Below are 72089 nucleotides of genomic sequence, written 5' to 3' on the forward strand. Positions count from 1 at the left end.
TCATTAGCCAAGAAATATCTGCCCACCAATCAGCTTCACGGTGACCTCATTTCTGGTTGGTCCATAATACTAAGTTTGAATCTGGGGCGAAGAACCCCAAAAATGCCAGCATAAGCCAGTCACCCCAGGGCAGCACACAAGTGAAAAACTAAGCTATAAGTGTGTTAATAAGAAAGAAGCAGAAGCTAGAGGTTAAAAAGTGAAGTGCTAGAAAGTATATTAGTGAAAAATAAATAGTGCTAAATAAATGTTAGGGTGTGCCTCCCCGAAAGCAACTCGGTTACACAACCCAAGGGGAGCCGCGCCTCAAATACTTCTCCAAGACTAGCAATTAGTGTAAATTTTTAGATCTTACCTTCATTGTGCCTACAGTTTGCAGTCTGTGGCTATCAGGGACCAAACTGGTAAACCTCTATTATTGATTGATTAATAATATGGAGCGTGCATGTGTTTTTCTTTGCAGAACTACTAGTCCCAGCATGATAGCACCTCATGTAAATTGGGTGTGCATTCTAAGATTCCCGCCCCCCCTATAACCACATATGACTGATAAATACAAAGCATACACATGGGTAGTGAATGATTATATTAACACAGACTGTGGTCCTTAAGCACTCACAGAGATGGCTCCTATATGGTCTATAGGGATAATTCAGCATGTATCGCTAATGTGAGAATTTGCAGTGGACTGCAAGGAGAAAGATGCCACCCAGACAAAAACAGTAACTTCCCTTTGCAAGAATTGTGAAAGGATCGCTAATCGCCATCCACTTGCAAATCCATAGGCAATGCTGTCTGTGCAAATGTGAGTCGGCCTGAGGCTTTCAATAATTTGCGACTAAGACAGACTGGAAGTGCTTATCGCTGACATCACAGTAACCTCCTCAAATATGCCTGGTTATGACTGTGGTTTTTCCACCACACCCAGAAAACTGCAGATTACCACCCCTAAACACCAGCTGACCTCACTGCCTGGCTGGCGCTGGACCTAGCTCTGGAATGCAAATACAAATTTTTCAAACCCAACCTATACCTTGACAGTTAGAAGCTGATTGGCTGATGCGTTATCACCTTCCACTTTATTATCCAGGCTTAATACTAATGGGGCCTACACACGGGTAGATTTGCTGAGAGATTTGAGCGATGCTTGATCCCTCAGAACGCTCAGCAAGATCGCTCAGCACGGCAATGTGTCAGCACTGTGTGCTAAACAATCTGACAGGGCTGGCCCTTACTGATTAGTAGATTAATATCCAGCATGCAGGGTATTAATCACTGGGTGATAGCAATGCGTGGGACGCATCGCTAAGGCCCCTACACACGTAGCGATGAAGGGGCATGTTCTAAATGATCTGGGGCCATATTCTCTAAGCTTCAAAAGTGATAAAATGGAGAGTGATAAACAGCCTGCCAATCAGCTCCCACCTTGCATGTCACAGACTGTGTTTGAAAAATGTCAGACAGGAGTTGATTGGCTGGCTGTTTATCACTCTCCATTTTATCACTTTTGAAGCTTATAGAATCTGGCCCCTGGTGAGATTTCTTACAAAATGCCCTGAAATCGCCCCGTTTGTAGGTCCCTTAAGTTCCGGAATGCTTTAAATTCTAGAGCTAGCAGTCTAGTAACTTCTGTAGAAAACTACAGGGACTACTTTTGGTATTGGAAATGGGGGATCTATACATTGTTGTGTGCTTTTGATAAATATTACCAATATACATGAAACGGGGGAAAGAATGCCCTACTGTACCAGTGAGATCTTACAATCTGTAGGATTCTGTCAGGGCCAATTTAACAGTATTATAGACCCTTAGCAAAGCAATTCACTATGGCCCCTAGCCAACTATTAACAGGACCAACTCTTCACTTGCTTCCACGCAATGATGGACTGTCAGCACTCTGATTGGTAGATAGCTCCAGCCATCCACCAATCAGCAAGCTGACAACAATTCACTGTCTGGGTGCAAGACTGGGAAGCAAGAAGAGAATGTTGTATTCTGATTGGTGGAAGAAAATGCCGCTGGGATGGACTTTTCTGTTGACATTATTGTTCAGAGCCATGTTGGAGGTGGAACAATGGAATTTATAACTAACTTTACTTCTACATTGCTCTACTTTGCTGATACAATGTTTTCAACAACCATCCTCAGAGGCTGGTAGGTCATGACAGGAGTTTTACAGTAGCTGGAAGATTCCTACCACACAATATGCATGGGGATATGCATATCAAACCAAAAGAGGTATAAGTTGTAAAGAAAAAAAAGGTACTTATTTCCTAGCACGGCGCCCATCGCATAAGATTGTATGCCTTAATTAAGGCATACAATCTATACAATTGAAAAGATTTTTAATTGTATGTACAATATCTCATCTTATGGATCTCATCTTATGGATCTCATGGATCTTATGCATCCATAAGATGCATAAGATCCATGAGATCCATAAGATAAAAGATTCATCAACACCAACCCAAAGCGTGGCGAGCGCAGCGAGCCCGCGAGGGGTGGCGGCACACGTCCTCCGACCTTTTCATACCCCCACTATCCACGTCGGCGTGGAGTTGATTCTATATAGTGTGGCGAGCGCAGCGAGCCACCAAGCCCGAAGCGCGGCGAGCGCAGCGAGCCCCGCGAGGGGACGCGTAATACCTGTGAAGTAATGCGCGTCCCCTCGCGGGGCTCGCCGCGCTTCGGGCTCGGTGGCTCGCTGCGCTCGCCACACTATAAAAAATCAACTCCACGCCAACGTAGATAGTGGGGGTATGAAAAGGTTGGAGGACGCGTACCGCCGCCGCTCGCCACGCTTTCGGGTTGGTGTTGATGGATCTTTTATCTTATGGATCTCATGGATCTTATGCATCTTATGGATGCATAAGATCCATGAGATCCATAAGATGAGATCCATAAGATGCGATATTGTACATACAATTAAAAATCTTTTCAATTGTATAGATTGTATATCTCGTCGATCTCGTCCATGCACAAACACATAAGATGCATGCAATGCTTGCAATATTGTCCCGACACATACAATCTAGATCGTGGGCACCGTGCTAGGAAATAAGTACCAAAGAAAATCCCACAATAAAGTTACGAGTTGTTCACACCACTGCAAGCTTTATTTTATTTTTTTCCAAATTGTTTTTATAGCAAAAATTATACAGTACAATGTGGTATAGCATTCACATCAATATATAATGCGCTGCAAGCTTTATTGTGGTATTTTTTTTTCTGGTTGAATTTCATATTCTGACATTAAGGAGATACTTATCCACTAGTGTGGTTGCATCATTCTGGCGTATACTCTATGTTGATACGGCCCTAATCTTTTTACACTAAATTAAATGCCTATTTACCTCATGATTTATGCAAATCTGATTCCCCACCTTTATTGATATTAATACATTTTATAGTATAAGGAATACCTTCCATTATTATAACCTTGATATAAGGCTTTGTGTTTTGCCACGCTTTTAAAATAAATGACTACTTTCTCGAATGAAGTCTACGTTTTATTGCTGAATATCTGAATTTGACCTCAGAAAAGTGATTGTTATATCATGTTTATATCATATTGTTGCTAGGTGGTAGTATTTGAGCACACTCCGTACAACCCCTTTCCATATATATATATATATATATATGCACGTTTGATTTCATTTCTTCTGGTCCTGACGAAGGGCGATTGCCCGAAACGGCGTAGACCGTTAAGAAGGAGAATAAATACCACAGTTTGATTCACCTAAGACCCGGAGTGACGCCTGCTTTATTGGAGGTTATATATATATATATATATATATATATATATATATATATATATATATATATATATATAGCTTACAAGGGAAAATGAGGACACTCACCAGGCTTCATATATGGATAAATAACTTTTTCTTTTTAATCCATCTTCAGCAGTTCACAAACATAAGTGCAATGTGCATGACAGTGGGCCATGGGCCAACGTTTCGGTCTGCCCCCAGACCTTTGTCAAGGCCCCCACTATCTCCTCCTAAAGTGCATAAACCCCATTGTGCCAGCAAAGCATAAGTACCCTTTAGGAGCTCAAAGTCACACCCCCTTGGAGTTAATTATAACATACGAACTGGGACTATAAACAACATGAATAATCCTATGTGCATACATACAAACAATAGCTTATTGTAACCTACCATATCCGCGCTTTGCGATATGGTGATGGAAAATAATTATTTTTTGTTCCAAAGTACATATTATCTCCAGCAACATGGAGTTGCAATGGGGACTCCATACGCCCCGAGCCTGGCCAATTTATATTTGGGCGAATGGGAAGAAAACAATTTAGAAATTAATGTACATCATAAATCGAACATAAAATGTTTTAAGCGTTATATCGATGATCTCATCATCGTGTGGCAGGGCGATGAGGAGTCATTCAAAGAATTCCTTCTCAAATTGAATGTTAATACTTATAACTTGCGTTTCACTAGCAATTGCAGTAAAGAGAAAATTGAATTTCTAGATCTAGTACTGGACACAAAAAATTGGCCCGTTGATCCAAAAATCGGCACTTATACACATCTGAAAAGTGTTGACAGCAACAGTTATGTCGACTATAACAGCTGCCATTACCGGGGATGGCTTGATAATGTGCCTTACTCTCAGTATAGAAGAGTGAGAAAAAATTGTAGTTCTGATATAAAATTTGAAGAACAGGCCAGGATTTTCGATGATCGATTTGCTGAGAAGCATTATCCTGATCAATTGGTAAAAAAATGCAAGGAAAAAGCTAAAAACCTTGAAAGGTCTGATTTGCTTAGTTATAAAACGAGAGTGTAAAATGAAGATATTTTTGTTCCTTTTATTACTACCTATAATGCTCATGGATCCCGCATTAGGGAAATTATTAATAAACACTGGGATGTTTTGCTGTTAGATCCCTTGCTTAAAACAGTGCTTCCAAAAAAGCCACAGGTTGTCTTTAAGAGAGCAAATACGCTGAAATCCATTCTAGCCCCTAGCCAATTGAGAGAAGATGAAAAAACTGATTGGTTAAGTCAAATTAAAGGCTTCTATCCTTGCAATAAATGTAAGATCTGCAGACATGCTAGCAAGGATAGACTCAGATTTTCTAATTTTGATAATAGCAAATCATTTGAAATTAAGAGTAGGATGTGTTGCACTACAACTAACGTTATTTATCTCCTCGAATGTAGGTGTGGGAAACGATATGTGGGAAAGACTAAGAGGCAAATGAAACTGCGTGTTTTAGAACATGCACGTAGTATTCGAAATAAAGTGTCCCTGCATAGTGTCCCACGACATTTCATACAATGTTGTAACTCCAATTTAGACCACCTTACGTGTAAAGCTATTGAACATGTAGTACTGGATGAGCGTGGTGGTAATATCCTTAATAAGTTAAGTAAGAGGGAAACATTCTGGATATATACTTTGGGAACTATGTCCCCACAAGGTCTGAATGAGGGATGTGACATCACGCCTTTTCTGTAAAGTTGTTGGTGCGTGTGTGCGGCTATCTTTTGGTCCGGATGATAATGCTGAGCTGTGCTCTGTCATTCGGGTCGTTAAGAGATGGCAAGCCCGCATCGATAGTACAGAGGTGATGTCAGTCCAGCATTTTGAGTATATATGGAATAATTTTCTATATTAGTGATAAGACTTCTCTTGAATTATTTGTTTATTCTTCGCTGCTATTCTGATGCCATTTTTCTCGCTATTTTTCTCGCTGCTACCTTTTTTAAATGAGATACACTATGCTATGATATTGCTTATGCTAGTTTTTTTATAATTATGAAATGATGTGTGTATTTTATTTTTCTTGTTTTTTACTAATTGTTTTTTGGATTTATTATTTTTTGTACAGGTTGACGCCATCATTAATATAAATCATATATGATGTATATTCCGTAGATTTTGGCATTATATATATATGCGTTTTTAGATATATTTATATTTATGTATTTTTATAGAGTTATTTCTATTTAATAAAAAATCTTTTTATATATAGGATTTAGATATAGAATATTTTTAATATTTGTATAATCATATATGTGTTTGATGGGAGGCGGCAATTTATTGAAGATGTCTGTAGTATTCATTGTATGTTTGTAATATCTATGCCTGCCAGAACCAATTAGTCTGTATAAATTAGCTGAACCGATTGCACCTGAAAAGAAATGTTTGAGTGCTATATATACCTGATACTCACCTGGGATAACCACACCCCCTGACGAAGTCCTTCCTGTTGACGAAACGCGTTGGGCGTGGCTAACTTGGTCCGACGTGGAGACGTCCATCTGTCCACCGGTGTATTCTGCATGTGCGGCTGTTGTCCAGAGAGCGGTGAGCGCTGAGTCCGTGGGTCCTTGGTCGGCGGCTGAGCGGCTTCCTTTCCTGTGTATCCGGCATACCATCTCGTGCAGATATCGGATGTTTCATGTGGCTGGCAAGCATATGATTTTAAACCCCTATGTATGTGAGCATAAGTACAAGTAAAAGTGTTGTTTATATCTGGCTCATTGGTGCGTTTTTCTCCATCTTTTTTGCAAGTATCTATCCTTGGATCTTTGGTAGGATCCGTTGAGAAAAACTGCACACATGGTGGAAATCATTGTGGACTTCATCCCTTCATACTAAGGACTTTTGCGCTGGGTATATCTTTTCTGAATATATATATATATATATATATATATATATATATATATATATATATATATATACAGATCCACAAAGCCTGCACTCGCACTTGCATCAGAAAGTCACTGGGTGGGATGCCTTCATGGAGTACAGGTTCTTAGCCTGTAACCCAGTGGTTCCCAAACTGTGTGCCGTGGCTCCCTGGGGTGCCTCAGGACACATGCAGGGGTGCCCTGGGTTGGTGGTCCAGGACCAACTCAAATTATTAATGGTCAATTGTTTATGAGCAAAACCAGTGCTGGCAGCTGCCAATCATAAAATGTGTACAAACAGAAGCAAATCCTGCCCTTTACCACATAACTGACCCTAGGAATCGTATATAAACCCAATCTAATTAATTTTGTTTTGGCATAGGGGTGCCGTGAAAAAAAATCTGATTCTCTAGGGTACCGTGATTCAAAAAAGATTGGGAACTCCTGCTGTAACCAATAAGTACAGAAAAAAGTCTCACCCTGAGGTAAGACAAAAGCACTCTCCACTAATTAAAGATCAGGAAAAAAGAACTCCTGATGAATCAAAAGCCAGCTACCACAATAAAAAATATCCTGAGCTGTATGCTCCAACGTTTCGGTCATTAACCGTGACCTTTGTCAAGGAGTCAGTCAAATCCAGCAGCAAAATAAGGTGGTCACCAAGTTCAGAAATAAAGACAGCAGGGAATATCCACAGGATCGGGGCCACGTTGGAGCATACAGCTCAGGATATTGTTTATTGTGGTAGCTGGCTTTTGATTCATCAGGAGTTCTTTTTTCCTGATCTTTAATTAGTGGAGAGTGCTTTTGTCTTACCTCAGGGTGAGACTTTTTTCTGTATATATATATATATATATATATATATATATATATATGTTTATCTATCTATCTATCTATCTATCTATCTATCTATCTATCTATCTATCTATCTATCTATCTATCTATGCAAAAAGTGTCATTTCTAATGTCCAGAATACGTCCTAGCAGTTTGTGGGGTGTTGTTGGGGATTTGCGTGAGTGTTTTATCACATGGCTTACTAGCTTATTGTCAGGGCTCGGAGGTCATCACAGTCTGTGGACAGTCTGGGAGCCGACACAGCAGTTGACAGGAAACTGTAGACACCTGTGTTGAATTGGGAGTCAAAGTTGGTATGGCCTTTTAAGGATCAGTAGCCAACTCTGCTGAGGGATACTGGAGTGCTCTATCCTCTTCCCTTGGAAGCTGGTGATGGTAAACAGCGAGGAAGGTAACCTGGCAGGTGGAGAGAGCTAGGGAGCTTTGATAGTAGCAGGTAGCAGCAGACTGCACAGGTGAACCACAGGGACTCTGGACAGGAACCTAGAGCCTTAGAACGCTGAGGACTGGATACACACAGGAATCAGACAAGTTGTTCAAGGTGGGGAGGATGGGACAGAGGCCTCAGCTATATCCTCTCTGCTGGCCTGTGATTGGCTGCAAGTCGCAGCATCAATTAAGTCCAGGAAGTACCTGTGCACACCTTGATCACATGGGTCAGTGCACAGGTCAGAGTGTCAAGGTCACAGGAAAACCATTGGAGAACAGAGTAACGTGATTGCAGGTGTCATGGCGGTGCCCATGTGGTGTGGGCCGGGACCAGAGTGGGACACCGGCCAGAATCCAGGGTAATGCCACTCAGATCCTGCCATGGAGAGTACCTGGGGACAGCGCAGGACAGGGGCCTGTGCTGCAGGACACACCAGCGAGCGGGTAAGGAACGCGGCCGTGCGCAGATTCGATTTCTGACACTTAGTATCTTGGGTACATAGCCTTCTGATTCTTCAGTGTCAAATTTTTATATCTATGACTATTCCTTTAAGAGAGAAACAGTGGCGGAACTTGTGTGTGGTGAGCCCAGGTGCAAAAATATAATTTGGTCCCTCCTCCTCCACCCCAGCCCAAGCTCACAATATGCAACACGGCAGTGGGTGACACGGAGAGGCAGTGTGTGATAGGGAGAAGCAGAGGGAGGTAGAATGTCACAGGGAAAATCAGAGAGTGACAGGTAGAGGGTGACAGTGGCACTGCATCTGCTGCACCAATAATGTTTCTGTCTCCATAGAGGAACGTTTAGTCTAGCATAGGATCATCTCCATGTCATGTGCTGCTCCCTTCAACTAATATGAAGATGAAGGCTGTGGTCTTTTCAAGATTTTTTTCTGAAACAAACAAACAAAAACAAATCCTAGTAACTGATGTAATTTTCCTCTGACTGAATTTAAAATCAATACTAAAATCCCATACTGATCTAGGATGATTAATAGACAATTTTATCTGGACTACTTGTATGACACTGCTTCTACTGGCAGAAAATATTCTAGTCTCTAGCTCCACATATGGGATTCTCTTTTATGTTGACTGACATTATTAAGACTTGCTACTACCAAACAGATTGAGGATTAAAGAAACAGCTAAATGTGCCTAGCAGTCACACTTTGAGAGGTTTAAGCAAAGTTCTGATAGGAAATTACTGACCATGAAATGCTACTATAGTGAGCGCAGGAAATCGCAATGGCTCATGGCTCTGTTTAAATCTAGTTTGATAATGGGTGCATTTAAGGATTTTATTTCTGAAAGTACAAGGAAACTTGAAATAAAATGAAAAAAACAAAACATGGAAATAACAAGTTGAGACCCTAACGCTATTCTCAGGATTGCAAAAGGAATCATGATGTGGGACTTAATGGCAAATAGAGCCTTGGGGTATTCACGGGGGGACTTCGATTTGTAGAGTTCTTTAGCAGATTACTAGGGGTAGTATTCAATAACACAGTTGTTATCATCGTGTAATCTACCGAGTAGGATATCAGCTGAGAATAATACCAGATAGAGTCTCAGAGGAGGACATGCGATTAATGAAGTGAAAGTTGATTTCAGAGCTTGGCTTAAGAGCTATGAACATCTGGTTGAATGTGTGGTCCTTGTTGTACAGATGGTGGATGAATTCCTCTTTACATTTATAAAACCAGATGTATGATTTCAGAGAAGAAACACATTGTGGGTTTTCTGTATTCATGGTGTAGCAATGAGGCACTGAGTTTCTGTTAGAATGTGAGATGCCAGTTTAGCATCTTATATTGGTAAGCAAGGAAAGAAAGCACATGGGCAGGGTCAAACTGATCCACAGATGTACCACAGGCTGAGGGCCTCACCCCCTCTTCTATGAGTCAACAACTTGGTGTAGCATGATTATGGATGACCTTGGGTGCTTGGTTTGATTATTTGGAAACTACAAGAAGTCTACCCCTCCTGCCAATCAAAGTGGGTGGTCCTGACACAGCCCCCTACTTTATAAAAGGGTCCTGTGATAGCCAACCATTAGATAATACATAAAGATATGGTTTTGTGTCAGCGCCTGCTGCTTTAATAATTCATAACACGGTTCTCTTAAAAATATATATAATTTTTAATTATATCAAAAAGATATATCAATTAACACATATAATTACACATATAAAATACAATTCTAAAAAATAAAGAAAATGAATAAAAATTATTATGTTTATGTGAATCAATTGGCCATAAATGGCTTTTTGAATTTTTGTGAGTAATTCACACAGTCCCGTAGTAGGGGTAAATAATTGCTGATATTTTTCTATTACCATCCTTTGGCGCTTGTTGTGATTGCCAATTCAGTTCGTTTGTGACGACAATTGGGGTTCAGTTTGCCTTATAATTTCAAAGGCTCAAGGGTCCTGAATCGACTGTCCTTCTTTCTTTTTCCTTGGAGAATTAGGGAAACTTGATAACCCAGATAGAAATGTCCAAGATGATTTTTTGGAAGGTGGACGTCTCAGGATAAAGTGGTTGAACCAGGTCACTTGTGGATTGGGGATGGGATCAGCAATGTAGGGGTCGCTCAACGCGTTTCTCCGGAACCTCCGGCTTCCTCAGGAGCAGGTGTGTTTGTGGGACTATCTGTCCTGGGTTTATATACCCACATGGCTCATTAGCTTCATTGATTCACATGTGTGTTCATAAAAACAATAAACCAACCTAACCAGAGAACCGTGTATAATCTCACATATAAAAGTACCTTAAAAACACAGGAGACAGATGCTAGTTTAAACAGATGAATATTTTCAGAAGTGTTCAATATAAGACATTATTTTGTATTCGCTAATATATATAGCGATCACATGACCCGGAAGTGGGTCTATTAGCGATTTTCAGTGTAAAATAAGCACAAATGCTCAATTGGACGGAAACATACCTGGTATGTAGCGGTTAATCATGGACTAGGCCAGCGAGGTCTGGAGGCTTTGCGCCTCTGTCTGGCGCCGATTGCCGGTATCGGCGACCAAGATTAAGGACGCGTCCCTCCGCTCCCTCCCCGGCGTCTCTGGTGTTGCTCGGCAATGCTCGGTCACGTGATGAGACGCGACCGAACGTGCCGTGCATTTCAGATTACATCAGGGAGAACAGACGTCTTACCCGGATATTCGTCAGGCGCCGCGTGCCTGTGCAACGCAGCTTATACCTCACGTCACCGCGTTCAACGTACAGGTCTACCCTAATGATCTCTGCGTCGTCATGACGACGACGCACCAGAGACTGGTTGCCATGGTGGCATCCCACTAGGTCCGTTTAAACCGCCGCATACCTAAATATGCACCATTTAAAATATGACAATATATTTTTATATATGTATAGAACCCTTACGAGATGGGGAAAACAGGGAAACAAACATATGATGAAGTTCTTTAGTGGCTCTTGTAGTGGAAAATGACATAATATACTGTAGCATATAGATTGACTTTTCAAAACAATTATCACTGATAATAAGATCAGTTGATAGAATACACATTCCAAATCAGTAGACAAGGTACATAATAAGAGTATTATTATTATCAAAATATCAGCGCCTCATATAAAATAAGAAAATTATTTGTCATATATAGATGAAGACATTTTTTTGAAAAAATTATTATTATTTCCCATTACTTGCTATAAAAAATATTTAATGAAATAATTTTTTTATATTATTTATTTTTATTATTATTACAAAAATAAAAAATGTGAAAAAAGCATAAAAAATGATAAAAAATGATATATGAAAAAAAAAATTTTAAATAAAGAGGGAAGAAAAGGGATTTTGGGGTCCCAAAAGGTGGTATCATTATATCATGATCTTTTTACAAAGCTGTATTCAATTCGATGGTTTCATTTAAACCATCGGGATATAAAGAATTAAACCTCAGTGTCCAATAAATTTCTCTTTTGCATAAAGTGTTAAATCTATCACCTCCTCGAGACGTATGAGATATATATTCTAAGCCCACTATAGACAGACATTTGGGGTCCGATTTATGATGTGTCTGATAGTGTCTTGACACACTATGGTTTTGGAAGCCCTTAAGTATATTTCGACAGTGCTCCATGAATCTTACTCGTAGGGACCGAGTAGTCCTACCTATATAGGGTAATTTACAACTACAATAAAGTAAATAAATTATATAAGAAGAATTACAATTTATGAAGGATTTAGGTATGTAGGGGGGGTCTAGAGAAAATATGGTGGACAAAGTATTATTATCTGTAACATGTCCACACATTAAGCATTTATTTTTTCCACATTTGTGGCAGCCCTTGGGTTTTTCGGGCAACCAATTTAGATGTTCATCTTTTATTTTGCCAACTGTTTCTTTTTTGAGGTGACTAGGAGCAAGTCATGTTTTAAGTGTTTTATTCTTTTTATGAATGATCACCGGTTTCTTTGGGATCATTTTAGACAGAATTTTGTCTTGATGTAGGACTCTGTAGTTCTTATAGATAATGTTCTTAATTTCTGTAGAACAGTTATTAAATTTACTGATGAAGGCGAATTCCCTATTTACCTCATTTTTTTCGCCTCTTATATTTTGTGCAGTAATATTCTTCTTTTTGTTTTTTGGTATTAAAAGGTCTTTACGTTCCATCTCAAGAACTTCTTGGAAGGCCTTACTGATTAGATCTTCAGGATATTCTCTTTCTCTGAAAGAATCAGACATAGTTTCTGCTTGCTCTATAAACCGTTCTTTATTAGTACAATTGCGCCGAAGACGCATGAATTGTCCTTTCGGAATATTACTTTTCCAAGGTTTAAAATGGGCACTTTTATAATGTATATAGGAGTTAGTATTTACTGGTTTGACATAATTGGAGGATATAATCCTATTGTTTTCGATTTCGAGGCATAATACATGCCTAAGTCAATCTGTGGTGGCACATCACATCATATCATTTGTGGTGGCTGGATACACCTCTTAAGTTTGGGCCCCTATCACTATATTGCATTTGATAAAGGGTCTTTGGGGACAGGGGAGATTTAAGGAGCCGAGATCCCAGACCTTGTCCCTGAAATAGGAAACCATAGGACAAGACCATAGGGTATGCCGGAGCATCCTGCATATTCACAGTCCCTCCAGTGTTCAGATTAGAGAAATTATACATTTTAGAAAGCCTGGAGGGGGTAAATGACAGTACATAATATACCATATAAGCCTTTTCTGTCATTATGGTGGTAATTTAGCTGGTGGCAATATATTTTTTTGTATGTTTCACAATAATTACACTGGGGATATGGCAGAACCAGATCCCTCTACAACTGCCCCTCCCTCTTCTGTCTATCGGGTTTATAGGATAGAATCTTAAGAGGTAATGTATCCGAGGTCCCATAGTGGATGCAAATTCTAGAGAGGGCGGTCATTATAGTCTGAGCCCTCTAGTGCTGGGCACCTTACAAACTGCACGCATGATAAATACACCACTGTCTACAGTATCTATTTGCTGTGATTGCTGTAATGTGAATCCTGTTTATTATAAGCTGCACTTTTATGTTGCTGAATTGCTTTGGCTTCAAGATATTCAGTTGATAGCTTTCTCATTGTCTAGGGAGAGTGTAATGGCTATGGGGGTTCACTGCGGTGACGAGGGGTTTGTACCGTGAGGATGGCTTATTTTCGGCCATCCTCGCTGTCCAACCCCCCTTGCTGTACTCAATGTTTGTGAGAAATCCTCCATCAGGGGATGGTGAGGATCCATCCCCTTAAATGGCGAGGTTCACTTCAAATGTGAGCCCCACCGTTTTAATGGGCACATTCACTGTTTCCGCCTCGCTGAAAAGAACCAGCCAGGTGGAAACGTGTGAGTGAAGGGGAGGCAGTTGAATACTCTGAGGGCGAGCTATCGGCACTGCTCATAGAAACATAGAATTTGACGGCAGATAAGAACCACTTGACCCATCTAGTCTGCCCCTTTTTTTAAAACATGTTACCTCAAACCATATTTGATCCTTATTTTTTTGTAAGGATATCAATATGCCTATCCCAAGCATGTTTAAATTGTACTACTGTATTTGCCTCTACCACCTCTGATGGGAGGCTAATCCATTTATCTACTACTCTTTCTGTGAAGTAATTCTTCCTCACATTTCCCCTGAATCTTCCTCCCTCTAGTTTCAGTGCATGTCCTCGTGTTCTGTTGCTCCTCTTCCTGTGAAGAATGTCTCCCACCTGTACCTTGTTAAAACCCTTGATATATTTGATATATAAGTTTCTATCATGTCCCCCCTTTCCCTTCTCTGCTCTAAAGTATACATATTTAGATATTTTAGTCTTTCCTGGTACGTTTTGTGATGTAGGCCATGCACCATTTTAGTTGCCCATCTTTGTACAGTCTCTAATGTATTTATATCCTTCTGGAGATATGGCCTCCAGAACTGAACACAATACTCTAGGTGAGGTCATACCAATGACCCATACAGTGGCATTATTACTTATTTCTTTCTACTGCTGATACCTCTCCCTATGCAACCAAGCATCTGACTTGCCTTCTTCATTGCTTTGTTACATTGCCTACCTGCTTTTAAGTCCCCTGAAATAGTGACACCTAGATCCCTCTCTTCCTCAGTAGTTTCATATATTGCCATCAGAGCATTGAATACTGCTCTATGTGTTATCACAGATACTCCGTTTGTTATCCCTGGCTAGCCTTCCTGGAATAAAACTTACTTTATCGTGGTGGTGGTTATTTAATAACTGGATTGGACTGTAGTTGTAACAGTTGCAAATCCTAGCTTATAGGTAACTAAAGTTTGCCTCGGCTAAGGTCTTTCTTTCAAATTAAATGTAAAGGTTTATAAAGGTGAAGAACCAAGCTGTCTGTATATATATTTTTGATTTTAATAAGCAGCTGGAAAGGATTTGGATCCTGTGGCATTGCCTGACTTTTGGGCCTGTATTACATGGGTAAAGGCCCCCATACACTACTCCGACTTGCCCTATGGACAGGTCGGACTCGATTTCACTTCAGCTCCCTGGGGGGCTTGCTTTCAATTAATGATACCCAGGACTTGCGCCTTTTCAGACATCTTGTTTTCCCCTCACTTAAATGTCCCTTAATAGTTGAGTAGGTACATACAAAATATGTTTTATTACAGTCTTGTACTTTAGCTTTTTTGCAGGCCCAACATTATGCTATTAAGGTTATAGTATACTATACACTAGGTATATCAGGCGCAAAAACTTTCAATGAAAGAATTTAATTAAGCAATTAATTCATTAATAATCACAGCTACAATTAAATGTTGTGCTGCTCTCAAGAAAATCAACCTACCAGAAAAATATATCAATTAAGAGAGCGCACAGAGGTTTCAGAGGAAACCATCAGAATCCTGAGGACGGAGAAACGCGTCAAGATCAAGGAATCTCCTTGTCCAGCCTTACCCATCAAGCACCCCCAAGTGTGTTACCTGACATTGGACTTCAGCTCATTTTCCTCCTCCCTCCAGACCTCCGTGCAATATGGCCGCACACTGAGAGTAACCTGCGGCAATCTCCGGTGCACAGTCTTCCGGGCCGTACGGGTGAGTCAATTCCGATGCCCGCAGTGGAGAAGACTTAATTGGTTGCAGTGCGGCTGTTTGCTCCCGGTGTTGGCTCCAATTCCAACAGAGCCACGCCGGTTGGAGCGGACCAATTTACACCGTTGCCGCACTCTCAACTTCCCTACTGAGGTTATTCCACCAATACCAGCAGGAGGTCCCCATAATCCCACCTGGAGTGAGATACTGCATACTCCTACATAATTTGGACCTAATTTGGACACTTTAAAGTGGTTCCAATAAATCCAATAGAAGGAGCCAATACATAATCAATAGACCAATCCACAGGGGTAATTATGGTTAATTGTGTGGTTTAATGCTGGACATCATCAATTGATCTTTTATTATTATTTATTAATTGTCTGTATAGGTTTTTAATGTGATTATATTTTATACTTCTACTTATACTTATACTAATCTTTGTTGTTTGGTTGGGGTTGCCAACTCATCTGCATGTCCAAAATGGGCTAAGTTAGATGCACCCTTATACAATTGTTTATGGGACTATAATGCAATTAAGAAATTCTGGATGAAGGTGAAATGGTTTGCATTAGAGGACCTAGTTAATTATCTCACACTGACACCAGAGTGGGTAGTGTTGGGATAGATCCTCTGAACTTCTCAGGTTTCCAAGGGTTGTTAGAAATTATTATTGATCCTTTCAGCTGTAGCCAAAAAATGTATTCTTCAACAATCGATTCAATCCACTCCCCCTTCTTTAGCTATGTTTGAAGAGAAATAATTTTATGTCTTTAAAATGTATTAGATAGAATTGAATGTCCACCTAGAAAAAAAAAAAAAAAAGAACTTTTTTTTCAATTTGGGAAAGCTTTATCAATACTATAACTATAGATACTACAGTGGAAACCATTCAGGCAAATGGCGTCATAAGAGGTAAAGGGAGATCACTGAGAGGAGCAACATCTGGGATACAAAGGTGAACTAGGAAAATAAGATACATTTATTTTCTGTTGGAGAGTTTGAAGTGGGCCTTGTAGTGAGAGTGATTGGATTTTTAATAAGTTTATGAGCACAGGACAGTAGTTTTAGAAATGTTGTTAAAGAAAGTATCCTTACAATGTATAACTTAAGGTTACATTTTTTTGTCATTCCGGTGCTATGTGATAGAGTATTTCCAATGACTCTCCACCTTCCTACCTGGAAGAGTGATTTTTTGAGACCACAGCAAAATTGTGATGTTAGCAATGATATTGCGTACATGTTACCAAGGTTTCATTTTTATTTCTTAGTTTGTCCCCTCCTTTCTTTACAGGCTTAAACGGTATTGATGCCATGCTCTCCTTTGGGAATCAACTACTTCCAAAGTTTACAGTGAACCACAGCATCCCAGGTTTGTGTACCTTAAGTTAACTGTGTTGAACAATATTTCCCAGAAGAAAACATAAATCCCAGACATATTGCTGAAAAGATTATAGTAAAAAATAAATGACTTATAATGACATGACACAGAAGGTGACGTTGACCCCTCTTTTACATACGCTAAAAGTGGTTGGTACTGTACAACTAGATTGGAAAATATGGTTTTGTCATAATGAGGCAGTGGTATTATCATCTGCTACTTGGTGACTGGCATTTGTGCTGCATCATGGCTGAAACAAGGAAAGTGGGAGACACAAAACAAGAACCAGTTTCTGTAGCCTCCTCCAGTATACTAGTCACCTACTTGAAACTTCCAGTTCAGCAGAATGTGACATCATAACTGCAGAAACATACAACACAGAACAGATCCCACTTCAAACATTTGGTCAACATTTGGAAGTGTTTTCAAAGATGTCATCTAACGCCACAGCAGTGAGATAATGATTGTAATCTTTGTAGTTCCCAGACAGTTTCTTGGTCTACAAACTGCTGCTTTAATGCAACAAGTTATTATCAAAACATGACCAGATCTTAATCTCTACACTAACCAGGGGTCGTACTGCATGTCTGCATTTTCTTTTCAGTTTTTCAGTTGTTCAAAGTCTTATTTCATCAATGGGATACATTACTAACATCATTCAAACAGGAAACCATGTGGCAAACAGACATTAGCTTTTATCTGCTTACTGCAATTAGTACATTTCTGATTGGTCACTTGGTTTTATGGCAGATTTGCACCCTTGATTCACGTTAGTCAATAACTCTCTCATGACCAATGGTTTTTTAAATGCAGATGGAAAGAAAGGGAAGAGCAAGTCCTGAACGCTCCTCCCTCTGGCTTTTCAGTTATTCCTAGTGGCATCCACACTCCATGTTCTCCCTTTCTACTGAACTCTCCTACTTTTCCCTTTCTTCCATCTTTCCTCGTGTGCTTGTGGTTAATGCTGATCATGTAATTTCAAATGATTCTTCCCCATACTATAGTGCTACTGGGGTTGGCTGGAATGGTGCTCCTGAGTACATTGAGGTGGCTCCTCTATGTAAGCTGGATGTCATGATGCTCCATGGTCCATCTGGAGGCAGTGATAATGGCCTGCTTAATGTTGTTGATGACCTGTCCATGTCTAGTTCTAGCTCCAGTTCACTTTCCTTGAGTTCCCCAGTGCTTGCTAGGCTGATTGCACAGCTGGGAGTCCCCCCTGTCACCCATGAATAGATGCTGTGCGCATGCGCACAGCGTTTATTCCTGCAGCCTGAGGGACTGGGGACACAGCCAGCAGCTCACAGAGCCACTAGCCATGCCCCCACAGTGGCAAAAACGGGGGCATGGACTCACAGGAACAGGCCATGCCCCCTTGCCACTAGGCCACACCCACACAAAAACGGCCGGGCACCTTTGGCGCGTGAAGCTCTCCAAAACAGTCCAATGTTGGCAGGTATGGCATTACACACTATATGGATGATTTTCTTGTCATAGGCATGGGTGGGAGTGATGTCTGTGCAGATGTTCTATTTTCCACACAAGCTTTGTTTTAGCTGCTGGGTTGTGCATGACAAGATGGTTTTTATCTTATTTTGAATAGAAGTCTATACTGTTCTATACTGTTGCAGCATGTGAAATGGTGTGCTGTTGCAGCAGTAAAGTGGTGCGGTGTACATTCTTTATTGATTTCCTTAGTTTGGAATGGTGCATTATTCTCATGTTAAGGGTTAATGAATGACCACTGCCTGTTGCTTGTCTATGAAGATTAAGAATGACCTTCAGGTTTGGAGTTGGTTTCTTGTCTGTCTCAATGGTAAGAGAATTTGACCTTCACCTTCGGTGGCTAATGCTACCTCGTAACTTTTTACAAATGTGGCAGGGGAATATGGCTTTGGTGTCAAGTAATGGTGTGCGGCCCACCGGCCTACCTCCAGGTATGCCGAAGGTTTTAATTCAAATTTATTATTATTGGAATCCGTAGTTTTCTAAATGATCTAACGAACAATATATTTTTTATCAAGTTAATAATTAGCGGGCCTCTTCTACTGAGGCTTTGCGGTTTTTGAAACATTTAGTTTTGTGTTGTCTGAAAGTAAATGTTTGTTTACGGACCTATAATGTGCCTCTAAATTACATGTGATGGCTCCTGCGGCCTCTGTGGTTGGCTTACCTTGTCCTTGGTCTGTCTGGCTGACTATCAGTCCCTGGCACCAGACACCTTAAGCATTCAAAGCTTCCGATTTTGACCATATAGTCAAAAATCGGAAGAAATGTTAGAACAAATTGCACAGCGTGTTTACAGCTTGCGATGCGTGCCTCAAGAAAACAAGCCAATTTTAACTATATTGTATACAATCTTCTAGTATAGTCAAAGTGAAAATCTTAAGTAAATATGGTCAATATTGTATGATTCTGGGCTCCGGGAAGTTCAAGTGAAATCTCATAGACAAAATCGTACATTACCAAAATCTCACTGTGTGTATGCACTTCATGGCATGATTGGGAGGCTTTGCACGCTAGGTGTAATTGGAAAGTAATATTCAGGAACTTGTTTTATAACTTGTTTTGGGGCATTATCAGTGGGGTCACACTTATGGCCCATACACCCTGGACAATTATGAGCTGAAAGCAGCTCACGTTTGGTGTTTTGAACTGCTTTCAGCTCAAAACTCCCCAGTGTATATACCCCACATCATCGCAGCCCCCGTCCATTGGCTGGTTTTAGTAGCCGAGTGGACTGCTTTCCATGGCGTCCTACTATGGAAAGCTATTCGCCCCTTTGAAAATCGCTGGCCCGGGGTGAAAATCGCTCAGTGTGTAAGCACTGAGTGATTTTCCGGCCAGCGATTTCACATCATCACTGGCCATACATGCTGGGCATGTGTATGGACCTTAAGGCTTTCATGTCTGCAGTGCTGGGTGGGATTTCCTTCTTTTATAGTGAACGTGGTTTGTCACATCTTATTCTACTGTATCTAATATTCTCTTGAAGGCACTTATGGGGCTTTAGGGAAAAAGCAGGTGTGCCCACGTGTTTGAAGTGAAGTTGTGCGACGTCAGCTCCGGCCCTGAACAGTCTGTCTTTCTATTGCAACCAAACAGTAAGCATTGGACACACAGACTGACCACACAGACTGGACACAGTGGAATAATAATTTGATAGTGAGCGTCTTATGTATGTTGGGAGAAATGACATTGGGCACATAAAGGGCTGAAATTGATTGTGTGCTTGAAAGAGATGTGGATTATGGTCAGGGCTAGCCTAGAACTGAGATTGCAGTGCCTATCTGGCTACCTTTTTTTCAGTCAAACGATTTAATTAGTAAAAGCTGTGACATAGCCAAGCTGTGGTATCTGGGTCATCATTTCATTTAGTTCATTCAATTTTAAGGACTGTTAATATGGTTAAATAACAATAAACCAATGAAATCCTTATGAGTTTATTTTAAAATAAATACACACTTGCCTGAACAATCTGTGGTGCACAAAGAATGTTGAGTTCAGAGCAAGCAGTGAAAGGTTTAGACAGGAACTGTCCTGGAACCCAGAGTTTGTATAATGGGTTGCAAGGGTTAAGCAACTGCAGAGCAGGGGGCAGGGTAGCAATATCTCTTCTACTTCCTCCTTTTTGCTTTATGTTTTCTGTTCAGTTTCATAGATAAATTGTCTCTGCCAGACAGAAGGTGATCTACCTTTGAGCCCCATCAGCTATTTTGGTTCCAGTGTTCATTTCAACATTTTTGAATGTTTCCTTTTTACTCCTTAAACTGCAGCACTGCGGCACATCCTTTGTTCTCTGTGACCATCCTAAATTCTTCTCCATAGAACCTGTTGAGTAAATAAGTATTTCTTAGTAGTAGTTCAACCAGCATCTGAACTTCATTTTGGGAAATGAACCATGAATTGCCTGAATGATGGCATTGGTTCCTAGCCAGAGGCGCTTTAAGAGAGGTGGAGGCCCATGTGTAGCTCCCTCAGTTCAGGCCCCTACTCTCTACCTGCCAGCGCTGCTCTAGTGCTCAGCACAGTAGAGTCTGAGCGCTGCGGACATTTTTCTGGCAACGTTGCTGCCTTAATAGCGGGACTTCGGATGGATGAGTATTAAATATGGTTGCAGTGTGTGTGTGTGTGTGTGTGTGTGTGTGTGTGTAGTGCGTGTGACTTGGTCTGGGACTTAAGGGTCTGTGTGCATTGCGTACATTGCCCCCATTATAAATACGCCACTGTTTGTAGCATACAGCTTGGCAGGATTTGAATGAATATAGGCTCAAAACACAAAACTGCTTTCACTGATTCCTAAATTCTGACCTATACATTATTTTTAAAATGGCGGTTGATGTGCCAAATTTGCATGTGATAAATCGCATGAGATTTATCACATGAAGTTCCCGGGGAGCTGCAGGCAGAGGGAGCCATGAGCCTAGCGGGGGCTCTTCCTGGAGGGCAGGACACGCAGCAGGTAGTGGGTGGTGTATGCGGCAAGGGTATGAAAGAGCGCCGGGTAGGGAAAGCCGGGCTGCGAGCGCACATAGAAAATAAACCTCATACATTCAGTGATTGGATGAGTTGTCTCTCAGCCAATCAATGGCTGCCCATTCATTTGTGTCTTTTTTTTCTATGTGCGATCACCGCTCGGCTTCCCCTACCCGGTGCTCTGCTCACTCAGCTCTTGCCGCATTCACCGCCCACTGCCTTTCTTCGTCCCCTGCCCGCCTCCAGGTTGCACATAGGATTTACCAAATCCTAGTTCGACCTCCCAACTCCAACCAGATGCACACGGGACTGTGCATCAGGTCGCACTGGATGTCTGCACATGCAATTTGGGCTGCTTTCACGGCCTGATCCATCCAAAACGGGTGAAGTTGGGCCCAAATCGCATAGTGTATAAGGGCCTTAAGAGGCACACTTTATGAACGGAGGATGCTAGGACAGACATAACATAAGCTTTGCATTATGATTACTTTTTTATTGTTGCCGCCGCCGCCGTTAATGCCCTTCTGTGCCTGCCGCGCACAGCATTTCTGGGAGTGTGGGAGGGGACTCGTGATGCGGCCACGCCAACCAATGGCAGGGAGGTGGCTGCCACGTCCTTCGTGTCCCCTCCTACGCTCCCAGTAATACTGTACGTGGCAGGCACAGACGGCCATTAACGGCAGCAGTAAAAAAGTAATCATAATGCAAAGCTTATGTTATGTCTGTCCTGGCGCTGACAAGTGGCTATAGTCGGGCCGTCTCGCGGGCCGTCTGTTGCCCACCTCTGCTCTAGAAGATACTGTAGTAGACAGGATGTGATTGCCAATCACTGATTGGTTGCCCATAGAAACATGACCTGTGAAGTGTATTTCACATCTTATGCTGGCCACACATCAGAACAACTTTCCTCCAACCATCCAACTAGTTGCTTGGATGGAATATAAATATGGTACTGGATGGGAGCAAAGGACAATAAGAAATGTGCTCACAAACCCAGGGAAATGGACAAAAACATTCAGTCAAATTGTTTAAATCAAACAGGTTCAACTAAAGTACTGTGTCTGAGCGACAGCTTTTGTCCTTTTCCAGATTTTGGGAGCAAATTGCTGAAGTAAATATTACATTTGCTCCCATCCAGTACCATATTTTTATTCCATCCAAGCAACTGGTTGGATGGTTGGAGGAAAGTTGGTCTGATGTGTGGCCAGCATTAGTAAATTTCCCCCTCCAAATCATGTGCTATTTTAACAATGAGAGCTTGAAGTGTCTTGATAAGGCACCCTATTATGGACTACTTCCCATCTGCCAAGTTATTCATGTTAGTGCCAGGAAAACATAATTTATTACCTAAGGTTTTCTTGAAAAGCTTTAACTCTCTTTAATGTGTCTCTTATTTTTAAATAAACATTTGGATTGTAGATAGGTTCATTTTCAGTTGAAGTATCATAATACAAATAGTTTTGCTGGAACTGATTAACTAGTTATCCAGTGGGAGAAGACGACACAAATTTTCTTTGTAACCAATTTAGGGGCTGTGGACCTTGGTGACATGTAGATGCTGGGGGATTTTTCATAGGCTAGGATGGTCCTAAGTAGCAATCTAGAAGTCAGATAAACATAAACCTGAGAAGCCCTGATAAACCCGGGATTGGGTAAAAACTGGATTGATACAGACCCAGGAACACCAGATCAGACTGGTTCCATGTAATAATCTCTGCCCATCCGTGGGCTGTCCGATCAAGTGGGGGTCTCTATGACACCTGTCACCAGGGAGATGGGGCGGAAGAGATTACAGTCTTACTGTATGGTCTAGGGATGTAGTAAAAACTGTAACACTCCTGACATACAGGAAGGCTGTAATCTCTCCCTACCCATCTCCCCAATGTCAGCTGTCAGAGTCACCCCGAGCGCCACCCCCCCCCCCCTCCGGACGGGACCCCCCGCATATGGGAATTCACACTACAAGCTCAGGAATAACTGAGTTTAATGAATGACGTCTGTCCGGTCTGACTTTCCGGGCTCTGTTCCGGTTTTTACCTATTCCCTGAAAAACATAACATTAGGGGTTACTCAGACCTGATCGCAAAGCTGATTTTTTAGCAAATGGACAAAACCATGTTGCACTGCAGGTGGGGCCAGAGGCAGATTTTGACCTAAAAGGGCCCTAGGCACGGCACTGGTTTGGGCTTTCTCCCTCTAACAAGCCATAGCACTACAGTATATATTTGCTGCTGATTGCAGGCGGCATTGATGAGTACCTTGGCACGTGTACAGTCTACCAATAAATTCTCTGCTGTGTCAACATCAGCATCAGTCTCTAAGGTGTTTTGGAAGTAGGCTGAATACCTGTGTCAGGAAATCTGATGCCCGCTTTACTTTACAAATATTTTTTATCCCATCAATGAACATCAAAGGGACTTTGGGAGTGTGAGCATTGCTGGTTGTCTTGTGGAATATCCACCTCTGAGTGGGGAAAATGTAATGGGAAGACAGAGTTAAGATGGTAAGATATGGCTTCCGATGTTGCTGATATAGTGAACATCGGAAGCCATTTCGAATGCTGATCGCATGCTTTTTAAAGGCTTGCGAGCCCGATGCGCTGCCGATGCGCGCCCCCATGTGAGCGCAAATCAGCAGTGAAATAGAGAGGTCAGGCAAGACTATATAGTGCAGCTCTGCACTATATAGTCTAAATTGTGCCCCTCTAGCATGCCGTGCTATGCGAGTCCCGATGTGATCTGATAGCATCGGGACTCGCATAGCACGGCATATCGCCCCAGTGCTATGGTAACATTTCTGTGCAGATTTATCTCCCGCTGAGCTGCAGGCAGGGGGGGGGGGGGGGGTAAGAGACCACCTTCCTGCCCGGCGCTGCACTGTTCTGCAGAGCAGTCCAACTAAGGCTACGATACATCGCAGGTGCTAAAAAGTCGACGGCTGCACGCGACCTGTTGTGCATCAGATTGGATTTCATACACATGCAATTTGGGCTGATTTTACAGCCCGATCCGCCGGAATCTGGTGAAATCGGGCCCAATTTGCATTGGGTATGGGGATCTTTACCCTTCAATTGAGATTTTAGTTTGTACACACCACAACCAAATCTAAATCACATTTGCCTTACCTGCAGTGCAACATGGTTTGGGCCATTTACTAAAAAAGCAGCCCTGCGATCAGGTCCGAATAACCTCCATTGTCTTTTCCTGTTTACTCTTCAACTGATAGCATGATACTAATTTGCTAACTAGTGATGTCACATACTGAGCCCTTAGCACTATGCTATCATTGCAGTCTGTCCAGATGACCATTGAATGTTATAGCTGGCTGAGTTCCCCTCATTAGGAAAGCAACTCTGAAAAAAACAATACTACTTACAGTGATTAGTTAGCACACACACGCACTGTTCTGCTTCTTGCACCTGAAACCCATGACACCCAAGTGACTGCCCTGATGGACTCTGAGCTTACCCACACAGCAGTGCACTTAGGGCCTGATTCAGGTTGACTCAGTTAGCTGAGAAGAACGCAGCTTACTGAGTCCCAGAGTGCTTGCCCCGCCACCCCCAGCACACTGCGTCATGGCTGCATATGCATGGGAATGCGCCCGCACAGAAGCCCTGTACATGCGCATATAAGAATCTGCACATGTGCAGTACTTCACTATCGGTCCCCGGAGGCCCTTAGTCATAACAAAGCAGCGTCTTTCTGCAATGTTCTATGTGCCAATTTATTATCATGCTTGTCTCACTTAGGGCGAGATGTATCAAATGGAAAATGCGGTAAAACCCCGGTTTTACCGCATTTTCCAATGTATCAAAAATGATACCGCAGCGAAGGGTATCGCCACCTTTGGGTGGCGATACCCTATAGAAGCCTATGGGCTTCTTTTCGCCGCCCGCTGCCGCCGACGCAAACCCGCCGCCTCGTCGACCCCCCCTCTCGCTTACCTTCCTGAAGGGTCCTCCTGGACCCTGAAAGGTAAACCCCTCCTCCCCCTAGTGACGCAGCAGGACGTCCTTCTGGCTGCAGGGGGGAGGAGGCGCCGGGGACAGCATGCATAGCTGTCCCCGGCGTCAGGGATGCAGGAGCCGGCTGGGAGGTGACGGAGACCCCCCGCACACCACATTCCAGGTATCGCGGGGGGCCTCTGTCACCGCATCGGGATGCCAGCCGCATATGTTAGTACATATGCGGCGGCATCGCGGCGGGGGGGGGGGGGGGCGAAGGGCGGCGATGTATTTTAATACATCCCGCCCTTTAACATATGGGGTGAAATGTAATAGTATGAGAGATTCAGAAAGTGAGAGATTTGGTAAGAAATCTCCAGGGGTTTTAAAGCGGCAATACTTTACACTTCAAAATCGGTGTAAATTATTGCCGCTTTAAAAAACTGGAGATTTCTTACCAAATCTCTCACTTTCTGAATCTCTCATCCCATTAAATACCCCCCATGGAGTTTATCTATGTCTAATGGCTAAACTTATCTAAAATCCTGGTTTGGGCACCCAACTGGTCGTTATAGTGCCCAAACCATAGACTTTTTGCACTTGTCTTCTTGTCACCTAAGAAATGTGTCCCCTGTGCTGCACATGCGCCTGAACAGAGCCACAACTAAGTAGCTATTATTGGATAAACCATCAAACATTAGATCCATACAAATTCTTAATAAACATACTTTCATTCCCATGCTTACCCTTCACTACCTGTTGTGTTTGCAAGACTGTTATGCAACCTAAGCCCAATGGGTGGCATTGCAGAATCTGCAGTTTGGGTTGCAATCCCAAGCAAAGTTATAGTGGGTGCACACGGTTCAATGTGGGATTCGATTCGATTTGCCATTCAATTCAATCTGGCATTTCTACTATATATTCTTGCCTGGCAAGACTGTTTTTTTAATTTATTTTAATTTCCACTAAATGTAAATGCGCATCGGTATAAAATTTGCATCGAATGTGGAAAAACCATTCACTGCCCATTCGATTTCAATTAGATTTTGCTAAGCAAAGTCAAATTGAAAAATAGTGGACATTTAACCATGTGTATACTGCATTAGGGGTGTATTTAGCCTTGTAGAGAGATAAAGTACCAGCCAATCAGTTATTATGCTATAGTCTGTTTGTTAGAAGCTGATACCTTGTCTTTGTTCACTTTAGCTCTGTCCATGCCAGGAGCGAATTGGCCCACTGGGAAACTGGGCCATTTCCCGGTGGGCCGGTCCAGACTTGGCCACTTTTCCCCCTGGCCGGGCCACCGCTTTCCCCCTTGGCCTGGCTGTGCTGCCTGCATGAAATATGGCCGTGGTCAGCCGCGACTTTTACCAGTTTGAAGATGGCCGCCGCTACCCGCTGGTCATTCTTGGTTGACCCCCCCCCAGTCAGTAGGGTTACTAGCACCACCTTCCCTAGCACCTTTACTCGCACCACCTCCCCCCGGGTCACTAGCGTTACTGACTAGTGTTGATTGCTAGTCAGTTTATGTAATTTATAAATATAAAGGAACTAATAATTACACGTGCTACGCTGTGTATCATGGGAAAGATGAAACTGTATACAGTAAGTTCGTAGACAACCTAAAACTGATCACCAGCGACTGTTATATTAATGACATGAAAATATTATTTATCTACAAAACAAGAATGCAAAAATTTTCCAAAGGAAATGCAAATCATGTATCAGCTGAGTGGTAGAAAAGTCATATAACCCAGAATTTTATCTAAGATCATACGATCATTTCCATATTCTATTTACTTAAGCAAAGTAGGTCTGGACATCTAGAGATTAAAAACAAAGGTTCAGTCAGCCTCTGGCTATAGTCCCAGCCAATGGAAAGGCTACATGACTGTAGATTGTCTACTTCTGCTTTAAGCAGAATGCTCAACAGTTTCAAACTTGTCTTTCTGCATGGAATGTTCTGTTCCACTACAAAATCTATATATTCGGCAAAAGAAACAGTGACCCCTGCAGGTTAATATAGACAACACAAAGAAGACACTTTGCATCATAATTTGCAATAAACACTCCATTTAAAAAAAATCATTATAATGAAACATATTTTAAGTATAATTACAATACATTTACACAGAATATTTAAAATAATATCTGACCTCTCGATGATGCAACAGGTTCCAGTGGAGCAAATGTTATTTTGCAACGGGGTGCACATACTACTTCATCCAGTACTTTCCTTGTGACAATATACTGTATGCTGGGCCATTATAATATAAAATACTCTATGATACAATGTACTAGAGTGTATTCCGCGCTATCTATTATCATTTTAAGTTGGCAAATTCTTACACTGTAATACATACCCATCAGAAAGCTAAGGTACATCAATATTAATAAATGGTGTCAGTGCTGAGAAAAGTTCCATACCCTTCAATGGTCGTGACAAGTGCACAAAGTAAAGTCACAGAATGGGGACCGTCAAAAGATGCAGCAGCATCTTCACCCACTTCTACATAGGTGTATTTCAGCTCTGCCTCTCTTGAAGGGGGTGGGCATGCAATTTTAGGGCCAAATCCCGCCGATCTTGGGATGAGCCACCCTACTCTAGGACTACGTGAAAAAAGATGCTCTCAGCGCTGCAGTGTGTTTTAAATCTCCTGCATTTAATAAAATTCTACTATATCGATTCTCTCCTCCTCAGACCCCAGGTAAGTACTGGTAAATATGACTACATTCATGTATGGTCTTTTTGGTGCTGATTCAGATGTGGTTGGAGCTGATAATTCTGCTACCTACATGGAGGCAGCAGTGACAGCACTTATACAATAATGCAGCTGTCTATCAGATTATCTGTGACCAGGGCCGGTGCAAGGCACCGGAGCGCCCCAGGCGAGTCGGGGTGGGGGCGCCCCGGTGCCGGGGGGGGTACCTGTCCTGCGGCGCTGTCCGGTGCCGGGGGAGGGGGGTACCTGTCCTGCGGCGCTGTCTGGTGCCGGGGGAGGGGGGGTACCTGTCCTGCGGCGCTGTCCGGTGCCGGGGGAGGGGGGTACCTGTCCTGCGGTGCTGTGTATTTAAAGCTGGCGGCGGAGGCAGCGGGGGTCCCTGTAGTCCATTAGAAATAACGAGCGCTATCCGCCGGGCTATGCGGAAGCGCTTCTGTTGTTAAAACACTGGCAGCACGCTGATTGGCTGAGATCAGCGTGCACCGTGCTGCCAGTGTTTTCACAACAGAAGCGCTTCCGCATAGCCCGGCGGATATCGCTCGTTATTTCTAATGGACTGCAGGGACCCCCGCTGCCTCCGCCGTCAGCTTTAAATACACAGTGCCGCAGGACAGGTACCCGGGCGGCACGGGGGGGGCAAAATGCCTCCCTCCAGTGGCCGGCGCCCTAGGCAAATGCCTAGATTTGCCTAGTGGTGGCGCCGGCCCTGTCTGTGACACCACTGGCCGACTGTGTGACCTATGGGGTCACACAAGCTTGTTGCTGCAGATACGACAAAAGGTCCGGAATCCTGTGTCAGAGATCCTGATCTCATCCCCCATGATAGCAGCAACACACCTCCATATGATAAAGTATGATAAACTCTTACTCACTGATGCTGATCTGTATTCAAATTTATCTTACTAATTACCTTTATAGCAATTCTTATTACCCCAATGTCTTTCTCATTGCCCCTCCATATCTGCCTCATTGCTATCTCCATATCTGTTTCCTTGCCCCCTCGATATCACTTACTGTCCAAATCATAATTTTCTCACTGCCCCTCATAGCTTTCTCATCACCCCTCCATATCTCTCATTGCCCCCTCCAATGGATCTCTCATCACCCCTCCATATCTCTCTCATTGCCTCCTCCAATGGCTCCCTCTCACCCCTCCATATTTCTCATTTCCCCCTCCAATGGCTCCCTCCTCACCCCTCCATATCTCTCATTGCCCCCTCCAATGGTTCTCTCATCACCCCTCCATTTCTCTCTCATTGCCCTCTCCAATGGCTCCCTCTCACCCCTCCATATTTCTCATTGCCCCCTCCAATGGCTCCCTCCTCACCCCTCCATATCTCTCATTGCCCCCTCCAATGGATCTCTCATCACCCCTCCATATCTCTCTCATTGCCCTCTCCAATGGTTCTCTCATCACCCCTCCATATCTCTCTCATTGCCTCCTACAATGGCTCCCTCTCACCCCTCCATATTTCTCTCATTGCACCCTCCAATGGCTCTCTCATCACCCCTCCATATTCTCTCATTGCACCCTCCAATGGCTCTCTCATCACCCCTCCATATCACTCTCATTGCCCTCTCCAATTACTCTCTCATCACCCCTCCAATGGTTCTCTCATCACCCCTCCATATTTCTCTCATTGCCCACTCCAATGGCTCTCTCATCACCCCTCCATATCATTCTCATTGCCCTCTCTAATGGCTCTCTCATCACCCCTCCATATCACTCTCATTGCCCTCTCCAATGGCTCTCTCATCACCCCTCCATATCTCTCTCTCATTGCTCCTCAAAGCTTCATCACCCCTCCATATCTCTCTCACTACCACACATAGCTTCCTCATCACCCCTTAATATCTCTCTCATTGCCCCCTCCAATTGCCTACTCCCAACAAATCTCTCTCATTATCCTCTCAGCTTTTTTTACTGTGGCTTCTGCTGCACATACTTGTCTAACAATGTTGGGCAGTCCTCCGGAGCCTACCTACCAGAGTGACCAGACCTCCCACATTCCACCTGCTTCCTAGTGAAGCAGGCAGTATTATACCAGTACTTTGTCTCTAAGCATCTCCTATGATTGCTCTGAGATCAGAAGAGTCATGTTAGTCGCATGCAATCAGAGCAAACTGTCTGTACTTGCACCCAACTGGCACCAATGCTGCTCCCCCAACTCTACACACACATCTGGCACTCAATGTATCATCCTCCCACCTCGATGTAGAACTTTTAAAGCAGCACTTTTCCTTGTCAGCTGGAAAAACGCTGTGAAATAATGAGAGCATCTTTACCCAGCTATTTTCTCTGAAAAGTAGCTCTCCGATGCCTCCCTCTTTTGGTCATTTGAAATGCTATAATAAATGTTTACAACTACAGTACAAGCTGTTGAAAAATATAGTATAAGAAAATGCATGAGATTTTTGCTATGAGATCTAAGACCATTTTTCTCAGCTCCCATTCAATTCAGTTCTGAGAATGCAGAGCGACCTGCCCTCTCCTAATCTAAGCCTCTGACCACTGTTATTGTATTTCTTTGTTGGCAGCATTCCCACAGCTAGCACTGAAGTGACAGGCAGTGGCGGAGATTAGGAGAGGGGGAGAATGCTCTTAGTCACAACTGCAATGACATTATAGACAGGTGCACACAATCGCGGCCTTAAGCGTTCTGTAGCCACCGCTGTTTAAATGCACCCTGTGCAGAATCCCCAAGATCGGCACACACCACAAAGAAAAGGTGTCAAGCATTCCAAAATAAGTAATGTCTCACATCTCCCACTGCAGTGACCATGGTACTATTCAATATGCTGCTGGTGAAAAGTCCAGCTGATTTCCTATTTGTGTATCTCATTGTGGAGCAAAGTGTGTGGGAGTCTGTTTATCAGTCGGTGGAAATGTGTCAGTTCTGAGCTGTAAGATCAGGAGAAAGCATTTGAGTCAAGGACAGTGATTTTATGTAAAATGAAAATAGAGGCTTCTATAGGTTCTGCTATTTTGCAAGAAGGGATCTAACCATCAAAAAAAAAAAGGAGAAATGCGACAAGACTGTGGTTTTGGCTTTGATCTGATGATCAGATTTGCAGACATTCTTGTCCAGTCGTCTAAGACCTATGTTAACTGTGTGCTACACGTGCGCATATGAGTCCAGAAACGCCATCAGTGCTTAACATCAATGGCATGAATCCATTGAAGAGAGGAAACTATTGATGTTAACCCTGCTTGAGGGCATGGTGGGCCAATCAGGGAATGGGCATAGGCTAAGCTGTGCAATAGAGGTGGGACTAAGTGGGAGCCAATCAAGAAAGGGATAGGACCGATTATCACAATGAGGGTTTAGCTAAGCACCAAGCTCACTTGCGCTAGGAGAAGGAAAAAAACTTTGGTGCATCTCTAGGTGCATCTTATAGGTGGTCGCTAACCATGAGGTTCAATGGCCATCTCTAGATTTGTATTTATGGTACTTATGTAATATCTGGGCTCCCGGTTTTCTTATGAGACCGTGTCCCCTCGCGGGGCTCGCTGCGCTCGCCACGCTTCGGGCACGGTGGCTCGCTGCGCTCGCCACACTATATAAAATCAACTCCATGCGTAGTTGGATAGTAGGGGTATGAAAAAATGGGGTGCATTTAACATGGGAGTCCAGATAATACATAAGTACCGTATTTATTTTTTAATTTTTGTGTGGTGAAGCATCATCTAGCCATGGATGGAGTTTACTTGTATCAATAGAGCAATGGTGATGCAATAGTACATCCCTCTACAGTTTAAAATTATTTAGAACTGGCCCTGGGGGACAGAGCTGGGGGGCGCTCACCTAGAGTGCAATTTCCTGCAGCTGCTTGTTGGTAGGGATAGTTAGTCCCGTAGAAATAGAAATACAAGTAAACAAGTGTAGCAGCGCACAGCCTTGAAAGTAAAATGAAAAATGATTTCAGATTGGATGATCTTAAATAAGATAGATTTATTAACAATTAATTATGAGTTAATAATTTCATATATCATAAAAGGATTTGATAAAACATACATGAACACCCCAAAATTGTGTATTGGGCACCGGAGAGTCCGTTTCTAGTATATCTCTGGGATAAAATATTGGAAATATTGGAAAGGATAATTACCACAGAAGTCCTCCAACAGTCCTTGCTCGGTCCAAGATGGCACAAATCACCGATGGCTGTGAGGGGGTAATTGAGTCCAGTCCAAACAGCTGTTTGGATAACCCCATTTACTGACCCATACCGGATAGAAGTCTGAACCAACCTCTGGGACCCTTCCAACAAATTTGAAGGAACTTTTGCATTGCATTACATCCATTGCAGTTGTCATCTGCTAAACCATCTCTGCGTCCACGGACCCGTGGACTGGACTCAATTACCCCCTCACAGCCATCGGTGATTTGTGCCAGGACTGTTGGAGGACTTCTGTACCCTCTAAAAGGGTGGTAATTATCCTTTCCAATATTTTATCCCAGAGATATACTAGGAACGGACTCTCCGGTGCCCAATACACAATTTTGGGGTGTTCATGTATGTTTTATCAAATCCTTTTATGATATATGTAATTTTTAACTCATAATTAATTGTTAATAAATCTATCTTATTTAAGATCATCCAATCTGAAATCATTTTTCATTTTACTTTCAAGGCTGTGCGCTGCTAAACTTGTTTCCTTGTATTTCTCCCTCTACAGTTTATGCTTAAAATACAGAAGTTGTGATCACTATTTCTACTGTTGTGATTAAGTTTTGTACTGCATCATGCAGTTAGCAATTTTAGAGACAGAGGGGAAAATTTACTAAGATGGGAATAAGACTTCACATGTGATGTTGCTATGGGCAACCAATCAGAATCTACGTATTATTAATTTAGCACCCTCTACAAGGTAGTAGATAGGATCTGATTGGTTGCCCATAGCAACATCACATGTGAAGTCTTATTCCCATTTTAGTAAATTTCCCCCAGAGACTGCGAGTCAGTGGGAGCTAGTACTCTATCTGAGGCATCACTGGTTCCTGGTGAATTGATAAGCTGCATCCTCATAAATATTGGTTCAACCTCCCACAAATGACAGCCTGTCTGACTTCTGTATGTGGGTAATAGATGCACTGTAATACATTTGGGCCCTTATTCAGATCTGATTGCAGTACAGAGAGAGAGTTAAATTTAAGTGGGGTGTGTTGAAACTGAAATCTAAATTGCAGTATAAAAATAAAGCAGCCAGTATTTACCCTGCACAGAAACAAAATAACTCACACAAATCTAACTCTCTCTGCACATGTTACCGAACCATATTAGGGGCTGCCTTTGAATTTGCCAGAACAATTATTTTTGTATTGTCAATTGAGTGTTCTGCTGTATTTCACAACATTAAATGCTTGATGTCTTATTATACTTTATTTGTTTTGAGACAAAATATTCATCAATGCTGCACTGTAGGATCAGAGAACATTCTGCAGTCTCAGTGCTGCAGGACTCCAGCTTACAATATATTGTCTCTACTAGAGACAAAGGGGTCAATGTAGCAAGATCATCTGGATACAGCCATTTGCACACAATATCAGGGGCATGTATTAATGCTGCCTTTAACACAGGTGACGTCACAGATATTAATTAAGGACCCCTAAAATACTTCCATTCCCATAGACCATTATGAGAACAGAAATGTAGCACAATTTCCCAAGCTTAAAAAAGCTACCTTTTTGCGGAGAGGGACCATCAGATCCCTCCCCAACAGCCTTTACTGTGTGCATGTGCATCCAAATGCCCAACTCCTGCAGTGTTTGTGAAAGCTACCATTTTACTTTTCATTGGTTACTGGGACTGGCTCTTATCACAGCTTCTAAATGAAAAGATTTTGAAAATGCACACAAACACAAAACTGTCATAGCTGTGAATAGGGGTATGGCAATTATCCAGGGAAAATGATCATAGAAAACCCCACAGACTCAGAGGGGATGATTCAATTGTTTAATGGGTGCCCATAATTACATAACATCCATCACTTTAGATGGGGCGGTATCCAATTGTTTGAGCACCCAGAAATATAGTGCTTAGCTGTGCTAACCCAAATAAGGTACTGGGCACAATGTAAAAATTGCTGTTTGGGTGCCCAAATGGGTAACTTTTTGCCAATTTCTGCTTGCCACCTCAGCAAGTTGTGAGTGGAAATGATGGTGGCGGGCCCATCAGCAGAAACAATTGAATAGCTGCTGGCAGGCACACATAGTTGTGGAGGGTGGCGATAACAATAGAATCTCCTCCAGAGTCAAATCTATTTAGAGGGTTACAGCAACAAAATACTCATAACTTGTTGCAGTGCTTAAATGTCTGAAACTATAAAACAAAGTACCCATATTCTTACCCCTTATAGGCCCTACACACACGAACCAATGCAGGGGCATTTTCTAAGCGACTTTGCCAAACTAAGCAAAGTCGCTTAGAAAATGACTTAATATTGGCATGTGTGTAGGCCCCATTAGGGTAATATTACATATGTACACTTTTTAATGGTTAAAAAATGCAACATTTTTTTCTATGACATAGAAAGAGTCCCTTACATTAAAATACCTGACTTTATCATACAATGTGATTTGCTATTTTTGTAGATCAAATAGGTATTTCCAACCTCGGTCCTCAAGGCACAGTAACAGTCCAGGTTTTAGTGATATCCAGGCTTCAGCATAGATGGGTAAATCTAAATAACTGTGTTACTAATTAAGTCACCCATGGCTCAAGCCTGGATATCACTAAAACCTGGACTGTTAATGTGCCTTGAGGACCGAGGCTGTGAATGTCTGGTTAAGGAAGGAAGCTGCATTGCTGAGGAGCAAAGCATAAACTGGGCCAAAAGTAACGCAATGTGCAGTGCCCAACAGAAGCTCTTTGTCAATGACCACCAGTGCATGTAGATGACAGACCCACTTTAATGGGCCATTACAGAGAATACAGAGCTTTGTATGGTGAGGATTTTGAGCAGAGTTAGATGGAATTTTGCTTCAAAATCCCAAGCCCAAAATACACCATGAGAAAGGGTAGCATCAAGCGGTGGTCTGGTCGAGGTGTCTGTCTGACTTGCTGCCCTCCTGGTGATTGATGTCTGATATCATTGGGAGGTGGGGCTTAAGTCCACCGGCAGTAGGGATCGTGGTTTATTCTGGCACAGCTAAGAAACAGCCTGCCTTCTCCAAACTGCATCACATGCAGCCCATAAAAGCTGCCGCATTAGCAGGGGAGTGGCTTCCAGTACAGACTGGTAGAAATCACCTCCCCCGGGGACTGGCTGTTTGGTTACGATTAGCAGGGAGTGCTTTCAATGGGAAGTCACTGCCACTGCCAGGCAGTCCCTTTGGGTGTCAGAATTTCCTGGACAAGCTGCAGTCGGCCACTAGTATCACCCTTACTTTACTGTGGGACACAACAGTGAATAATGCCACACCTGAATAATGCCATTATGTGCAAGCCACAGTAGTTGTAGTAAATACAATTCAAACAATATAGTGCATGACTGAACAGTGTTGTTCTTAATAAAGTTGTATTTGTCATGCTATAGGAAATGATACTATGATGAAAGAGATATAATTAAAGTTATAAAGTTCAAGTCGATACACACATCTGTTGCCAACTGTTTTAAAGATGTCATAAAAATAGGTTTTATTGTTAATATCACTTTGATCATGTGAATGGATTGCAGCACAAACATTATTGTAGAATTAGAATAAGTACGGTGGAATTAGACAGTTCAGTTCATATTCTGCCAAAGGGTAAGCACATGGAAGCGATCCTTCCCCAAACAGCTCCTGAATGTCTTTATCGAGACTCTACACATAACTTGCTGAGGGAAAGAGATAGTCAATGAAGGAGGCAGCTAAGGAACAGCCTGTCATTAGAAACTCAAGCAGTAGGTGGCACTCAAGTGCAAAGCTATAAGCTGTATATAGGTGATCGGTTAACTGTACAAACACAGTATTTCATATAAATGGGGTGTCTCATCTAATGACACAGACATACAAATACACTATAATGACACTGAGAATGGCAGTGCTGCATATAATCACAACTTTACTATGAACAGAGGAATGTGTTTCACTGCGCTGTTGCATAACGCTGACCAGGTTCTGTATGACAGGGGGAAGCAGCAGCTCCAGGCCAGAGCAGTCAGGGAATACGGTTAGTTAGTAGTCCCCTGTCATCCTTCAAAAGATGTTCTACACGGTCTCTCTGCAAAACAACACAGAGGAATTACTCTAATCTATTACACAGGTATAAAACATATGCACATATCACTTGCTCTAAGACACTGTCATCTCACCTCCTCTGAATGAAGCTGCTGTACAATAATGGTCCAAGGCAGCAAGAGGATTTGTGAGGAAAAGAAGCCTCCGTGTGATCCGCTGCTATGACTGAAGACGCAACACTTGGATCACTTGTGTGAACATCAGCCATCTGACTGACCCTCAGGTTCTGCAGGATGGCTGTACTCAGGCCTAGTCTTTCTGATGCAGACTTTGGTCTTGGCACAACTACTAGACAGGAGCAACGTGCTCCCATTTTGTCGAATGGTCTCCATCGACCATCCCACCCCCTCCCTCAAATGTCTGTTGCAGCTTAGGGGGCACAGCGATCTTGCAGGAGTTGCTCTGCACATGTGCAGAATGGGTCAATCGCGAGCACAATCCCACAAACATTGGAGATGTATGTAAATCACTGGATTGATATGCATCTCTGAATCAGGCCCAGACTTCTCATTTACATATACCTGTACCTCTTCTCCTAATATACAGACTTTATCTGCTTTATGCAAAGTACATTTCAGCATTTGCAATTTAATCAGATATAACCCAAGGTGTATATAGAAGCATTACTAAGAACACAATCTATTTGAAGCACAACAATATATACATTTGGTTAATACATTGCAATTATGGACTCACCTGAATCCGGAGCAAGGGGTCCCGGGGGTTTTCTGTATGGTTTTGGGGGGGCAAGAACATTTCAAGTTCAATGGCTTCACGGGCAGTGGGTTGGCAGGAGATCATATGATTGATTTCGTGAGCCTAGAATCACACAAATTATTACAGTGGTTACCCTGGTACCTTATCTTATGTCAGATCCAACATCTACAGGACTACGGGGTTTATTCTAGTTCATTCTTTCTGACAAAATCCTTCTTAGATGGACAAAACCATGTGCACTGCAGGGGGGCAGATGTAACATGTGCAGAGAGAATTAGATTTGGGTGAGTTCTTTTGTTTCTGTGCAGGGAAAATACTGACTGCATGATTTTACACTTCAATATAGATCTCACTTTGAAGAAAAACCCCACCCAAATCTAATTCTCTCTGCACAAGTTACATCTGCCCCACCCGCAGTGCACATGGTTTTGCCAATCTAAGAAGGATTTTGTCAGAAAGAATGGACTAGAATAACCCCCTATATTATAGTTATGTGATATCCCTGATGCCAGAAGTTCTATCTTTGTAATCATTTATCTATCTTTTGGTGTGTACACAAGGGTACAATCACCTTGCGATTCTGACTACTCGCTACTCGCCAGCGCTCGCCACGCTTCGGGGTGGTGTGGATAGTGGGGGGGGGGGGGGTGCGTTAAACCTCTTTTTGGGACATACAATCATATTATTGTATACCAGAAAATTGCATGCGATGGCATGCGATTTTGCGTGAGGTGCGATGCCATGCGATTAAATGGCCCTGGGGACATAACAGCAGTGAATAAATGAACTTAAAAATCGCATCACATTGCATCACATGCGATTTTTCGGGGGGTGCAATGCGATGCGATGGCCTGGGAAGATGAAAGCAGTGAATAAATTACCGTTTTTTTTTTACGCAGAATAGCCCTCTACGCAATTAACGTAGTGGGCAGCGTGCTAGGAAACAAGTAGCTGCAATGTTAAGCTGAGTACACACCGGAGCGATATTGGCCCGATATGTTGTATCCAGCTGAATTGGAACAACACATCGGGCATATGGATGTGTATATGCCCAAGATACGACCTCCAGTGATCAACAGCAATGTCGTCAGGTTTGATGTTCTACACATAAAACCTGATAATGGCAATTATTCAGACCCATTGGCAGCAGGGCAATTTAGCAGAGATGCCCCGCCAGAGTAAACTCCCGCCCTGTGCAAGGCTGCGAATGGCTTAGGAAAATAGTGCCAATCAGCGTTTAGCTGCAAATCCATACGCAACTCACTCACCTTCGAATGATTTTCCCAATCTGTGTAACCCAGAATCTACTCTTCCTGTGCGATTGAAACAGACTGATCTAGACCAGTGCATCACAACATTCTTTGAAAATGCCTGGGCACGACTGCATTATTCCTGGCACTCCCAGAAAATGGCTGGTTACCACCCCAAATGCCGGTTTCCTGTCACTCTTGCTTGCAATCAGAAAAGGGTCTGGGTTCTGTGGCGTAACAATAGCCCTGCAGGGTGGGCGCCGGGGGTCTGCGGGGCTATTGTTAGACTGCACTGCTCGGGAGCAGCAGCCTGCCTTACCCCTCAAATGTGATGCCACCGCCGGGACCCGCAAATCTCAGTCCAGGTCCCGGCGCTCCTCCTGGCTGCTGCTTGAAAATAACCATAACAAAATGTTTGCCCCCTTACAACAGACACTTTTTGAGGATGCTAGAGGAGGTGGCAGCAACCATTTTATCCCCTGCAATCCCCCCCAGTCCCCTGGGGGGGATCCCCAGGGATTAGCGGCCGGGGTGATGTATTAACAGCTGCCCAGTTGTTAAATTGCCCCGGCTGCTTAGCCAGCTCAGGGCTAGCGTTGGCCTATCCCCTACTGCGGGGAAAACACTATCCCTACTGCTGGCTCCAGGCTGCGCTGGAATCTCACGACAAAAGCAAGATCTCACGCATGCCCATTAGAGCTGGCCAGGGGGAAAGCGCGAGTGCACATGCAAAGCCGTCGATAAGGAGAGCAGTTAACGCTGGGCATAACAGCTCACCTTATTGGCTGAGGGGGGGTTAATACATTTGCCCATAACGGGTGCCCGCTTCTCCACGTTATGCAGGAGAAACGGGACCGTTATTTTAAAAACGTTATGGCCACCATCATACATCTGCCCCATTGGCCCTTATTCAGGTTCACTCGCAAAGGCAAATTCCTTCTCAAATGGACAAAACCATGTGCACTGCAGTGTGGGGGGGGGGGGGGGGACACGACAGATGTAACTTGTGCAGAGAGAATTACATTCGGGTGGGTTTTACTTCAAAGAGATCTATATTGCAGTATAAAAATAAAGCAGCCAGTATTTACCCTGCACAGAAACAAAATACCTCACCCAAATCTATGCACAAGTTCCATCTGCCCCCTCTGCAGTGCACAAGGTTTCGTCCATTTGAAAAGGAATTTGCCTTTGCGAGTGAACCAGAATAATGGCCACTGTTTAGGTCAAATCGCACCTAGCACACCTCACCCTGTGTGGGCACCTATAAGCTGTGTACATACAGTGCGATCCTGGCTGTCGATTTTGACTACATAGTCGACATGGAATAGAATGTTAGTCAGAATCGCACAGTATTCAGCCACATTCAATGCAGATTCGATCCCGAAGCACGCCCCTGTTTAGTCAGCAACGAATAGAAAAACAGACTGGGCAGGCAAGTCTATCTTGACTATGAGCCTGATTCTGGTTGACTCGGTAAGCTGCGAAGATCGCAGCCTACCGATCCCAGATTGCCCGCCCTGCTGAAACCCCCCCCCCCCACCTCCAACCATGCGAGGGGATGTGTTATGAAAACATATCCCTTCGCATGTGCCCGCCGCAGGAGAAATCAATCGATGATTGGCTACCATCAAATGATTTCTCCTGGGCTCACACATATAAGGCAGTGGAGACTGCCTTATATTTGTGGGCTCCGGGATGAAGACAGGGCGGGCGGCTGGCGTCATGTGACACCAGCACATTGGTGCAGATGTATTAAGCCTGGCGAAGAGATAAACTGGAGATAAAGTGGAAGGAGATAACACACCAACCAATCAACTCCCAACTGTCATATTTCAAACACAGCTGATTGGCTGGTGCATTATCTCCTTCCACTTTATCTCCAGTTTATCTCTTCAACAGGCTTAATACATCTGCCCCACTGTGTCACGGCCACATTGGCATGGGGACGCCCATGAATTCCCATGGCATTCCCATGTCCCAGCACATCACTACTGCCTGACTAGGTTTATACTGCATACAGTATAAATCTAGTAATTGCCTAGTCAATTGAGAACACTGGCCGTGACAGATCACTCAGCACACAAGCATTGCTTCCAATCCACCACTGAGCTATATACAGTTCCTGCCACATTCTTGACCCTGTCTCAGTGAGAGACATTTCAGGCACACGTGACATCACAAGGGTGAGGCTAAAGGGAAGGAGGCCAGCCTTCCTATTTTGGGATTCTATAAATAGTTGCACTGGGGACCTGGAGAGGAAATGTAGGAGACATTCCAGATGTTTTGGGAGATATGGATCAAACATTGTCACCATGTGCTGGAAGATGCCTCAGGCATCAATCCTTGGCTGTCAGCTTTCAGATCTGAGCACACAAAGTTGTTGGATAGGAGAATGCATTCCAAACATAACATTGTACCCTGCGTGCCTCCCTTCCAGACACAGATAGGAGCACTGTGATGGGGGAGGACAGTGGGGGAACTTCTAATAAGCAATTACATAACTATTCATACAAAGAACTGCCCAACTTCTTTTCAGAATAAAACATACACTGAAGCAAAACGATGATTTACAGCCAGATTATTCCACATACATTTCTGTTGATGCCATTACGGTATATGCAATGTCATCATTCTCTAATGGCCCTCACAACCCTCCTCCCTTCCGAGCCCATAGCGCAGGGGTATTCAGTATGCTGCCCTCCAGAGGTTGTGGAACTACACATCCCAGCCAGGGCTGTAGAGGGGGTGGACAGGTCCAGGTACTGAGAATGGGTGTGTGGCATAATTAGGCATGGCCATGATCCACTCTTTAAAAAAAAAAAAAAAACACATATAGAATCCTAAGTATGGGTCAGTGTGCTGCACATGTGAGGGCGGGGCGACATTTGCATGTCAGCCAGGGATTACTGGGGGGATAAACTGTGGCCCAGCTAGTGCAGATGACCATGCAATCTAATCTGAGGGTGCCGAAAGACGCTCCGATAGTGGGGATCCCTACAGTCAGTATCCCAACATCGGGATCCTTACTGCCGGTGCTCCGACAGGGGGGATCCCGACTCACAGGGGCTATTCTCCCTCGTGGGGGTCCACGACCCCCATAGATGGAAAATAGAACCTGTAGCGAGCCACCAGGCCCGCAGTGTGGCGAGCGCAGGAAGCCCGCAAGGGGCTTCTTAGCACTCGCCCCCCTGTCGGAGCACCAGCAGTTGGGATCCCGACGCCGGGATACTGACTGTCGGCATCTCCACTGCCGGAGCCCCATACCACACCCCTAATCTGATGTCTCCCCTTCTATACATCCAAATGAAAATGTTTGCTATATGGTCTGTACAAATAATGACACTTAATTTTAGATTTCCAGAATTGAGGCTGGAGGTGAGAATGTCACTTGCATTTGCTGTGCTTTAGAAATACATTTATAGATCTGCTGCCCTGCTGAAATATAATTGATGTGCATTTAACTAAAAGCACTGAGACCTCTTGGGAAAGTACAAGTACTGTATTTATTATAGACTGTGGATAAAAAGATGAAAAGCTCCCACTCTCTCCTCAACAGGCTTGTTGCTGTGTGTTTATGTAAACAGGTAAGAAACCGGAAAAAGACAAGTGGAGGAGATTGCGCAAGATTGATGACAGAAACAAAAATGAATTAAAAAAGTACAATATTGGTTTATTAAAACATACATGTAATATATTGTATGCAAATGCACGGGGGAAGGGGTTAAGAATAGTAAAAAATGGGATATTGAAAACACTGCGTCCAGAGCTGAGTAGTGTCACCTTATCAGTTGGCAAGTAGAAATGAGGTGGGTGGGCATAGATTGTGTCCTCTTTGGCCCTGGGACTTAAGCCTTTGTGCAGAGTGTCCTCCAATAAGGAACTTTGAGATGAAAAAAGGTAAGAAACCGGCTCCACTTTATTTATGTACAGTTTCTTATATAGCGCAGCAAATTCCGTTGCGCTTTACAATTGGAACCTGTCCTTTATTTTCTGCAGATGTCATTGCTTAATGCCTGGTCTGCCAAATCAGTTATGATCTACTTATATTTCCTCCCTTCAATGGGGGTAACCATATTGGGTTCCGTTGCTATGGGTCCCAGAGATTAAGGGGGACGCAGGTATAGGTAGCCGTCTACCAGGAATAGATGTCTGTCTTCCCAGAATTGCCTGCTTAGCAATTGGGTCGGACGCATTGCGTATCTAAATGGGGTGACATTCCATTTTCAGTGAATGATGTGTGTAGTGAATGTTAATATGCTAAGGGGGGGGGGGGGAGCAAAATCTGAACTGGGCACTGTAGTGCTGTATAATGTGAACTGTAAGACACTGTAATGTCACATTATATGAAGTGTTGTGACACAGTATGAACTGGAGGAACTATAGTATGGCATAATATACCTCTCAACATTCTGAATGAGTGGCTTGGGATTCCCAAAAAGAGTGCTTCAGCAAACAGGTTTGAGGCTTAGTGGGAATGCTACGATGGCCAGCCACGCTTACTGTTTTCATTACTGTGGGTGGGTGCCCACAGCTCTGTGAGCTGCTGCCATGCCCCCAATCCCTCTGTCTCCCATTAATAGATGCTGTGAACAGGGACAGGCAGCGTCCCAACTAGTGAGGCCTATCCCGGGCCATTTTTAAAATCCGGATTCAGGATTGACCTGTTGACTGTCTACCTAGACATTCTGTGAACTATACTATATGTTTCTTAATAATAGAGAGTGACAGGTGTTCAGTGTGACAGTGGCGTACCTACAATGCCGTAGACCCCGCGGAGGGTTGGGGGAGCTAGCATCGGCAGGGTCTGTGGGGCACACTAAAAATAACAGACTCCGGAGGCTGAGCTGCTGCTAAAGGGAAGCCGCTGGCTCCCATTGGTTAGACTTAACACAGAGCCTATTGGCTTCTGTACAGAATGTAGGGGCAGGTGGGAACAGATGGATTCCGGAGCTGCCCGTGTAGCTGCTTTGGGTAGTCCTTCCCACTCCCACTGCTGCCTGCCATTAGCCTGACTGCCACAGCCTGCAGGCGCCTACTGTTAAATCTGCCTCTGACCCCTAGCAATGAACATGTAATCCTGGCAACGAGCAGATTTTCCCCTGGTAACAAGCACGTAACCCCTGGTAATGAACACATAACCCCTGGCAATGAGCATGTAAGTAAAAATATTATAATTAATGTATGAAGGGGAGGGGGGGGGGGCAAAAACGTTATCTGCTTAATTACTGGAATCCTGTTACTGTTTATTTTCAGTTAGTTAAATGGCTACCTTTTATCCCAACCACAGCAAATCAGAAGCTGCTGCAGCAGGCACAGCAAGTCTCCAACTATCCACCTTCCCTTCCCAACCACAGCAGGGCAGAAGCTGCTGCAGCAGCCAGAGCAAGTCTCCAACTAACCACCCTCCCCTCCCAACCACAGCAGGGCAGAAGCTGCTGCAGCAGCCAGAGCCAGACTCCAACTATCCACCTACCCTTGCCAATCAGAGCAGGGCAGAAGCTGCTGCAGCAGGTACAGAAGATCCCGAAAACCCTCAATGAATAAGCAAACAATCAAGAGAAAAAAATAACTGACGGGATCAATCTCACATGGATTTCACAATGATATCTACAGTGTTCGATTCACAGACCACTCTGCCAATGAGTTGCTTATTCAATTCAGTTTGTCAAAAGTTTTGTAAAGTGAAAATGTTGTTAATTTAATGGTCCCTTATAGGCCTTTAAGGGTCCACTTAAAGGAGTCTGTTTATTGTGTTGTATTCAGAAAGTCATATGCATTCCAATGACATATCACAATGCATGAAAACAACAGATATAGCATGGACCCTTATGACAGCACCCTTAAGGGGTCGTCTGATTAAACCCATCTTCCCAACTTAGATCGTCCCTTAAGATAATAAATTAGTGTGCAACGTACAAAGATGATTAAAGCGTTTGAGAGTTATCGTGGAACATACACACACACACACACACACATCGTTCAATTATACTTATGTAGATTAGATTTCAGTTGAGTGCAGGTAGACTAGTGAGAGCTAGAATCTGATAGGCAGCCACCATTGTATACATGAGAATAAGTAAATGAAGCTAAACTAGTCCTGATTCAGCAACTACAGTTGGGTATAGAATGGATGTAGGGGCATATTTATCAAGCCTGTGTTTCACAAAATGATGCATAAACTACTCTTTGGGCCTTATTCTAGTTCACTCTTAGAGGCAAATTCCTTATCAGATGGACAAAACCATGTGCACTGCAGGGGGGCAGATGTAACAGGTGCAGATTGAATTAGATTTGGGTGAGTCATTTTGTTTCTGTGCAGGGAAAATACTGACTGCTTTATTTTTACACTGCAATATAGATCTCACTTTGAAGAAAAACCCCACCCAAATCTAAAGCCCTGTCCCGTTTGCATCAGCGACCAGAGATGGTCGCTGATGAAAAAGAAACTGCCGGGGGAGCCCGGCAGTGGAATCAGCTGTTCGCAGGAGCATGTTCCTGCGACCAGTGATCACTACGGGCAGAAAATGGGAGCGCGCACCCGGCGATTTATCGCCAATGCAATAATAACCCCCGTGTGTATGCACCTTAACTCTCTCTGCACATGTTACATCTGCCCCACCTGCAGTGCACATGCCAGGTTTTGTCCATTAGAGAAGGAATTTGCCTCTAAGAGTGAACTGGAATAAGGCCCTTTGTGTATACTTTTATGTATCACTTCTACAACAGCATAATACAAGAGAATTCAGGGAAAACTACTGCCAAAGGCTAACTAGTGCTGACGATCACAGTCCCCACTATTGTCATTGAGGACATCAGTCTGATCCCTGTACCAAGCTCTGAAAAGCATCGCTGTTCAAAGCTAGATTCTGAAGGCAACAGCCATTCTCAAATGTAGTAGCCACTTTATGTCTATGGAGGCATTTTCAGGAGGAAAGGGGTCTTGCAATCCCTCTCTTGCAGACTATGTGCCTGATTCAGGTTGAGCTGTAGCTGCAAGTATTCGCGTCTAGCACAGGGCATGGGAACCCCGTACGCTGGGCCCTGCCCAGCGATTGTGCAGGCACATCGCTATTGTGCGAGCACTTCGATATACAGAGAAGCGCGTTCACATCACCGGATGCCCCCTGGCTGAGCAGTCTAACTGCAAAGCCAGGCTGACCATGGTTTGGACCCCTGAGCAATCCGACATGTCGATTTTCGCACTTCAGGAAATCACTGAATCCGGACGTATCAAATAGTATCACAAACTGAAATGCACGGCAGTACCTATGGAGGAGTCTTTTAGAAAACACAAAAGGATCCTTTAGTGTGCTGGGAAGTCTCTCAAGGCACTTTATGGAATGTCCTGTCCTGTAGAAATGGTTTGTACATAGCAGGGAATGATCAATATAGTGTGAAAATAAATGTGGCACTTCAATGATTTTGAATACATACGTCATAGTCTTGATGAACTCTAGATATTTAAAATATGCCTTTCTGACAGAAACAGTATAACTGTATTGTACTTAATTTAAAAAATTTTTTTTTGACTTATTGCAGCAATTGCGATTTTAATTATAAACATACACCATAATCCGCTGTTTGTTAAAAGCTGACAGGAAAAATACATTCATTTCTATCAGCTGACATAATGAGACTTTGAAGATCTTACTCTCATGCTTTGGTAGCGAACTCTCATCAGATGTATGCGGTTTCTTGCTTCTGCCGCCTTCAGTTGTCCCACCACCTTTGTTTGCCTTTCTTGCTCAGGGTCTGGGATGCGTCGATGTGGCCCTGGGGGGACCCTGAGTGCATGCTCTTTCAGTCGCTTCTGAGTAATGATTAGTGACTCCGCTATTGGTTTTCTGGGCTTCTCGTATGCCAAATATCTGGCTCTTTGCATGGGATCCATCTTCTTGACTTCTCCCTGGCTAACAGACTTCTTGCCTTGAAGGTTTTTCCCAGATGCCATGACTTTTTATGCTTCAAATAGACAGAAACCAACAATTCCTAGAAATAAATACAATATAGTGAGAAGGCTTCGAACAGAAGTAAAAATAACAGATTACAGGATGTATAATGTTTGTCTTTACTCAGACGCATGCTTTTAAAGCAGAATACATACGGATAGGATGCTGATGGTAGAATACTGGTGCCGGTATCTCGATGGAGGTAATTCTGTCGGGGGTCCGGTAGGTATACTTACCTTCTCCCTGTCCCACCTAATGCTATTCATCCCTTTCTACAGCCCCTGTATTATTTATGGGGGGGTCAAAACTTGATACTATTCTAAAGACCAAGCAGATTGCTACAGGGAGATGCAATTTGCTTACGTCAAGACATTTAGCCAGGATGTCCCATAATATTTAGACTCCCATAAATAAAATAATGTCTCTTTTGTAGAAGAAAAAGATTTGGTTCATGAGCAAGTGAGAAAGGTCTTCTGGGAAATCAGCTTGTCGGCCCAAATGCTGGAAGGATTATGCGTCTAACTGGAACAGCACACATTTGCTTTGCTCTAGGGTTTTTCTATCTGTAAGTAAAAAGTGAATCCATTCTATTGTCATCTGAGGAAAACCTGCTCAGTCTGACAAGCATGGAAAACAATATTGTTACATGTGCAAATCATTGGAGAAATGGATCTAATATCTTTCACACCCTGATTCATCAGACTCAGGAAACACAAGGAACTAAGGGCCTGGTTCAGACCCGATTGCTAGGCTGCGTATGTTCTCATTCTCCTGAGGGTATGGGGTGGAATTCGTCCCTCTACAAACTGGTCTGAATTGGCCTCTAAATTAAGTGAAGTGGTAAAAATGTAGCAAGGCAGCATTTTATGTGAGAATAATTAGCATGATCCAAATGAGGGATATTTTCATTGCCATATTTGTGGTACTTGCGCACAGCACCTTGTAACTTCACAGATAATTGAGCTGGCCACAAAGTATTATTACTAACAGACTAAAAGCAAATGCTGCGCAGTGGAAATGCTATCTCTTATGCTCTAGTTTATGCACATATTTACTGGCAGATGCTCAATCACTTTAGTGATATCACCCAGGTGCATGAAAAGTAGGTATAATTCTGAATAATAAAAAAACATTGGTTTCCCACAGCACATTGCTGTGTCCCTGGACTGGTGTGGCCGGGTGGCTCTGAGCTGCCACACTATTCCCTTTAATGTAACACTTTTTTCTAACTAATAATCACATCACTCGTACGATCTGTTGAAGTACATGATCTGCATACGATCTGCTCCCAATCCGATCCTGATTGGTACCCAGTTGAAGGGGTCGTTTTCAAATCTTACTGGGGGCAGTGCATCAGAATTAGATCAAAAATGGCCCAAAACATGCCCAATTTAGATACGATCAGTCGAGATTGTATCTAAATTGGGTGTTTTGAGGCCAAAGCGTTTTGGTTTGTGCCCTACATTACAGACCGATCTGCAGCGCTGCGGTCCCTCAACACAAGGTTGATTGACAGCTGAGCCCACCCACCGGCTGCAAAGAAGATGGTCCTCTCCAGGGAGGGGCTAGAGCCATGGAGGACCATGGCAGTTTGACAGTGGTCTGGTTAGTAACGTAGGGGAACGGAGGGACATCCATAATCTGTGCTTCACACCATTCCTCCTTACTGTTCCATACACTCTCCATCACGGCTCAATAACCAACACCTACCCTCACTGCTCTCGACACTTACACTCCTTACATCTATCTCCACTTACACTCCCTACATCTATCTCCACTATTCCCTACACCCACTCTCACTGCTCCTTACAATTACTTACTCTCCCTACATCTGCCTTCACTGCTCCCTTCACTCAACCTCACTGCTCCCTGCACTAACTGCTATCTACACCCTCCCTAACGGTTCCCTGCAATTAGTTACTGCTATCTACACCCTCCTTTACTGCTCCCTGCACTAACTCACTCTTACTGCTATCTACACCCTCTCTCATTGCTCCCTACACATACTCACTCTTACAACTCCCTACACTTGCCCTCACTGCTCCCTATACTCACTCTCACTACTTCCTACACCTGCTGTCACTGCTTCCTCACACACTACACACAAATAAAAACCACCACAGTTTGGCATGCTGGATATAATGGATATAATGCCCACTATCCACGCCGACGTGGATAGTGGGGGTATGAAAAGGTCGGGAGGACGCGTAACGCGTCCGCTTGCCATGCTTCGGGCTGGCGTGGATAGAGGCATTTGCCAGTATGTAACATGGAGCACTGGCAAATGCCTCCTTTATTGTGCATGAGACGCACTTGCATCCGCATAACCCCCATTGTGCAGAAGATGCACATGCTACCGAACCCCCTAACCCCATCTCCCTGAAGCGGACACAGGCAGGCTTGCCATACCCTGCCACAATAATTACTGAGATGCAGGAGCGTCTGAGATGTACCTGCGTCTCAGACAGCTAGAGCGCCTCTCCGCTGGCGCTTGCATGATCCCCTCTCCGTCGGTGTCCGCCAGCACAGGGGATCTGGCAATTACTGGAGATATGTGAGAGGCACTCACTAGGCTTGCCATGGACGCCGGGGACAGAGCCATGGATGCCGGGGACATTTGCCTTTAAGAGTGAACTAGAATAAGACCCTATATACTGACCATCTGTATTTTTATGGTACATAATAACCCCCACGGCCAGCTAGGCAAATATTTATTTCAGATCACTAAACTAGACTAGCAGTTATTATGCCTAGAAGCTAGCACATCATAGTATGGAACTCATGCAAATCTTTTTTTTATAATAAAAATGCAAATGTAGCTAGTTTATAATGCTCACTAAACACGCCTAAGACTGAAAAATGTTCCTGCCGCAGGAGTCAGATGAAATAATCTAATTACACGAGGCAAACAGAGAAGCTGTGTCTTGTGATGACATGGGACCAAATACAATGTTGGCACTGTCCACTTCGATTGTGGATAATTAATAGCACTGACAAGTTGACAATCTCTGCAGCCCAATTAAATGTGCTTTTATTTGTTCTAAGAATAAAACTGACCATTAAGTAGTAAAGTCTCCTGAAAAATATCAATTGAGGCAAAATCATATAATTCAGATGTGTTGGTGGGTATTAAAGTGTGGAGATGGCCCTGTCACAATTGAAAATGTTTATAGTTTTAGATTTTGTAATGCACATGTTTTCCCCATTAACAGTAACAGAATTGGGGGTGTTAAACAGACGGCCAGAAGGATGTGGTGAACATTTACATACATACATACAACATATATTTAGGGTGGTATTCATTTACCGCTGGAAAATCATCGGGTGTATTTTTCTGATGTTTCACCATTTTGTTTTTCGGGCTTTCAAATTTGGAGTCCCGTAAAACCGTTTTGTTTTCACTCAAAAAAAGCCCCATTTGCTGTTTCCAGGGATTTTGCTTTGCCTGCTGCATGCACTGGGTTACCACGGCTAAATAAAATAGCTCTGCTATAAACACATGATCATTGATCAGAGGCAAGTGAATATCGGCCTTAGCCTCAATATGCCACGAAGTTGGATATGCCTGCTGTGAGTGAGACGACAGTTCCTGTGCAACACATGTCGGATGTCTTAATTGATGAAAATGCCTTTTTTTTTTTTAACAAATATTGTTAAGCTCAACCCTGTCCATCTCCATATAACTACACATAAGGATGACAGTTAAGCACAATTTACATTATTTATCAATAAATAATTAAGACAATGAATGAACTACTCATTTTCTTAATTATCTAACTCACAGTTCCAGCATGGAGACAGCTGATTTGAAAATTATGTGCACCTGACGGAAGGTGCGAGTGTTGGCAGGGGAACTCCTTACCATAGAGAAGAAGTAGAGTGCTGGGACAAACGTAGACTATGGTTAAGTCTCCCATAGTCAAACTCCGAAAAAGTTGTATTTCTGTATGATGAGTTTAGTATTTCATACTAGTTGCATTAGTTTTGCTGTGTGGCCATGCTGAAACTGATGCAAGGCATGCTGGGATGTGTAGTTCATCAACATCTGGAGGGCCGGTGTTGCCCAGCCCTGCTCTAGACCCAGGATGTGATCCCTCCTTTCTATACTGTCCCAGGCATAGGCACTGGAACAGGGGGGGGGGGGGCTCATCCCACCTCCCAAAAAGTACTGTGTTGTGTGGCATAGTGCAGCTGCCAGCTACATACCTCCCAACTTTGAGGAGGGGCGCTGGTGCGCGCTGAAGGCATGCCCATAGATCTAGGGCGTGTGACCTAGCAAGTAGGGGGCATGGTCTATGTTAGCCCTGCTCCCACAAGGCCACACCCCCAGTTTCGCCGCAGTAAGGACATGAATAGACGTGGGAACATCCCCCAAAAATGCTCCTATATGATGGCCCGCCTCCAGTTCCCTCCTCCTCCCTTCACCCAGCTTCCACCCCCTACAGTGTGTGGCTAGTTACTGTGGGCTGCTCCCTGCTCTGGAACCAGCCCTGCACCCTTCTCAATTAAATCTTTATGGGGTAAATTTACTAAAGTTTCTAAAAAAATTTAAAATTGTGATGTTGCACATAGCAACTAATTCGATTCTGTCTATCACTTCCTAGGATGGAACAGACAAATGATAGACAGAATCTAATTGGTTGCTATGGGCAACATAACCTCGTTTAATTTTTAGAAGCTTTAGTAAAATTAACCTGGACCTCAACTCTTCTATCTCAGCTCCTCTTTTTCCTAGTGATGGCCATTAACACTATTGCCATTGATGGCAATAGTGTTAACGACCATCAATGGTAGCATACTATGGGCAGTATTCAATGTGATTATTCTCCGTGCATGGCGAGCGGTTTTTTTCGCTCGCCATGCACTCGCAGTGTTTTTGTGGAGATTCTCCATGTTTGGAGATTCTCCGTCACGGCACTTTATACACTATTCAATGTGACTGATACTCGCCGCCCCTCGCGGCGAGTATCAGCCAATCCGGCGTATGAGGTGACGCCGCAGGGAGCCCGAGGACAGTGGCAGGCAGGGAGATGGAAGTCTCCCTGCCTGCCCCAGAACGTATGTGGGGGGGAGGTGGGCTCCCCGGGAGCCAGGCAGCACAGGCTGCCCCCCCCGGGAGAGCCAACAGGGGGCCGGGTATTCACTGCACCCGATCGTGCATATGTAATGATCGGGTGCAGTGAATATATGAATATCTAATGAGCGGCTCGGCTCCCGGCCCCCTGCTGGCTGCTCTGTGTAAAAAAACAATAATATATATATATATATATATTTTTTTTTTTATTAAATATATATTCATGTAAAATTCCTGATTTTTTTACACCAAAATTAAAACAAAAAAACTTTTATTGTAAAAGTTCATATTCCACTTCTCCATGAAAAGATGGAGAATTGCTACATGGAGAGACACGGCGAAAACCACTTAGAAAGACGGCGAGAAGTGCACGTTGAATAGGGTTGCTCGCTTTTTGAGAGCAAAAGTCTCCGTCCAACGCGAGAAAAGCACAAACTCGCCATAAAACACGGAGAATTTTTCTCATTGAATACTGCCCTATGTGATGTATGACGATGATTGTTTAAACTATCAATGGCCATCCTTTTTATTTGACTGACTGGGCCCGGGCCAGTGATAACATGGGGGTGGGGCTTTATGAGTGTTGGGGGCGGAGCAATGCTCAGTGTCCCAGTACTTTGATTTAGAAAAAAAAAAACTATTTGGTTATGCTTTACCATCGATGGAGAGAAACCATCTGGTTTTCCCCATCGATGGCAAAACTATTCTACAGTACATTGGTCATACATCATTGGTCATACATCATTGGTGGACATCCCTACTTTGTCCTCCCATCCCCTTACCTTGCAGCACCCCCTGTCCTCCCCACATTTCCAACTGTGTTCAGCTGACTTGTAGGTGGTGTATGGTGGGTAAGTCCAGTTCAGCTGCCCTTGAAGGAGCGACAAAATTTAATTATATCTTGCCACCCCCAGCCAAACAGGTTGTGGTGCCCCTGTTTCCATGATGGGATCTCTCCTCCATAGTTGCCAAGTCAGCTTGAAACAAGCGGATTTGGGCTTGTTTTTTTCGTGAGTCGCTTATTTTTTTTGATGGTTGCTTGTTGCTTGTTTTTGGGCTTATAATTTTTTTTAGTAGCTTGTTTTGGGCTTGTTTTATTTTGGGCTTCTCTGTAATTCAGTTATTCAGCACAGAGATAAGGGACAAACACAGGTGAGAACTAGGCTTATAGAAATGGTAATGACTCCCATTATCTATGTTGCGGCTGGTGTGTATTCTCTAGGGCTAATCTGATTTTAGCAATGATGCTTGTAGTAAGATTGTTCTATCTTTTCTTAAGATGTGCACACATGGTACAATTTATCCCGCTCACATCGCACAGCACAAAAAGTATGTGCTCACTAGATTGCATTGCAGCGCATTCAAAACGCATGCGATCTAGTACAAAACGTACATCGCCTGTCGCACCATGTATGGTAAATATTTCTCAGTGCGTACAAAGGACAATGTTCACTTGAGATTTTTCTTTAGAGAAAAAAATGAAAGTAAAAGATCTCATATTGGGGCAGATGTATGATGGCGCGCTATGGGGGAGAAGGGGAAATCAGTGCATGTTATGTGCACCGATACCGCTTCTCCCCCATGTAAGAAGGAGCCGGTGTGCACAGGCCGCTATGTAAGGTAAATGTATGAACGGTCCACAGCGCTGACTGTTCCATCCCCTGCCGCTATCCGCTTCAACAGCTGCAGGGTGACGAAGCCCTATACCCAAACCAGTGACATCACTGTCCCTGCTGCTGGCTTCGGGCTGCGCTGGGATCTCACGTGAGTAGCGAGATCTCACGCATGCCCAGTACAGCCGGCCATGGGGAAGGAGTCAGCGCGCAAGTTTGTGTTCGCCCGCTTCGGCAGACAAGATGTTAATACATCTTGTCGATGTCCCTTCCTGCTTTGCCTCATCAATGAGGCGAAGCAGGAAGTGTTATAGTATTCTTTAAAAGCCAGTTTTGTGCTGATAAAATATCATTGTAAAGACATTACATATAGATTGTATAAATAATACGTAAAATATCTACCTATCTATAGTCAAATGTAAGTTGGGCTTGTTTTGGGGCTTTTTAGGATTAGATTGGGCTTGTTTTTTGGTCATCAGTTGCTTGTTTTACGTTTCAGAGTTGGCAACACTGCTCTCCTCCCCCTCTCATCCCAAGATGGGATCCCCGCCTCTGTCTTTACAGAATAAAGTTTCTCCTGTGACTAAACTCATTTTATGTTCTACTCTCTCCGCTGTCAGTATCAGGACGGGATCTTACCGGGTACATACAGCGCCTCCCGCTGTTCCCTGCGCCGCTACCGGGCCGGGAGCTGAGTGTTGTGCACCGTCACCCGGGAGACAGTAACCCAGAGACTCTGTCTGTCCCACGTGATTTATGGCAACGCGCAGCCGCTGCGACCCGGGGCGTGTAGTCGGGTTGTCACCCGGCTCAGCGACAGCTGCTGGCTGCTCCCGGTGAGTTAGAGTGCAGCGTGGGTGGGTAGCGGGCAGCCAGTGCCTTGTCTGTGTAACCACAGTTACCACAATCACCGTGACCTCACAGCCATGGCCGCTGTAGTCTGGCGCCCGCGCTTGAGTCCGCTGCACAGTGCCTGGCTGCTGCCGGGGTTACTGGTTGATATGAAACTAATGATCTCCTGTGTTCTAAACATTTCCACACTATTCCCACCTGTGTATCATCACATTCACATAATTTGTGCGTTGTCCTCAGTACCCTCTTATTCCATTCTTACATTTATTAACATAATTGCTACATTATCATTAGCTTTTTATATTAGCTTTATTATAGCTACATACAATGTTGTGACCCCCTGTATTAGACTTATTAGAACATCACAATCACTTATTATTAGTACTGCAATTCTGCATTATCATTATTGCCGCTATTGCAAAAATCATTAATATGCCCCATCCACTCCCTGCGCCTTACGGTGATATCTGCTTCATCAAAGGTTACGATATCGGCTGTATTATTATCGGAGCAGTTTAATGGTGTGTACACACGGCAGGATATGCCGTGAGATGCGAGTCCCGATGCGATCAGATCGCATCGGGACTCGCATCTGACGGCATGCTAGAGGGGCACAATTTACACTATATATAGTGCATTGGCAGTGCATCGGGCTCGCAAGCCCTAAAAAAGCATGCAATTTGGCTTCTGATGGTCCCTATATCGGGAACATCGGAAGCCAAATCTTACCGTGTGTACACACCATGAGATTGCGACACCTCTAATTAGTGTCAAAATCAAAGCGTGTGTACACCCCTAATGGAGTGTACACATGGTGAGATTCCCTTGCTATTTGACTTAAGATTCCGTTGCTATGCAATCTTCACTAACTGTACTATTTACATACAGTCTGCATTAGATTTGCACTATATAGTCATTGCTGCCCTGCCTATCTGGGTTTCGATTTGTGCTGTCACGGGAGCGCTCATCGGGATCGCAAGGTAAAAAACTTGTGCGATCTGCATACGATTTTGAATATATACTCAAAATCTAATGTCAAATCTCACAGCATTAAGACAGACAACAAGTTACATAAATACAGGCTGATACAGACAAGTGTTTCATACTTGAGTGTCTTGCGATGAAAAGGTATAACTGCATACAGTAGAACAGAGGCTGTGGCTAGAAATATTAGAATTTTGCTAATATCTCCTGTGAGTTAGGATCCCGCAGGGACAGGTCAGAGCATACATAATTGGAATATAGACCACCGCCACAAACTCTCATTTCATTCTCTAGCTTTAATTAAACTGATTTTCAGATATTCAGTCCATATTTGTTTAGCTATTGCACCATGCTGCTGATACATAAATTAATGCACGTAAATTATACATACTTTAATAATCTAAATTAACATCTTTTTATATAAATGAATGCAGTTTTCCATCTTCCAGCCATCCAATTACAGCCCTGGCTCTTCCATTTATCTGAATAGCAGATAGGACACAATATCTTTGATATAAGGATATTGTTCATGTGACAGGCGGCAGCCATTTAATAAAGCTGTTTTTCTGAGCAGTGGACACTCATGTAGCTCTCTCCTGGAAACTAATAACATTTTATACCAAGGTGAGATATTATCTTCTAATGAATGAGAGGGGAACTTTCATGCTGCTGGATGGCAGAGTGTTCAGGCCTCTGATACATCGCTACGCAGAAAGACTAGACAAGATATGCTCTTATAATTCATGACTAGTCACTGACAACTCCTTTTAAAGGAAGGTGGAGATCCAACAGATTTGATTAAACATCACCACTCAAGTTCTCTAAAGCTGATGGAGCCCAATTGTGGACCCTTTATAAACAAATTATTTCTTTCAGAGCTTGGGCAATTTTTTGTATAGCCAGTGTGGATCCTTTGGGACCCAGAGACAAAATGATACCTCTTTTCAAGTGGTGGCCCCACTCTGACTTTGTACCTATGAAAATTTAAAGAGACCTGGAGTGTTGTGCCAGCTATCACTGTGACAACACTCCAGATAAGCTGTTGTTCCATCTATCACCATACTTGTGCCAGCTATCACAGCCATCACTGTTAAGGCCCCCATACTCTAGTGCGATCTGGCCTGTTTTCACCCAATTGTGACAGATCAGGCAAAAAAATCGGGTGAAATTGGGCCAAATTGCACGTGTTTGACATCAGTCCGTGCGCATTGGGTTGGAGTCAGAGGTCACACATGCTGCATAAAAGAAAGATCATATGTGCGGCCATCAGGCGCACATCGCGGGTGCTTTCTAGCATCTGCGATGCATCGTATTCCATTTCCCTTGAACTCCCCCAGTAGCTCCCCGGGAGTCCTTTTACATGCGGTAAATCGCATGCAATTTATCACATTTGTACATCAAGTGCGAAGTCCGATGTGAGGACTCTTTCCGTTACTCCTTGGGACGCAACATTTTAATGATATTTTTCAGCAGAGCAGGTGTTGCTCTTCCCAGAAGAAGACCTGTTGCTGCTTTCCCATGGAGGAGACACGTTCACTTGTAGAACAGCCCAGGAAAGATTGCTGAACGGCAGTATATAGATGTATAGATAGATTGCTGCCCATGAGTAAATGAAAGAGATTTGAAAACCTGTCGAGAACATGGACATTCAATAGTTTGAATTTAGAATTCAGTAAAACATGAAAATAAATTATAAAATTATTTAATTATAAACCTTTCAAAGTTCAATAATTCAGGGCAGAGGTGGATGCATGTGTGTGGGAAGGCGATGGGGATTATAAGGGGCAGTTGGAGAAGTAAGCGGACAATTGTATGGCCGGCACCTGTGCTAATGCTGAGGATGCATCCACCTACTGTATGGGCTTGGGGCACCCTCTGTTCCACCTTTCTCTCATGTAAAAAACTGGTGACACCATTGTGCTCAATTAGACTGGCGGGAAAGCTATGCATGAGATAAGGGGAATGTGAAAAAGAGAAGAAACATTGGCCACTGTACTGAATGACTAGCACAGGAAGCTAAATTAGGTTGCACAGTATAAAAAGTAGGTAATATACTTAGCAAGAACATTTTATTTATTAATCTCTATTTACATATATAAATTTAAAATAAAAATGTATAGTTAGTGTCGTGGGGAGTGATACAGAAGACAATTTGCTCCTCATCACTTTGCAGTGACATTCGTGCGTATTAATGTTTCATCTAGCTTCAGCTATGTAAGTCACGTTAAATGCTCATTACAGTGACTCTTTCCTGGCCCTTACTTGCAATACTTTGCAATTAAGAGCCCCTAATGAGTGGCGGCATGACAAAGTGAGTTTCTGGTCTTATTAATGGCTTTTCAAAGATTAGAGAGTCACCAGAGTATCCATGCTATTGATTGGGCTATTTCTAGATAATTAGACCCCTTGTTATCAGGACAATTATTTTTATATGTCAAAAGTGAATCAGTCTATACAGAATCAATGACCTTCTGCCCATATGTACTGTCCATGATTCTCGTGTCCATTCTTCTAGAAAGAACATAAGGGGGATTATGTACAAGCTTTCCTGAATACTGGCGTCATTAGTGGTTCCGTTGGTAAATCTGTGCGCATTGGTCTCAACAACCAACAACTTGCAAATTGTTACCTGTGTGAAGGATATTCCATAACTAGTCAAGAACATTTTTTTCCCAAAGGTTTTAGAAATTATAAGTTTCTATGCTAAATTCAAATAAGCAATTAGATTTTTTCCAATCAAGCTGTGTGGTCTTGTGGTGCCATGTTTTTTGCCCTGTTTATAATATTCAGAAGATGCTGCCTGGATAAGATGTTAATTCAGTAATGCTGGTTCTTGGTCATGAACACAAGGTGGAAAAGTGGTTCTTGTTCATTACATCCTGAAAAGTCATCTTAACCCCTTCCCGACATTTGACGTACATTTACGTCATGGTCGGGAAGTACTTCCCGACACATGGCGTAAATGTACGTCATGGCTTTAAACTGTCACCGCGTCTATAGACGCGGTGACAGTTTAAACATGTCTGCTGTCCCTGACAGCAGACATGTCCCTGCATGCCCAGGGGGGGCTGCGATGCCGCCCCCCCGTCGGCGATCGCTGTGATTGGCTGTTCAGTGTGAACAGCCAATTACAGCGTTTTCTGTGTCACCGGCGAATAACGTTCGCCGGTGACACAGGGATCGGAGGTGATTGGTGCTGTAAAGTACAGCACCAATCACCACGGGGTGTAAGGGTGACACTGGTGTCACCCCACCTCACCCCGCCCGCCCCCAAAGGCCGTGATTGGTTCGTCGGACCGACGAACCAATCACAGCCATGGAGGGGGATTTAAACTAACGGTGACTGCACTGCAGACGCCATTCCGGTCTGGAATTGCGTGCAGTGCGGTCACCGTTCCTATCTGGCGTAGTATACTGACCTGATCCTTGCAAATACTTACCTGATCACTGCTTGTAGCGTGCTGGATGCTTCCTGGATCCTGTTACTACTTGTGACTTCCTGTGTTGTGCTGCTGCAGTGTGATAGCGTTATAGATAGAGAGAGAGAGATAGAGAGAGATAGAGAGAGATTGTGACAGAGAGTGCTATATTTTGTGCTGCTGCAGTGTGATAGAGTTATAGATAGAGAGATAGAGAGAGATAGAGAGAGATAGAGAGATAGTGACAGATTGTGCTATATATTTTTTATATAACTGACTGCTGCCCCCCCTTTTGTGCTGATCAGTATAAATTAACTGATCAGCAACTTTTTGGGGGCGCAGGTTTTTTTTTTAATATATATACCTGTCAGTGCTGCTGCTGCAGTGTCATAGAGTGATAGATAGTGAGAGATAGAGAGATAGAGAGAGATAGTGACAGAGTGATAGAGAGTGCTATATTTTGTGTCTGCTGCCCCCCTTTTGTGCACCCCCAGCAACTTTTTGGGGGTGCAGGGGTTATTTTTTATATATATAACTGTCAGTGCTGCAGTGTCATAGAGTGATAGATAGTGAGAGATAGAGAGATAGTGACAGAGAGTGATAGAGAGTGCTATATTTTGTGTCTGCTGCCCCCGCCTTTTGTGCTGATCACTATATCTGAGGTGATCAGCAACTTTTTGGGGGTGCAGAGGTTTTTTTTTTTTATATATACCTGTCAGTTGCTGCCAGTTGCACTGTCAGTTGCACCAAAGGTTGTGCACCTGCTGCCCCTCACTGGTAATCAGTGTCGCATCAGTGATCACCTTTTTTTTTTTTTGAGGGTGCTGTGGGGTCTTTTTTAAATTTTTTTTTTACACACACTGTGATTTTGTGGGTGTCCTGTGGCCACTGTGCGCTGATCAGTGACGTACATCACTGATCAGCTTTTTCGGCACAGGGTTGATCTATTTTTTTTTTTTTTGATCAAATTCCTGTTGCCTTTGAGCGCTGTTCAGTGACGGACGTTACTGACCAACATCTGTGCTCAATTTTTGGCGCAGGACCTTTTTTTTTTTTTTTTTTTTAACCCCTTCAATTTTTTTTTTTTTTAACCCCATCAATTTTTTTTTTTTTTTTTATTGGGATCAAATTCCTGTATAAAGTATTTTTTTTTTCTGCACTACATACACACTACACACTACATACCCCCCTGGTTGAAATAAAGTTTGTACCCCCCCTACACTATACACGTGTTGAAACATTTCACTACCAGAAACACAAAAATAAAAATGGCATCCCAAATGTCATCCCAAATGTCATCCCAGTCATCCAGAAGAATGTATTCAGCGGAGGAGGCATATGCCATGCTTGCCTCTGACTCTGACACAGCCAGTGAGGCAAGCGGGGAATTTGAAGGATTCATCTTAAGCTCCTCTTCCTCCTCTAGTGATGAGGGACCCCCTCAAAGACGCCCCCGTAGAGCAGCTGAGACCCCCCCCCCCAATAATTGATCTCGTATGGACCCCACCACCAGACAATTTTGAGCCCCAGGTTCCTGAGTTTTTGGCCATGCCAGGAATCCAATTTGATTCCACAGGTCTCAGAGAAATTGACTTTTTCAAATTATTTTTCTCTGATGATTTTATAAATTTAATGGTGGACCAAACTAATTTATATGCCCAGCAGTTTATTGCTCAAAACCCCACGTCATCATTTGCTAGGTGGACCCCTGTAGATGCAGTAGAGATGATGACGTTTTGGGGTCTGGTGTTTCATATGGGCATAGTAAAAAAGCCAGAAATTAGGCAATATTGGAGTACAGATGTTCTGTACAGCACCCCATTTTACCGTATGGCCATGACTCGGGCTCGTTTTGAGATAATCCTTAAATTTTTGCATTACAACGATAATGCACAGTGCCCACCCAGAGATGATCCCACCTTTGACCGGCTATTCAAAGTCAGGCCGGTCATTGATCATTTCAGTGCCAAATTTGCAGAGATGTACATCCCTGAAAAATTTATTTGTATTGACGAGTCCCTTATACATTATAAAGGAAGGGTTAAATTCCGCCAGTACCTTCCCAGTAAGAGGGCAAGGTATGGCATAAAAATGTATAAGCTGTGTGAAAGCACCTCAGGGTACACCCACATGTTTAGGGTATATGAAGGATTCAAGAATTGAACCGCCAGAATGCCCCCCCTCCCTCGTAGGTGTTAGTGGAAAAATTGTCTGGGATTTAGTGCACCCCTTCCTGGATAAAGGTTATCACCTCTATGTGGATAACTTTTACACTAGCATCCCCCTGTTTAAGGCCCTTGGTTCAAGAGGTACAGCAGCTTGCGGTACTGTGCGCAAGAACCAAAGAGGCCTCCCAAAAACGCACATTGCCCAAGTAATGAGAAGGGGTGAAAGCAGGGGAATATGCACCGAAGATATGTTGTTGGTCAAATATAAGGACAAGAGGGATGTCCTTATACTGACAACAATTCACGGAGACAGTACCACCTCCGTCCCTGTACGAGGTACCAGTACCCACACCTCAAAACCTAATTGTATCCTGGATTACAATAGGTACATGGGCGGAGTGGATCTTTCAGATCAGGTACTGAAGCCGTACAGTGCCCTGCGGAAAACAAAAATCTGGTACAAGAAGCTGGCCGTGTATATCATCCAGATGGCACTGTATAACGCTTACGTGCTATTCCGTTCTACCGGCCAGAGGGGGACATTTATGCACTTTCAAGAGGAAGTCATAAAGGGCCTAATATTTGGGAACCAGCAGGCAGAGGGCCCCAGTACTTCTAGTACTGGCCCCCGTATTGTACCAGGGCAGCATTTTCCTGATGAAATCCCCTCCACTGGAAAAAAGGGCAGGACACAAAAAAGGTGCAAAGTTTGCTATAAAAAGGGAATAAGAAAGCAAACTATTTTCCAGTGTGACACTTGCCCCGACAAACCCGGCCTATGTATAAAGGAGTGTTTTAAAATATACCACACATCTATGGATTATTAGGTTCATAATTTCACCGTGCTTCGGGGGTCTTGCTAATGCCACATAGCACCCACCATTCATTCCACCAGAATCTGAGCCGCAAAATCCAAAAATCACTCCTTCCCTTCATGAGTCCTGCCATGCACCCAACTGGTATTTTTTGGTCACATGTGAGGCATTGCCGTACTCGGGAGAAATTGGGGCACAGATTTTGGGGTGCTTTTTCTCCTTCATACCATCTGAAAATGAAAAATTTTGAGCCAGAACTGCATTTTTGTGTAAAAAAATGTAATTTTTCATTTTCACTGCCCAGTTGTATCAAAATTGGTGAAACCCCTGGGGGTTTTAAATGTACACTATACCCCTAGATGAATTCCCTGAGGGGTGTAGTTTGCAAAATGGGGTCACTTGTGGGGGGGTTCCACTGTATTGGTGCTTTGGGGGTCTTGCTAATGCGACATAACACCCACCAACATTCCACCAGAATTTGTGCTGCAAAATCCAAATATCACTCCTTCCCTTCTGAGTCCTGCCACTTTTTGGTCACACATGAGGCATTGCCGTACTCGGGAGAAATTGGGGCACAGATTTTGGGGTGCTTTTTCTCCTTCATACCTTCTGAAAATGAAAAATTTTGAGCCAGAACTGCATTTTTGTGTAAAAAAATGTAATTTTTCATTTTCACTTCCCAGTTGTATCAAAATTGGTGAAACCCCTGGGGGTTTGAAATGTACACTATACCCCTAGATGAATTCCCTGAGGGGTGTAGTTTGCAAAATGGGGTCACTTGTGGGGGGGTTCCACTGTATTGGTGCTTTGGGGGTCTTGCTAATGCGACATAGCACCCACCAACATTCCACCAGAATTTGTGCTGCAAAATCCAAATATCACTCCTTCCCTTCTGAGTCCTGCCACTTTTTGGTCACACATGAGGCATTGCCGTACTCGGGAGAAATTGGGGCACAGATTTTGGGGTGCTTTTTCTCCTTCATACCTTCTGAAAATGAAAAATTTTGAGCCAGAACTGCATTTTTGTGTAAAAAAATGTAATTTTTCATTTTCACTGCCCAGTTGTCTCAAAATTGGTGAAACCCCTGGGGGTTTGAAATGTACACTATACCCCTAGATGAATTCCCTGAGGGGTGTAGTTTGCAAAATGGGGTCACTTGTGGGGGGGTTCCACTGTATTGGTGCTTTGGGGGTCTTGCTAATGCGACATAGCACCCACCAACATTCCACCAGAATCTGAGCCGCAAAATCCAAAAATCACTCCTTCCCTTCTGAGTCCTGCCATGCACCCAAATGGTATTTTTTGGTCACATGTGAGGCATTGCCGTACTGGGGAGAAATTGGGGCACAGATTTTGGGGTGCTTTGTCTCCTTCATTCCTTGTGAAAATGAAAAATTTTGAGCCAGAACTGCATTTTTGTGTAAAAAATGTAATTTTTCATTTGCACAGCCCAGTTGTATCAAAATTGGTGAAACCCCTGGGGGTTTGAAATGTACACTATACCCCTAGATGAATTCCCTGAGGGGTGTAGTTTGCAAAATGGGGTCACTTGTGGGGGGGTTCCACTGTATTGGTGCTTGGGGGGTCTTGCTAATGCGACATAGCACCCACCAACATTCCACCAGAATCTGAGCTGCAAAATCCAAAAATCACTCCTTCCCTTCTGAGTCCTGCCATGCACCCAAATGGTATTTTTTGGTCACATGTGAGGCATTGCCGTACTCGGGAGAAATTGGGGCACAGATTTAGGGGTGCTTTGTCTCCTTCATTCCTTGTGAAAATGAAAAATTTTGAGCCAGAACTGCATTTTTGTGTAAAAAATGTAATTTTTCATTTTCACTGCCCAGTTGTACCACAATTGGTGAAACCCCTGGGGGTTTAAAATGTACACTATACCCCTAGATGAATCCCCTGAGGGGTGTAGTTTATAAATGGGGTCACTTGTGGGGGAGTTCCTAAATTTTAGCATCTTATGGTGCCTAGAAACCTACATGGTGCCTAAAAAATAATCTCATAAAAAGGAGGCTCCAAAATCAAGTAGGTGCTCCTTCTATTATGAAGCCTGTGGTTTGGTCAACGTGCACACTAGGGCCACATATAGGATATTTATGAAAACAAAAGAATTGGGGGAATCAATTTTTAGTCACATTTCTCTAGTAAAATCTATTGTGTTCCTTAGAAAAATGTATTAAAATTGCAAATCTGCAAAAAAAATGAAATTTTGAAATTTCACCTACACTTTGTTTTAATTCCTGTGAAACACCTAAAGGGTTAACAAACTTCCAAAATGCTGTTTTGAATACTGTGAGGGGTGCAGTTTTTGAAATGGCATCATTTATGGGGGTGTCTCACATACAAGTCCCTCAAAGTCACATCAGAACTGAACTGGTCCCCAAAAAAAATCAGTGTTTGAAATTTTCTTGAAAATTTGAGAATTTGCTATTCATATTGTAAGCCTCCTAGTGTCCAAAAAAATTAAAAGGAAGTTGAAATAATGATGGAAACATAAAGTAGACATATGGTCTATGTTAGTTATTAACTATTTTGAGTGGTATGATTATTTGTCTCACAAGCAGAAAATTTAACATTTTGCAAATTGCTAAATTTTCCATTTTTTTACGACATTTTGGTATTTTTCACAAAAAAACACAGACTGTATCGACCCAAATTTACCACTAATTTGAAGTACAATGTGTCACGAGAAAACAATCTCAAAATCACTGGGATAAGTAAAAGCAAAAAAAAGTTATCCCCACTTAAGTGATACATGTCAGATTTGAAAAAAAGGGCTCTGTCAGGAAGGCAAAAACATGCTGTGTCAGGAAGGGGTTAAAAGTGATCCTTCTGTTTAACAGAAGTACATTCCCTCAAGGAAGTTTACTCATACTGCAGTCATAAAAGATTCTTACAACAACGTGAAGTTGCTTTTTAAAAAGTTTCATGGTAGAATTACTAAGCTAAAGTTGAAAGAGAGAAAAATCGAAAGAGTGCTCTGGCAATCCGTTAATAAATGTTCATTTGATTTTATATTTTTACAAGACACATATACTTATTACCGGACGCTCACCTTAACGTTCACTTTAGCGTTAAAACCATCATCTCCAGTAGATTAAATTAAAAAAGCACTTTCTTGCCCTTAAAAGCAAAAAAAAAAAATAAAGAACGCTTAATGTTATCTACAGTATCTAAATGAGTAGTTTCTATTCCTCCACATAATTGTTTTTTTCATTAATATTGCTGGAAAAGAGGCTGCTTGAAAATAGGTTTATACCAAAGACATTTGGCTGCATCAATGGAAATCAGTTTTGTAGTAAATCGTTTGTAGCTGAGTTTAAAAATGTCTCCATAAACTTTTTGTGGAATCACAAGGCTGAAAGATATTCTGCCCCTGTCACCCACTGCCTCTGCCTGTCAGCTTCTGCCATGTTGAATATTGTGAACTTGGGCTCACCATCCACAAGTTCCACCACAGATTTTGGGGTACCTTCTTGCATACTACAAAACATTAATATATGATATGTCATTTAAGTTTCATTTCTTGGAATCGCATTTGGCATTTTTTACAAAAGCATGGGGTTACGGAGCAATGAACATAGTGAGCATTTTCATTGTGACATTACTGACATGGAAAAGCATTACCAAGGCAAGTGGAGCCCAAATGAATGCCTGTCTACTACTGGACTCCTTACCACTTGCTCGGATGCAACAATACCAGGCTAGGATTTCCCTGATATGGCCACATTTGATACGACCAGTCCAGAAAAAAAAAACACTGGGTGGCTTCTGGAAGATAAATGTTCCAGGACTTGGCAATCTCCGAGTGGGCTTTCAAGTTCCCTTGGATCCTCTCATGTCCTAATCACTGCAGGCTGCTGCAGAACTACAAAGCACACAGATTAGCTCTCCCAGAAGTGATCAGGCAGCCCAGTGGCATCCTCCACCCAGTGGGTACAGAGAGGAGCAAATGCTGGTATCTGATACAATATGTATACCCGTTGGCTGCAGAGTCATTGCTTCTAGTGTATATACCTGGTGACAGCAGACAGAAGTGTATACCGGTGTCATTGTGTAGGGCACAGATGGGTTCAGAAATTCAGTGGCAAAGTGCTGGACATTCCTGGCGGTTACTGCGAGGGGACCTATAATGAACGCAAAAACAAGTCTGATTAATGTTATGGGAGTGTCTTGGCTGTATCAGTGAAAGTGCTTGCATTCTCAGATGCACAGACAATCCCAGAGAAACCAATGTCAGGTGGAAAAACTACCATAGGTGCGTGATAATGGTGCATCAATGGTAGTGTGACTAGAATCATCGGATGTGCCACAGTGTACAGAGATGCATAAAGTGGGGTCATACTGCTTGCACATTCAGATGCACGCTAGTATACTGTAGAAAGAGGAGGCTGAAACTAACATTTGAATATTATCACTCCTATGACTCTGCCAACGGACACTAGAGTCAATCAGCATGTATAGCATGTATGCTAAAGTTCACAAGCCAAACTGCTTGGTATATAGGCTAAAGGTTATAAGCATATCTAAAGTCTTTGCAGACTTAAACTATTGATTATTAGATAGAATTAATCAGTGCATGTAATTAGGTTCACCCAAATCCCATATTGATTACCAATATTACCATCTATATCAGTAACTTCTGGGAAAGTATTGCTACGTGGTACACAGAGCTTGATTCATGTTTGTAATGCAACATTCTCACTGCCAGTGAGAACTACCCAGCATTTAAATGTCGGGGACTGCAGTGCCGAACCGCCATTCTTACTGCTTGGCAAATTACCGGGTGAAGCCATTCTACCCGGTAATTTTGCCTTTCAATACGTTTTTTTTTTTTTTTTTCTGCAGTGGGAACAGGTCTACAACCCGGGTAAAAAGCCGGGTTGGAGACCCAGGAATTTCGACCTGGGTTGTACCGTTCACATTTAAAAATAACCTGTGTTTAAAGTAAAATTACTGGGTGGACATGCTTGACCCGGTAAATTGGACAGGACAGATGTGCAGACAGATTTAGAAACTGAAATTCAATTTCAGTGTAAAAATAACACCTAACATTTGTCAGCTACATGCAAAAGTAACCAGTATTTACCCTGCACGGAAAAAAGTTTAACCCATACAAATCTAAATCTTTCTGCATATGTTACATCAGCCCTGCCTGCAGTGCAGCATAGTTTTGTGCAGTTGCTTGCTTTTTTGTGAAGCAGTATTGCTTTTCAGCACAATTTCTTGTCAATTGCTATAGTGCTATTCAAATACAATTTTTCCTGTATACCCCTTTATTAACTCTCTTATAGAAGCCCCGTTGGCTTTTTCTTTCCACATCCATGTGCAGCAAAGCCGTGTGTAGACATTTTAATGTCTTGAGCCAGAAAATACCGGCCAATATTTCTCAAATATGAACATATGGCGAGCACTGGTGCCCATTGACAGAACTTGCTTCCCACATGACATATGCTGCCACTCCCCATAACCACCCCCAAACGATGCAGTGGTTGCAGCACTCTCAGCAAACAAAGAAGCCAACATGAGCAACAAAGTTTTACTGTTGTCACTGACCTGAAAAACACTGAAACGTTGTGAAAGTTGTAGTTTCATTGTTTCCTAGTGCCGGGCCCTCACACTGCACTATATATTTGACAAGGTTAAAAGAAGTATATAGCGACCAATGGTATCAATATCTGAATATTTTAAATGTAGTTCAATATATTTATAAATTGATAAAACTGATGAGTGAAAAAAAGAATACATATTTGTAACCAATATGTAACAATTTTAAAATATTGAAAACATATCAACATAGCAATATTTAAAATCTTAACTTATGATATAGATTTAGAGTCCAGCAGGGTATTCAAAAAGTGCAGGTGCCTCGAGGCGCCTGCACTTTTTGAATACCCTGTTGGACTCTAAAAGGTTGTATTGGACTCCACATTTCCAACCAGCTTCCCAAGCTCACACCTGGGTTATAATTTGTTTAGAGGGAGGATTGGTTTTGATTCAATCGCACAAGATAATGTATGTTTAATAAGAAATATTTGATGTGATGATGAAAACCATATTGGTTCATTTATGAAGGGTTGTGCTACCACTGACAAATTGCATATGAAACAAGAACACAAAAAAAGAAGAAAGATTTGTCCTGTTGTGGTGCACCAGCAAGTAATTGAGTCCTAAAATATACCTTTTATTAATTTGAATAAAAGCAAGCGACACAATAAAAAGAAACACAAATAAACAAACAAGTGAACATGTGTGTGTTTTTAAACTGCACGTGCAGGCGTGCCGTGTATGCTAAATTAATTATCACGGATCAATAAAGGTTCAATCCAGTCTACTGAATGTGATACAATATCCTTGTGTATTAATAGACAATGCTAAATATGTTTAATAAGCCTCATAATCACTTCAGGTAGAGCTGTATTTCTGTTTGCAACAGATGATACAATGCATCTTCTATTAAATAATATTGTCAGAAGACAGCAATTGTTGCTGTTCTCTTGAGATCATACAAAGTGTTTAACTCCTGAATTGCAGCGTGGTGTCAAAGAATTAACTTTAGCACCAACTTTATCACTTTGAATGTGACTTGTTAAATTATACCAGCTAACATAAGAAGAATTGATTCTTATGTTACCTGGCCAGGCTGAAGCCTGGTGCTGTCCCCGGTGACCCTGGAGCGGTAGTCACCGGGCTGATTAAATGGTTTAAAAAAATAGAATAAACTATTGTCTTATACTGTGGAACTATGAGTCCCAGCAAGCCTCCCCCGCATGCTGGGACTTGGAGAACCACAAGTACCAGCATGTAGGGCATTAAAGGGCCGGCTGGCACTTGTAGTTCCACAGTACAAGAAATAGTTAAATAAACACACTGACAACTAAGAACAATAAAAGTTTAATACATACATTACACACACATACTGATACTTACCTATCTTGAGCCCGTAGGTAGATCCCTGGGTCCGGGGCTCCAGGGCTGCAGAGTCTGGTGCTCCAGGGCTTCAGGATCCGAAGCAATCCATAGGGATACCTGTGGAAGCAAATCCTACTCACCAAGGTCCTCTAGCGAAGATTCCGTCCTCTTCTTTCCGCCGTAGTCCAAGTCGCGTATCACCCGGCCGGTACCCGCTCACGGACTGAGGAGAGGCGCTGATGCTTCATCTTCAGCTCCTCTCCTCCGAATGACTCTATTGGCCGCCTAGCGGCCAATCAGGATCCGAATTTCTCAGCTCCTGATTGGCTGCTACTCGGCCAATAGAATCATTTGAGGGAGAGGCGCTGAAGATGAAACATCAGCGTCTCACCTCAGTCCGTGAGCGGGTACTGGCCGGGTGATACGCGACTTGGACTACGGCGGAAAGAAGAGGATGGGATCTTCGCCGGAGGTGATTTGGTGGAGTGGCACTCTGGGACTCGCAGCTTACCGAGTCAAACAGAATGAGGGCCATTGTCTGCATATTCATTATGAGTGAGCCACCTGTTCAGTGGGAACTGCATAAAGCTGGGTTAATGCTTACTGTACATTGAATTTCAGTTCTGTCTAGAAGACTGGTTTAGTTAATATGACTTTGATTCGCTAAAGCTGTAAATCTCCTCTTAGCGGCACATGAGAATGTATTAAGTATATAACTGGCTCAGTGTATAATTGGATCTCGGCTGAGCTAGGATAATGACTTCAGTGGAGTACATGTATCATGGTCCTTAGAGATGGTGGGCATTGGGATGATTCTTAGAGAGGGTGGGCATCAGGATGCTCACAATACTAAACTGAACCAAGATCACAAGTAATCTTCACACAAATAAACTTCCATTCTCCTAAGGGATAGCTGACATGAGTATCTATATCTGCTGCTCACAAATTCTCTAGTCACTTGAGTGATTTGAAAATGACAGGACAAGTGGTCTGCTAAGAGCTTTTTGGCTATTAAAGAACAGGCACTTGCAAAAAGAAAGCCTGCTGTAATGAGATAGAAGTGGGTACATGTGGTTTCCCGCTGTTATGGAGCAACATAGGGACTTAACAAGACTGATCTGAAATTATAAGGGAGGAGTAATGAAACTGGTGCTTTGATATTTGTAGCAAGCTGGGAAAATGTCTCATTTGTTTTTAATTGGATTGGAAACTGTAGCAGGCTCAGGCAACCTGTGACTGTTATTGGCATGCTGGTACTTGTAGTTACACAGCAGCACAACGGTTGGATAGCTGATCGTCAACGAAGGTTTTTTTTTATGAACTATGCCACTAAAGAGGTGTGGTGCATCTGTAATTGCAGATACCTTTACAACATACTTGCTTACTTTAGAAAAATAGTTTCAGGAAGATTATAGTTGGTAATATAATTTTGCAAAGCGCCCCATTGAGGGGGCATGTCATGCTCCACCCAAAGGGCGTGTCTTGTTCCATATATGGACAGATTGTGAAAAGAGATTGTGAACGTGGCACCTAGAAGCGTGAGTGTGTAATTTAAAATTACTTATATCCAAATGTAGATGAGCCCCAAAGCAGTAAGCAAGAGTTACTATACTTGCTAAAGTGCTGGGAAATGTTGCTGATGTATCTATCTGTCATTCCTTTTTTCCCCAAAAATGTAACAGTGTAATGTGGGCTAGGTGAAATGAGGGAGATTGCTAGAATAATGAGGGAGAGAGGGAGATTGCTGCTGTTTCAGAGTCTCCTGCAGAATGCAGGAGGGTAGGCAACTATGCTCTCGTACTGTAGGTGAGTACTCCTTTCCATATTTACTTGTAAAGGTGAGTACTCCTTTCCATGTTTCAGGTGTCTTACAGAAGACTGGGAAAATAAATGTGCTCTATGAGCAGTATCTGGCATTGGAAAAGTAATTGCAACCCCATTTCCTTTACTGTTCTAATTTTTCAGAATCCGCTTTATTGGCCAGGTATACTTGCGTATAGTAGGAATTAGATTTGTATTGCTGTGCAACAGCCCGTTAGGTAATAGTTACACAGTGAGCACAGATATACATAACACATACAGGTATACGCTAGATGTAACCTGGCAGGGGTGAGACTGTCCTGCTGTGGGGCTAGGGGAGAGGGGGCAGTGTTTCAGGTGCCCTGGTTGGAGCCACAGCTGGAGGGGGGAGGGAAGAGTCTGTGAATCCTAGGGCCAGATTTGGGGGCTCCTCTTTGGGGGCTTCTCCCGGGGGGTGGGGGCATCGCTGGGTTCACCCTGGAGCTGGGACATTGGATGGGGGCAGACAGGCTATTCCATCCCCAGAGGTCATACAGCCAGGGCCTACAGGTCGAGTGTCTGGGGTGTAGCGGGCGCAGGACCTGCTGACCAGGAAGCTTCCCTCCCTTCACAAGGGAGTTTCCGGCCGATAGGTGTCACCCTGCCTGGGGGTTCATGCCGGGGGCTGTGGCACCGCCTGTCTCCGGGCGGAGGTCAGAGACACTCTGTGCTCCTCTGCTCTCTCCCCCTCCGTCCTCTTCCATCGTCCTCCTCCCAACCATGAGGCACCCCTTCTCCGGGGGCTGAGGATGGGAGCACGCATTCGTACGACCATCCCCGACCCCACCGATGTCATGATGTTTTCTACCATTACTGCACCTAGTGGGTCTGTTAGGGGGAGGGGAGGGGCTGGGCTCTCGATTGTAGACAGCTGCAGTTGGAGAAGGGAGAGAGTAGAGTGACAGCAGCAGCATCTCTCCCCAGCAAAGCACACATGCTACTGTGTACTGTGCTGGGGAGAGAGGCAGCTGCAGACGTAGTCACTCCTCTCTAACCCAGTGATGTGCGGTTGGAGGAGATTTAAAATCGCACCTGCCGCTGGCGCCCTTCGCCCCAATTCTGGTGCCCCCCAGTGCTATTATTTATAACTAATATTGTTTTATATTTTCTAAGGACTGGGACTGGCCACACTTGACTGTAGCCTTCATCTTGGAAAATTGGGACTTTATTGTAACATGCCAAGAATATAAACCGTGTGCTGTGTAGTATATCTGTGTTTGTACCCACTGCAGTATGTTAATAAAAATGTATATCTTGAATTTTATTTTTTCTTACTATCTAACCATTCTGGTAGTGGGTTTGTGGGTATAAGACCTTGTATTGCTTTGCATTGCCTAATTACATTTCTAGATGTACACAGGCATACAAATGAAGAGGCCAACAATTAAATAAATAATAAAATTAGAAATAAATCTTGTACTTTCATATCTGGTGTAGTTAAAAATACATCCTGTGGCTATTTCAGATGTGGACGGAGTTGCTATTGCTTCTGCTTCCCTGAAAGCAGCATTGATACACTTTATAGACAAAAGTAATCGGATGCCAGACCATTACACCATTAATTGTATACAAATACTTTAATATGGATTTGATTCCCCTTTTGCAACTATAACTGCTTTCACTCTCCTTGGAAGACTGTCCACAAGATTTTGGAGTGTTTCTGTGGAAATTTGTGCCCATTCCTTCTGTAGAGCATTTATGATGTCAGGCGCTGATGTTGAAAGAGAATGTCTGGCTCGCAATCTCTGTTCCACTTCATCCCATTGGTGTTTGATAGAGTTGAGATCAGGGCTCTGTGGGTTCAGACCTGATTGCCGTTGTGCAAATTCCTAAGACAATTGATTACCGAATGACTGCGCATGTTTCTATGTCCCCACAGATAGAAAATCCACCCCATGCATATCTGTGTATTCTGTCGCACATGCATGTGCATTCACTCACCATAACATGAGTTTACCAGTGCAAATGTGAGTTGAGCCCAGTATACACGGGGCAACCTGGTCTCCGTGCTGCGTGATGGGCGTAAGCATGATCACTCAGCACACATCGCGGTACACCTGTGATGCACACCATGATGAGCGATCTGCAGCGCAGGGTTTTGCCTACTGGTTATAGACAAAGTCCTATGATCTAGCAAAATAATGAGGCTCTTTGCAGGTTAATCATAGACCCAGATTTAGGTCACGGAGGTGTGGGGTGCGATGCCC

General features: G+C 43.3%; 1 protein-coding gene across 3 annotated transcripts; it reads right to left on the bottom strand.

Moving 5' to 3' along the window:
* Nucleotides 1–20334: 20334 nt before the first annotated feature.
* Nucleotides 20335–53772, bottom strand: LKAAEAR1 (LKAAEAR motif containing 1). Of its 3 annotated transcripts, XM_083146724.1 has the most exons (5): nucleotides 53520–53769; nucleotides 50056–50162; nucleotides 45896–46233; nucleotides 36974–37096; nucleotides 36076–36260 (listed from the first exon to the last, which is right to left on the bottom strand). In XM_083146724.1, exons 3-5 carry the CDS (start codon nucleotides 46193–46195, stop codon nucleotides 36198–36200), a joined length of 486 nt encoding a protein of 161 aa, XP_083002850.1. In that variant the 5' UTR covers nucleotides 46196–46233; nucleotides 50056–50162; nucleotides 53520–53769; the 3' UTR covers nucleotides 36076–36197. The 3 variants fall into 3 exon arrangements, with proteins under 3 accessions (XP_083002851.1, XP_083002850.1, XP_083002849.1); XM_083146725.1 differs by lacking the exons at nucleotides 36076–36260; nucleotides 50056–50162 and adding an exon at nucleotides 20335–20738 and having other exon boundaries at nucleotides 53520–53772; XM_083146723.1 differs by lacking the exon at nucleotides 50056–50162 and having other exon boundaries at nucleotides 53520–53765.
* Nucleotides 53773–72089: the final 18317 nt, after the last annotated feature.

This window comes from Crinia signifera, chromosome 6, assembly GCF_055691185.1.
Source record: "Crinia signifera chromosome 6, ASM5569118v1, whole genome shotgun sequence".
NCBI classification, from domain to species: Eukaryota; Metazoa; Chordata; class Amphibia; order Anura; family Myobatrachidae; genus Crinia; species Crinia signifera.

Excerpts from the sequence above, each read along its gene's own strand:
- LKAAEAR1 (XM_083146724.1), bottom strand. The coding sequence starts at position 46,195 with ATGGCATCTGGGAAAAACCTTCAAGGCAAGAAGTCTGTTAGCCAGGGA. Across the intron at positions 37,097-45,895 it reads TTCGCTACCAAAGCATGAGA|GCTCACGAAATCAATCATAT; the intron begins GTAAGATCTTCA and ends GTGTGATTCTAG. Across the intron at positions 36,261-36,973 it reads ACCCCTTGCTCCGGATTCAG|AGAGACCGTGTAGAACATCT; the intron begins GTGAGTCCATAA and ends GTTGTTTTGCAG.